General features: G+C 45.1%; 1 protein-coding gene and 1 non-coding gene across 2 annotated transcripts; both read left to right on the forward strand.

Annotated features, from left to right (window-relative positions):
- The first annotated feature begins 35006 nt into the window (after positions 1–35006).
- Positions 35007–51495, forward strand: TMEM214 (transmembrane protein 214). Its single transcript, XM_075201058.1, has 17 exons — positions 35007–35172; positions 35668–35876; positions 37418–37568; positions 38714–38848; positions 39933–40015; positions 40124–40229; positions 40310–40391; positions 40789–40890; positions 41837–41978; positions 42092–42183; positions 43674–43722; positions 43958–44068; positions 44551–44668; positions 46162–46258; positions 47585–47753; positions 48556–48707; positions 50610–51495. Exons 1-17 carry the CDS (start codon positions 35049–35051, stop codon positions 50734–50736), a joined length of 2049 nt encoding a protein of 682 aa, XP_075057159.1. The 5' UTR covers positions 35007–35048; the 3' UTR covers positions 50737–51495.
- A 3541-nt stretch (positions 51496–55036) lies between these two features.
- On the forward strand, positions 55037–55108 carry TRNAG-UCC (transfer RNA glycine (anticodon UCC)). Its single transcript has one exon. It is a non-coding gene; the product is annotated as a tRNA-Gly (tRNA).
- Positions 55109–67457: the final 12349 nt, after the last annotated feature.

Below are 67457 nucleotides of genomic sequence, written 5' to 3' on the forward strand. Positions count from 1 at the left end.
TTCATTCAGAACATCCCTACTGCACCATTAAAAAGTTGTGAACTCTCCATGGAAACCCATTGATCCACAAGTTCAAGAGTTCTTTTTTCACATGAAGGATGTGTTACATATAAAATAGGGTTGTCCCTTTCGAAATTTGGAAGATGGATGTTGAAATATAGGGTCAGACCAGTTCTGTCCTAATTTTTGGATCCAGAAATGTTGGGAGGTATATAAATCCTGTGGATTTGACCACATCCCATTTCCATAACCAAAGCACAGTTTCTCCTGGATTTTGGTGCTGAGATCAACAGAGCAGGCGTTAAACAAGTGGTACTGTTGCTGCCATTCAAAAAAAGTTTCAACTTCCCATACCGGGAGTCGAACCCAGGCCACCTGGGTAAAAAAACAGGAATCCTAGCTTCTAGACCAGGGGTCAGGGAACTTTTTTACCTTTTACCCCCAAATATATTTAGATACGCCGACGTTACCCCCTTGATTTGAAAGGAAGGAAATCATATATTATTAATTATTGGAATTCAAAATTTTATTGAATCTATTCAAAATTTCTTTGAAAGCTTCGACTTCAAAACTTCCGGTTTTGGAGAAATGATGTTGCTTCATTTTTGATACGAGAGCATCAATATTGTGGCATTTTGCTGTCAGAGCAATTTGGATACAGTCTTCAGCGTCCAATCGATTTCTCTGCTTTGTTTTTATGATTCGTTAGAGTGGAAAATTCTTGTTCACAAACTTGGGTTGTTGCAAAAGGCAGCAACTTTTTGACTGCCTCCCCATGTGCAATTTTGATGCCTTTGCAGCTGTTGACATCCAAAAATATGACAGATCTGATTTGTTTTTAAATACAATACGTGCTTCATTATTGCATCGAAGCTCAAGAAGTGCCTCTGCCAACCCTTGAGGCTCTTCTGGTACAACAGCAATTTCACATTTAAAGGGGTCTACAATCCAACTGACAGTATGTGAATCGGCAGCATTACCCCCAGGAATTTAATTTATACCCCATTTGGGGTAATTTACCCCTGTTCCCTGACCACTGTTCTAGACCATACAGGACTTTTCCATTGCATGTTTCAAGATAGCAGCTGAACAAATATATCATGCCTTCCTGTAATGTATCTTAGCTCTCTGTGTATTTCATATTTAACCAAATGGTGACATGAAGTGGGTTTGGCATGGCCTATGATGACACTAATTTCATCATCATACCCCAGACCACTCAGTGATCAGTGAGGTGGGCGATGTTTGATGATGTGATTTGCATCTCAAGAGTTGTCAGCCCTATAACCTCTTTGACCAAACAGAAGACTCCCAAGGACATATAGACTTCACAGGAGTTTGACATCTAGAAAAATATCTTAACTTCAGTGCCAATCATACAGTATCCCATCCCCAGATGAACCTATAACCTTATCTAATATGGTAATGTATTACTTCTGTAATAAAGTTGCATATTTACTACAAACTTTAGGCTTGTGTTTTCACTTACTTCCTCTTTTCTTCAAAGAAGATATTACCTTTCATCCACACTTATTACTGCACACAATGATTATAATCACAACTGGGATCTGAAAGAAAATAACTTAATCTGTAGGAAGAATAAATGTGTTCCCAAAAAGTGAAAAACATTAAAAACATCAAATTGTATATTATTTTCATTGTTCCTGAGAGAGACTAGGATTTGAGAGGCGGACACCAATTGTATACCGCTCATGTAACAACAGTACAACTTCCTTTACAAAATCATAAGTTGTGTTTGTGATACACCATAGTGGAAATTAGCTGTGCAGCTTGCAAACAAAATATTATCCTTACTAATAGCACAGAATAATAGGTGCAAGTTGCACATTATCTATATAGAGAAGCATTACTCTCTCATAAACTGTTAAATCATATCACATGTAATGAGAGGTCAGTAGATGATATGAGTGGCGGGTACAAATTTGGCAGACTGTCATATAAATTCAACGAAGATTTGTAATTTCACTAATAGTGATCGTGTAATTTCAATAATACTGTTGCTATGTCAGCGCAGCACTCATCTAACCACCTATCACACCGATTAACCGTGTAACATTCATTCAGCAAACCGTCACACAGATCCAGCAGTTGCTACATAGATAATTATTCTGATAATCAAAGTATCTTTTCCTAGAAATCGCATCATTTATCAGCCTGTTCCCCACTAAGGTCATTTGATTGATGCAAAATTCCAACGGGTTTCACTCTTCCAAATAGATAATTCGCCGGCATAGTTCCCACCTGTTTATCTACAATAAGCGGCTCTTAAATCAAAACACCGCCAATGTTCATTGTCAGGGATAAGCCCCTCTAGCTGCTCCCTGATTTAATATCTTATCATATATTCCAACAGTCATACGATATATCACCTCTATTTTGTCAGGAAACTGCTCCTGAACCCAGAGCTGGATTAAGGCTTTGGGGGGGCCCGGGGCACTTAAAACAGGGGGCCCCTAAGATCTGAAATTAAGAGCATAGTGTCATCATGCATTTATTTAACATGTATCCAAACATAATAGTGAAAAAGTAAAATGTTTTATATATTACATGTATCTATACATACACACACATATATACAATAACACAAATACATATGTATACATATTATTATTATTAATAATTTTTATTTATAGGGCGCCACTAGGTGTCCGTAGCGCCTTACAGGGACAAACAAAATTACAATACGAGGTGAGACAGCACAGAACAGTAAACAATAATCACAGTAACTCAGTGAGCTCAAAGCACAGCTAGAGGGGTGGGGGAGGGCACAGAAAAGAGGGAGACCCCCAGGGGGAAGAGGAGGGAGCGAGAGGGGACCGGGGAAGGGGGTCATCGAGGAAGGCTAGGTAGCTGGTAAGCAGAGTTAAAAGTGGTGGAGACAGGAGGAGAGAAGACCCTGCTCAAAGGAGCGTACAATCTAAGGGGTGGGGTAGACTGACAGAGAGACACAGGGGAGAGAAGGAGGAACAGAGGATAAGGATAGGGAAGGGGAAGAGTCAGAAGAAAAGGTAGGAAGTTAAGTGGGAGACTGGAAAGCTTTAGGAAAAAGGTGGGTTTTTAAAGCCCGTTTGAAACTGGACAGATTAGGGGAAGTTCTGATAGAGGGAGGGAGCTTGTTCTAGTGGAGGGGGCAGCACGGGCCAAGTCTTGGATACGCGCGTGGGAGGAGGTGATCAGGGGGGAAGAGAGGCGACAGTCATTGGCCGATCGGAGAGGGCGGGATGGAGCATGAGTAGAGAGGAGGGAGGAGATGTAGGGTGCTGTGGAGTTGGCGAGGGCCTTGTATGTAAGAGTGAGGAGCTTGAACAGGATTCTGAAGGGAAAGGGGAGCCAGTGAAGGGATTGGTAGAGGGGGGAGACAGAAGAGGAGCGGCGAGAAAGGAAGATGAGCCTAGCGGCTATACAGATTGAAGGGGAGCGAGGTGAGAGTGGGGGAGGCCAGTAAGGAGAGAGTGGGGGAGGCCAGTAAGGAGGAGGTTGCAGTAATCCAAGCGGGAGATGATCAGAGAGTGAATAAGACATTTAGTGGCATCTTGGGAAAGGAAGGGCCGGATGCGAGCGATGTTACGCAGCTGGAATCGGCAGGATTTAGCAAGAGAGAGAATGTGGGGGCCAAAGGAGAGAGGAGTCGAGGATGACCCCGAGGCAGCGAAGTTGGGGGACAGGGGAGATAGAGGTGTTGTCGACGGTGATAGAAAGGTCAGAGAGGGGCGAGGTGCGAGGGGGAGGAAAGACTATGAGTTCAGTTTTGGTGAGGTTAAGTTTGAGGAAACGAGAGGACATTCAGGAGGAGATGGCAGAGAGGCAGGCGGACACCCTAGAGAGGAGGGAAGGAGACAGATCGGGAGAGGAGAGGTAAAGTTGAGTGTCGTCAGCATAGAGATGATAGTTTAGGCCGTAGGAGCTGATGAGTTCACCCAGGGAAGAGGTGTATAGAGAGAAGACTAAGGGTCCCAAAACAGAGCCCTGAGGGACCCCAACTGGAAGGGTGGACGGGGGGGGGGAGAGAGACCCAAAGGTGGTGACGGAGAAGGAACGGTCAGCAAGGTAAGGACTAAAGGGTGAGGAGGAGGAGGGGGTGGTCGACGGTGTCGAAGGCTGCAGAGAGATCAAGGAGGATGAGAAGGGAGAAGTGGCCCCTGGCTTTAGCCGAGAGGAGATCATTGGTGACTTTAGCCAGGGCAGTTTCAGTGGAGTGGAGGGGGCGGAAACCAGACTGGAAAGGATCGATGAGGGAGTTTTCAGAAAGGTAGGAGGAGAGACGGCTACAGACGAGCCTCTCAAGAATTTTGGAGGCAAAGGGGAGAAGAGATATGGGCCGATAGTTAGAGGGAGAGGTGGGGTCAAGATTAGGTTTCTTGAGAATGGGGGAAACGAGAGCATGTTTGAAGGAGGAGGGGAAGATGCCGGAGGAGAGGGAGAGATTAAAGAGGTGAGTGAGGTGGGAGCAGTTAGTGGGGGAAAGGGAGCGAAGAAGGTGGGAGGGGATGGGATCCAGGGGACAGGTAGAGGGGGGGGAGGATAAAATGAGAGAGTGGACTTCTTTGTGGTAGGGCGGAAGGAGTGGAGGGGAAGGTGGCTAGAGGGGGAGGATGGAAGAGTGGGGGGGGTGGACGAGGGAGTGGAGGAGGAGATTTCAAGTCGGATGGACTCGATTTTAGAGGAGAAAAAGGAGGCAAAGTCGAAGGCAGCCAGGGAGGAGGGGGTGGGGCCAGGAGAGTGCTGAAGGTGGCGAAGAGGCGGGGGGGTTAGAGGATTGGGAAGAGATGAGGGATTTAAAGAAAGATTGTTTAGCGAGTGAGAGGGCAGAGCTGTAGGATGAGAGGATGATTTTAAAGTGGAGGAAGTCAGCCAGGGAGCGGGATTTTCCCCAGTGGCGTTCAGCGGTACGGGAGCATTTTTGCAGGAGGCGGGTAAGTTTGGTGTGCCAGGGTTGGGGTTTGGAGCAGCGAGGGTGGACAGAGTGGGCAGGGGTGACCGCATCCAGAGCAGAGGTGAGGGTGAGATTGTAGAGGGAGACCGCCTGGTTGGGGCAGGACAAGGAGGAAAGGGGAGTATCAAGAGAGGAGGACAGAGTGGCCGGGTCAAGGGCGTCGATGTTGCATATGGATAGAGTAGGTTTGGGCAGGGGGAGGGGAGCAGGAGAGGAGGAGAGAGAGAAGGAGAGGAGATGGTGATCGGATAGAGGAAAGGGAGAGATGAAGAAGTCAGAGAGATTACATAGGTAGGAGAAGACAAGATCAAGGGAGTGACCAAGGCAGTGGGTAGAGGAGGAGGTCCATTGGGTAAGACCAAGGGAGGAAGAAAGGTTAAGCAGTTTGCAGGAAGCAGGGTCAGAGGGATTGTCCAGGGGAAAGTTAAAGTCACCGAGGATGATGGAGGGGAGGTCGGAGAGGTGGTGAGGAAGCCAAGCAGCGAAGTTATCAAGGAAGAGGGAGGTGGGGCCAGGGGGGCGGTAGACGACAGTAACACGGATATTGATGGGGAAGAAGAGGCGGATAGAGTGGGCTTCAAAGGAGGAGGAGAGGGAGGGTTCAGGGGGAATGACACAAAAAGTACAGGAGGAGGCCCACTCCCCCACCTGGGCGGGCACCAGGTCTGGTGGAGTGGGTGAAGGAGAGGCCACCATAGCAGAGGGCAGCAGCGGAGGCGGTGTCAGAGTCGGAGAGCCAGGTTTCAGTAAGGGGGAGAAGGTTAAGGGAGGTGGATAAAAAGAGGTCGTGGATAGCAGTCAGCTTGTTGCGGACTGATCTAGCGTTCCAGAGGGCACAAGAGAAAAGGGGAGAGGAGAGGGGAGAGATGGGGATAAGGTTAGCAAGATGGGCCGAGTGCGGGGGAGGGCGGGGAGGGGCAGGGGAGGTAGGGCGGGGGGAGAGTATGGGGATGGACCGAGAGCAGGGAGGCATAGTAGGGAGAGAGAGGGAGGGTGATGGAATGGAGAAGGGCAGAAAAGAGGGTGGAAGGAGGAGGAAGGGAGACCAAGAGCAAGGGGGGATGAGGTCGGTAGAGAGGCCAAGAAAGATGAAGCCAAAAATAAGGCAAGGAGGGCTAGGAGGACAAACAGAAAATAGGGCAGGGAAGGCAAGGGGTAACAGAACAGTGAGATAAAGGAGATAGAGAATAATAGGTAAGAATACTACCAGGGAGACAATAGCGAAATGGAAGACAATGGCAGAATGGAAGACAATGGCAGAATGGAAGGCGAACAAAGTAGGACGAGGAAGGTGTTATATGCGTATTGTCGCTAACCAATAACGATTGTCGAACCTCGATTTGTGTTTCCAAAGCACAAAGATTTATTCGCAAAAAGTAGTATAATATATTCAAGCGAAGTGATAATAAGTACAGCCGTTACTTATCGCAGGCGCTCTGGATCCAGTGTACAGTCATTCAATCCTGAAGTCTGGGGACAAGATGTCTGAACACTAGATGAGAAGCTGCTGCTTATATGCACACAGGAATACAGTAAAACAATGAAGTTAGTATAGCTTGCTTCTATTGGTTAGCTGGTGATATATCACCTAATCCAGGTCCCCCACACTCCTCACACACACATACATCAGAACACTACCGTTCTATAGCAAACCTCAAACACATCACCTGTCTACCCTCTCTTCCCAAGTCCTTTAAATGTGCCCTTTGGAATGCACGATCTGTTTGTAACAAACTTACCTCCGTTCATGATCTCTTCCTCTCAAAAAACCTCAACCTTCTGGCAATAACAGAAACATGGCTCATGCAATCAGACACTGCCTCACCTGCAGCACTTTCACATGGTGGCCTCCATCTCACCCACACCTCCAGACCTGAAGGCAGACAAGGAGGTGGGGTTGGACTACTTCTCTCCCCACAGTGCACATACACAGTTCTACCAAATGTCCCATCACTCACGTTCACATCTTTTGAAGTACATGCTATTCGCATTTTTAATCCATTCTCCCTACGTGTTGCGGTGATCTATCGTCCCCCTGGAGCACACCAACAATTTATTGAGGATTTCTCTGCATGGCTCCCTCACTTCTTATCTTCAGACATCCCCACCATCATCATGGGTGACTTCAACATCCCCATTCATAACCCACCTTCCAAAGCTGCTTCCAAACTACTCTCTCTAACATCCTCACTTGACCTCTCCCAGTGGATTGAATCATCTACTCATAAGGATGGCCACTGCCTTGATCTTGTTTTCTCTAGACTATGCTCAGTTTCTAATTTTATTAATACACCCTTCCCCCTCTCGGATCATCACCTTATCAGCTACACTCTCACCCCCACTGCTCTAACCTCTCTACTGTCTAACTCTACCAAGCCTCCTCATACTCGTAGAAATCTTAATTCTATTAATCTTCAACAATTTTCCACCTCTCTCCAACACCTTCTCTCCCCTATCTCTACATTCTCATCCCCTGAGATGGCAGTACCTCATTTTCACCTAACCTTAGCAACGGCCCTTGATCAAGTGGCTCCAGCGACACTTCATACTACACGTCGACTTCGATGTCAACCGTGGCACACCAAAGCAACACGAAATCTTCAAAAACTGTCCCGTAAAGCAGAACGTCACTGGCGTAAATCTCGAAGCTCTAATGACTTCTTCACATATACTTCTGTCTACCACTCCTATCGAAATGCTCTGGACACTGCAAAACAAACATACTTTCAATCTCTTATCTATGCTCAGGCTTCTAACCCCAAACGCCTTTTCAATACATTTAATCATCTTCTCAATCCTCCCACCCCGAACCCTCCATCTACTATCAGTGCTCAGGATCTTGCTACCTACTTCAAGGACAAGATTGATAAGATCAGACTAGAAATGGTATCCTCCTCCTCAACAAGCCATCAGCTCATTTCCTTCCCACTACCCTCTGACACCCTTTCTTCATTTGACCCCACAAATGAAGAGGAAATTTCTACGCTCTTCTTATCTTCCTACTCTACCTCCTGTCCTCTTGATCCTATTCCCTCGCAAATTGGTAGATCCCTGTCTTCTGTGCTCATTTCACCTCTAACTCAAATCTGTAATCTCTCACTCTCTACTGGCATCTTTCCATCACTATACAAGCATGCAGTGATTACTCCTATTCTAAAAAAACAAAACTCCGACCCAAACTCTCTCTCAAATTACCGTCCCATCTCTCAGCTCCCTTGCCCCTCCAAGCTTCTAGAGAGACTTGCCTACACTCGCCTCACACGCTTTCTTTCCGCAAACAACCTGTTGGATCCTCTTCAGTCTGGCTTTCGTTCTCAACACTCCACAGAGACTGCGCTGACCAAGGTTGTTAATGATCTGATCACTGCTAAGACTGAACGCCATTACTCTCTCCTAATTCTCCTGGATCTCTCGGCTGCATTTGACACCGTTGACCACTCTCTTCTCATACAAACGCTGCAATCCCTAGGTCTTCAAGACACAGTTCTATCCTGGTTCTCATCTTACCTCTCTAATCGCTCTTTCACTGTTAATTTCTCTGGAGCCACATCTGCTCCGCTTCCCCTATCAGTTGGAGTACCACAAGGCTCGGTGCTAGGTCCTCTGCTGTTCTCTATCTATACCGCTTCTCTTGGAGATCTAATAAGTTCCTTTGGCTTTCAGTATCATCTCTATGCGGATGATACCCAAATCTATCTATCCTCTCCTGATATCTCGACATCTGTGTTGTCCCGTGTAACTGACTGTCTTTCTGCCATTTCATCTTGGATGTCCTCTCGTCAACTCAAACTTAATCTTTCTAAAACAGAGTTAATAATATTCCCACCCGCCAACAAGAGCATACCTGACATTTCTATCTCTGTTGATAACATGACCATAAATCCCACCCCACAAGCTCGCTGCCTAGGTGTAATCCTTGATTCACGCCTATCCTTTGTTCCCCACATTGACTCTATATCTAAATCATGTTACATACATCTAAAGAACATTTCCAGAATCCGCACATATCTCACACAAGACACTGCTAAAACCTTAATTCATGCACTAATCATCTCCCGCATTGACTATTGCAATTCCCTCCTTACTGGTCTTCCCAAAAACAGACTCAAACCCCTAAAATCTATTTTGCATGCTTCGGCAAGACTGATTTTCCTTGCAAATAGCTATTCCTCTGTTGAATCACTCTGTATGTCTCTACACTGGCTGCCTGTCTTCTACCGAATCCAATATAAAATACTTTTACTAACCTACAAGGCCATCAACAAAGCTGCACCAACATACATCTCCTCTCTTGTCTCAAAATATCTCCCAACTCGGCAACTCCGTTCTGCAAAAGATCTGCGTCTCTCATCCACCCTCATTACATCCTCCCATTCCCGGTTACAGGACTTTTTTCGGGCTGCACCCACTCTATGGAACTCTCTCCCTCGCACAATAAGACTCTCCTCTGTTCTACAAACTTTCAAGCGTTCTCTGAAAACCTACCTATTCAGACAAGCTTATAATATTCCTCAACCACCATCTTAACCTCACTACCTTTAGCCTGTTACACAATTTCACACAAGACAACTACCCCCGGACCAACATTGTTGTGTGACAGGATCATTTAGCTTATGAGTCACCCTACCTTTGCAGTCTGGCTGGGCCAAGATGCAAAATGTATACTTAACCTCATGTGTCAATCTCCCATTGTCCCATAGATTGTAAGCTTGCGAGCAGGGCCTTCTCACCTCTTTGTCTGTTTTACCCAGTTTGTTTATTAGTTTATTACGTTTGTCCCCAATTGTAAAGCGCTACGGAATATGTTGGCGCTATATAAATAAATGATGATGATGATGATGATGATGATTGGTCCAGGTTTCAGGAAGGTCCAAGGGGTTGTCAATCATTGGCTAGTTCATCCTAAAGAATCCAAAGGAGGGGGTCATCTCTCCAGGGGGTATGCTCTGCTCTTCCTGCCAAGATTCCTTAGTCTTAAGTAGTTCATAATTCCCTATCATTCATAACTTGCGCATGCACTCTGCGATTCCTTCGCAGAGTGAACCGAACAGTAGCAAATGTTAAGAGGTTTATTATGATACCACACATGATATGATTCCTTCAACCTGTTCCATATATTTCACTAATATGCATATAACTTATAATATAAAACATAAATACTACTATATTTCGACATAAATGACTATGTGTTGCAACTACCATTAATCTGTACTATTTTACAAGTGAGCGTGTTTGTGCGAATGTATGTAAAAGACTAAATACTAAATACTGTTGTTGCCACGTGTTGTGGCTGCGTACGCCCTTTTAAGCCGTAGCGTACCGTACGCATCTTTTCAGACAAAGACAACCAAGTTTGCTCGATTTTAATTGAAATGACTTTATCCAATTTGCTGACTTCGACAAAGGGATGGACATAAAAATGGAGAAGGACTGTAGAGGGCTAAAGACCAGAGTGGAATGGAAAGGTAGTGTCAAAATGGAGTACAGTAAGCATAAAATAACATTGGAATAAAAATAAAATCAAATGCAGTGAATAAAATACAATAAAATTAACTAAATAAGAGAAGGTAAAGGTGACCAAATGGTAAAGTAGAAATGAGAAAGAAGGTACAATGAAAAGAGCAATACACTGTAAATGAGATGGAAAATGCAATGAGAAATAGAATGAAAAATACAATGTAACAGGAGAATGGAGGACTAAAGAGAGCAGGTACCAGGCAATGAGGAAGGAGATCGCAGGGAACGAGCGAGTCCGGGCAGAGTCCAGGCAGATCACAGGTCACAGGTAGTAGCTGGAGGGAAAATGATCTAAGGGAAACCGAGTTCAGGTTGGATGAGAGGTCCGGGAAGTCACAGAGTTACAGAGAGCAGGAGACCAGGTGATGAAGGACCAGGAGAGCCAAGAGTTCAGGAGGACCAGCGATCAGGAGGGGCAGATGAGACAGCATTGGAACATCATTGGGAGCGGCAGGACGGGAGACCCAGAAGACGGAGCAGCAGGACGGGAGACTTGGAAGGAGCAGCTGGAATCCACATGCGGCGACCCAGGAGAAGATCATAAGGACCGGAGAGAGCAGCAGCGTTGTCCCGGAGGAGAGTAGAAGAGAGGGCCACATGACCGGAGACAGCCGGAGGACCAGGACTGGAAGCAGCCGATGAAGGAGCAGCAGCAGAGGACGGAACAGCGTCGTGGAGGCAGGAAGCCAGAAGGCAGCGTGGCAGACGGACCGGCATCAGGTAAGAGCACCACTGAGTGGGCAGGTAGTAAGAGGTGTCCGGGGAGACAGCCGGGAAGTTGGCGCAGGTCAGGGCGGAGGGGGAGGCTGGAGAGTGAGGCCGCGGCCTGGGGTGAGGAGAGTTGCCGGGGAGGGTTAGAACACCCATCAGCCTAGTTCAGCAGCGGGGGAGGCAGACATCTCCGTGGAAAGTGCGGGAGCCAGAGGGGGTTCCTAGCTGGGCTCCGACGGAGGGCAGGAGAGCGTGTAGGACACGCCTGACCTGTTCAGCAGCAGGAAGTAGATATATACATACAATATATATATATATATGTTACGACTACTTACAGCTACTCTCTAATTCTTCTGGAAAGCTGGCTAGGTCCACAAAGATGTGAAGGTATGATGTAATATCATCATCATCATCATTTATTTATATAGCGCCACTAATTCGGCAGCGCTGTACAGGGAACTCATTCACATCAGTCCCTGCCCCATTGGAGCTTACAGTCTAAATTCCCTAATATAGACACACACACAAACAGACAGACAGAGAGGGAGAGACTAGTGTCAATTTTTGATAGCAGCCAATTAACCTACCAGTATGTTTTGTGCTGTGAGGCAGAAGTGCTAACCACTAGGCCACTGTGCCGCCTATATATATATATATATATATATATATATATATATATATATGTATATATGTATATACAGGGCCGGACTGGCCATCTGGCACTTCTGGCAAATGCCAGAAGGGCCGATGGCTAGATGGGCCGGCCCGACACTTCCTGGTGGCTGGCTCCTCTCCAATCCCTTTATCCTGTGCTCCATTAACGCTCCTGCTGACAATTGGCAATGTTTCAGTAACAAGTCCGGGGGGTGGGGGTCGCAGAGGGTGCCGCTATTTTCGGGGGGGCTGGTCGCAGGGGGTACCGCGATTTTCGGGGGCGGTCGCGGGGGGTCCCGCGATTTTCAACGGGGGGGGTGTCGCGGGGGGTGCCGCGATTTCCAGGGGGGCCTCTAGTTGAGAGCCAGGGGGGATGAGGTGCATGGAGAGGACTGAGAGAGCCAGGGGGATGAGGTGCATAGAGAGGACTGAGAGAGCCAGGGGGGATGAGGTGCACGGAGACGACTGAGAGAGCCAGGGGGGATGAGGTGCATGGAGAGGACTGAGAGAGCCAGGGGGGATGAGGTGCATGGAGAGGACTGAGAGAGCCAGGGGGATGAGGTGCATGGAGAGGACTGAGAGAGCCAGGGGGGATGAGGTGCATGGAGAGGACTGAGAGAGCCAGGGGGATGAGGTGCATGGAGAGGACTGAGAGAGCCAGGGGGGATGAGGTGCATGGAGAGACCTGAGAGAGCCAGGGGGATGAGGTGTATGGAGAGGACTGAGAGAGCCAGGGGGGGTGAGGTGCATGGAGAGGACTGAGAGAGCCAGGGGGGATGAGGTGCATGGAGAGGACTGAGAGAGCCAGGGGGGATGAGGTGCATAGAGAGGACTGAGAGAGCCAGGGGGATGAGGTGCATAGAGAGGACTGAGAGAGCCAGGGGGGATGAGGTGCATGGAGAGGACTGAGAGAGCCAGGGGGGATGAGGTGCATGGAGAGGACTGAGAGAGCCAGGGGGGATGAGGTGCATGGAGAGGACTGAGAGAGCCAGGGGGATGAGGTGCATGGAGAGGACTGAGAGAGCCAGGGGGGATGAGGTGCATGGAGAGGACTGAGAGAGCCAGGGGGATGAGGTGCATGGAGAGGACTGAGAGAGCCAGGGGGGATGAGGTGCATGGAGAGACCTGAGAGAGCCAGGGGGATGAGGTGTATGGAGAGGACTGAGAGGGCCAGGGGGGGTGAGGTGCATGGAGAGGACTGAGAGAGCCAGGGGGGATGAGGTGCATGGAGAGGACTGAGAGAGCCAGGGGGGATGAGGTGCATGGAGAGGACTGAGAGAGCCAGGGGGGGGTGAGGTGCATGGAGAGGACTGAGAGAGCCAGGGGGGATGAGGTGCATGGAGAGGACTGAGAGAGCCAGGGGGGATGAGGTGCATGGAGAGGACTAAGAGAGCCAGGGGGGATGAGGTGCATGGAGAGGACTGAGAGAGCCAGGGGGATGAGGTGCATGGAGAGGACTGAGAGAGCCAGGGGGGATGAGGTGCATGGAGAGGACTGAGAGAGCCAGGGGGGATGAGGTGCATGGAGAGGACTGAGAGAGCCAGGGGGGATGAGGTGCATGGAGAGGACTGAGAGAGCCAGGGGGGGAATGAGGTGCATGAAGAGGACTGAGAGAGCCAGGGGGGGATGAGGTGCATGGAGAGGACTGAGAGAGCCAGGGGGGATGAGGTGCATGGAGAGGACTGAGAGAGCCAGGGGGGATGAGGTGCATGGAGAGGACTGAGAGAGCCAGGGGGATGAGGTGCATGGAGAGGACTGAGAGAGCCAGGGGGGATTAGGTGCATGGAGAGGACTGAGAGAGCCAGGGGGATGAGCTGCATGGAGAGGACTGAGAGAGCCAGGGGGGGATGAGGTGCATGGTGCATGGAGAGGACTGAGAGAGCCAGGGGGGGTGAAGTGCATGGAGAGGACTGAGAGAGCCAGGGGGGGTGAAGTGCATGGAGAGGACTGAGAGAGCCAGGGGGATGAGGTGCATGGAGAGGACTGAGAGAGCCAGGGGGGATGAGGTGCATGGAGAGGACTGAGAGAGCCAGGGGGATGAGGTGCATGGAGAGGACTGAGAGAGCCAGGGGGATGAGGTGCATGGAGAGGACTGAGAGAGCCAGGGGGGATGAGGTGCATGGTGAGGACTGAGAGAGCCAGGGGGGGTGAAGTGCATGGAGAGGACTGAGAGAGCCAGGGGGATGAGGTGCATGGAGAGGACTGAGAGAGCCAGGGGGTGAGGTGCATGGAGAGGACTGAGAGAGCCTGGGGGATGAGGTGCATGGAGAGGACTGAGAGAGCCAGGGGGATGAGGTGCATGGAGAGGACTGAGAGAGCCAGGGGGGGTGAGGTGCATGGAGAGGACTGAGAGAGCCAGGGGGGATGAGGTGCATGGAGAGGACTGAGAGAGCCAGGGGGATGAGGTGCATGGAGAGGACTGAGAGAGCCAGGGGGATGAGGTGCATGGAGAGGACTGAGAGAGCCAGGGGGGGTGAGGTGCATGGAGAGGACTGAGAGAGCCTGGGGGATGAGGTGCATGGAGAGGACTGAGAGAGCCAGGGGGAAGAGGTGCATGGAGAGGACTGAGAGAGCCAGGGAGGGGAAGAGATGCATGGAGAGGACTGAGAGAGCCGGGGGGAAGAGGGTGCAGGGAGAGGGGTGAGAGCCAGGGAAAAAGGGGGTGCAGGAAGAGGGGTGAGAGGAACAAATGAGAAGATGGTGCAGGGGCATAGGTCAAAGAAAGTGTAAAGGGAGAGACATCTTAAGAATGGGAATGTCAGGGATGCAGCCATCATAAAACACAAGTAGTAATGAAAAATGGGAATCCACAGAGGGGACAAGTGTTAAAAAAAAAAAAAAAAAATCAAGCCTTCATACTCCATTCACTTATATTTTCCATACCCCCACTTCTAAATTTCCACTTCGACCACTGCCCTCGGCCGCTGCTCCCAACTGGCTGTGTGAGCTGACAGCTGCTGATCCCTCCTCGCCCAGCGCGCCCAGTAGGATAACAGAACACAGGATGCCATAATCAGGTAAGTTCATATATTTTCTCGTGTGCAATGTGTTTTTAACCATCCTTTGTTGCACTGGGGGCACTACTGTGTATCCAATGACGTTTAAAACAGTATTTATTGCTTATTATTGCGCTGTAATGTTTCTTGCATATTTATCTGTACAGAGATTTTTAATTAAGAGGAAAAAACATTGCTTGTCATAAATTTTATCTGTCATTGTGTCAATATATCTATTTTTATTTGCATTGCAAATGCTGTATTAAGCTGCTCCTGTGACTCACACTCTCAGTCTGATATGCTGTACCAATTTTTATTTGTGAATGAGTTTTTGTCTGGGCACTAATGTTATTTTGGGGCACTACTATGGCATAATATGATTTGTGGGCACTACTGTATGATATGTGATTTGGGGACACTACTGTATGGTATGTGATTTGGGGGCACTACTGTGCCATAATATGATTTGTGGGCAGTACTGCATGGCCAAATATGAATTGAGGGTAACACTATGTGGCATAATATGAACTGGGGGCACTACGATGTGGCATAATATTAACTGGGGGCACTACGATGTGGCATAATATTAGCTGGGGGCACTATGGTGTGGCATAATATGAACTGGGGGCACTACGTTGTTGCATAATATGAACTTCTGCCAAAGGCAAGTCTCTCATTGTTAAATATGACGGGGATCCAAATAAGTTACTGTACCGGGGCCCAAAATTCGTCTTGTCGGCCCTGAATGTGAGTCAAGGGGGTAGACGTCTCCAGGTAAATAATCTAAATGTTTCCTATCTAATCAAACTGATAGTTCACATCCATTTATCTCTCAGCTACCTCCTCTATCCCCCTTAATTAATATACTGTGTTATTTAAAATGAATACAAAAGACGCATATCCAGTTAGTGTGGTAAAAAATATATTTTTCTCTGACAATTTGCTGTAGTTGGAAATACTTTTAATGCGGCCGCATGAGTTCAAACGATCATTCAATAGTTATGTTTTTTCTGATATATTTGTTAGAGTTTTATTTCATGTGGAATGATTCATGAAAATTCTGCCATTACTATTTAATTAAGGGAAAAGGGTACCTGTTACCTATATGTAAGTATTCTGTTGTTGCTATTTTGTGGGAGATTTGAAAAAAGCAAAACATTGGTTTCCTACAATGGCGCCTGTATAATTGGTGGTATTGCTGTAGTATGGGGTGGCTTGGGGTGGCAATTTTGTAGTGTGTTTGGGGCTTAGTATTGTTACTAAGTAGGAGAGAGTATTGCTGTAATGTGGGGGTGATGCTGGTTGCTGTAATGTGGGGGGTGATGCTAGTTGCTGTAATGTGGGGGTGATGCCGGTTGCTGTAATGTGGGAGGTGATGCTGGTTGCTGTAATGTGGGGGTGATGCTGGATGATGTAATGTGGGGGTGATGCTGGATGATGTAATGTGGGGGTGATGCTGGATGCTGTAATGTGGGGGTGATGCTGGATGCTGTAATGTGGGGGTGATGCTGGATGCTGTAATGTGGGGGTGATGCTGGATGCTGTAATGTGGGGGTGATGCTGGATGATGTACTGTGGGGGTGATGCTGGTTGCTGTAATGTGGGAGGTGATGCTGGACGCTGTAATGTGGGGGTGATGCTGGATGCTGTAATGTGGGGGTGATGCTGGATGATGTAATGTGGGGGTGATGCTGGATGATGTAATGTGGGGGTGATGCTGGATGCTGTAATGTGGGGGTGATGCTGGATGCTGTAATGTGGGGGTGATGCTGGATGCTGTAATGTGGGGGTGATGCTGGATGCTGTAATGTGGGGGTGATGCTGGATGATGTAATGTGGGGGTGATGCTGGTTGCTGTAATGTGGGAGGTGATGCTGGACGCTGTAATGTGGGGGTGATGCTGGTTGCTGTAATGTGGGGGTGATGCTGGTTGCTGTAATGTGGGGGTGATGCTGGTTGCTGTAATGTGGGGAGGTGATGCTGGATGCTGTAATGTGGGGGTGATGCTGGATGATGTAATGTGGGGGTGATGCTGGATGCTGTAATGTGGGGGTGATGCTGGATGATGTAATGTGGGGGTGATGCTGGACGCTGTAATGTGGGGGGTGATGCTGGTTGCTGTAATGTGGGGGTGATGCTGGTTGCTGTAATGTGGGAGGTGATGCTGGATGCTGTAATGTGGGAGGTGATGCTGGTTGATGTAATGTGGGGGTGATGCTGGACACTGTAATGTGGGGGGGTGATGCTGGACACTGTAATGTGGGGGGGTAATGCTGGATGCTGTAATGTGGGGGTGATGCTGGATGCTGTAATGTGGGGGGTGATGCTGGACGCTGTAATGTGGGGGTGATGCTGGATGATGTAATGTGGGGGTGATGCTGGTTGCTGTAATGTGGGAGGTGATGCTGGACGCTGTAATGTGGGGGTGATGCTGGTTGCTGTAATGTGGGGGTGATGCTGGTTGCTGTAATGTGGGGGTGATGCTGGTTGCTGTAATGTGGGGAGGTGATGCTGGATGCTGTAATGTGGGGGTGATGCTGGATGCTGTAATGTGGGGGTGATGCTGGATGATGTAATGTGGGGGTGATGCTGGTTGCTGTAATGTGGGAGGTGATGCTGGACGCTGTAATGTGGGGGTGATGCTGGATGCTGTAATGTGGGGGTGATGCTGGATGCTGTAATGTGGGGGTGATGCTGGATGATGTAATGTGGGGGTGATGCTGGTTGCTGTAATGTGGGAGGTGATGCTGGACGCTGTAATGTGGGGGTGATGCTGGATGCTGTAATGTGGGGGTGATGCTGGATGATGTAATGTGGGGGTGATGCTGGATGATGTAATGTGGGGGTGATGCTGGATGATGTAATGTGGGGGTGATGCTGGATGCTGTAATGTGGGGGTGATGCTGGATGCTGTAATGTGGGGGTGATGCTGGATGCTGTAATGTGGGGGTGATGCTGGATGCTGTAATGTGGGGGTGATGCTGGATGATGTAATGTGGGGGTGATGCTGGTTGCTGTAATGTGGGAGGTGATGCTGGACGCTGTAATGTGGGGGTGATGCTGGTTGCTGTAATGTGGGGGTGATGCTGGTTGCTGTAATGTGGGGGTGATGCTGGTTGCTGTAATGTGGGGAGGTGATGCTGGATGCTGTAATGTGGGGGTGATGCTGGATGATGTAATGTGGGGGTGATGCTGGATGCTGTAATGTGGGGGTGATGCTGGATGATGTAATGTGGGGGTGATGCTGGACGCTGTAATGTGGGGGGTGATGCTGGTTGCTGTAATGTGGGGGTGATGCTGGTTGCTGTAATGTGGGAGGTGATGCTGGATGCTGTAATGTGGGAGGTGATGCTGGTTGATGTAATGTGGGGGTGATGCTGGACACTGTAATGTGGGGGGGTGATGCTGGACACTGTAATGTGGGGGGGTAATGCTGGATGCTGTAATGTGGGGGTGATGCTGGATGCTGTAATGTGGGGGGTGATGCTGGACGCTGTAATGTGGGGGTGATGCTGGATGATGTAATGTGGGGGTGATGCTGGTTGCTGTAATGTGGGAGGTGATGCTGGACGCTGTAATGTGGGGGTGATGCTGGTTGCTGTAATGTGGGGGTGATGCTGGTTGCTGTAATGTGGGGGTGATGCTGGTTGCTGTAATGTGGGGAGGTGATGCTGGATGCTGTAATGTGGGGGTGATGCTGGATGCTGTAATGTGGGGGTGATGCTGGATGCTGTAATGTGGGGGTGATGCTGGATGATGTAATGTGGGGGTGATGCTGGTTGCTGTAATGTGGGAGGTGATGCTGGACGCTGTAATGTGGGGGTGATGCTGGTTGCTGTAATGTGGGGGTGATGCTGGTTGCTGTAATGTGGGGGTGATGCTGGTTGCTGTAATGTGGGGAGGTGATGCTGGATGCTGTAATGTGGGGGTGATGCTGGATGCTGTAATGTGGGGGTAATGCTGGTTGCTGTAATGTGGGGAAGTGGGGGTAATGCTGGTTGCTGTAATGTGGGGAAGGGAGAAGGGGGGGGTAATTCTGGTTGCTGTAATGTGGGGGTAATGCTGGTTGATGTAATGTGGGGGTGATTGATGTAGTATGAGTGTGTGTGGGGGGTTATTTATTGCTGTAATTTGGGCACTAATAATGTATTGTCTTGGTATTTATTGATGTAATATGGGTGCTAACAATGTAATGTTGAGGGTCATTAGGAGAAATAAATACCCCCCCCCACACACTCATACAACATCATGTTGTACTGCACCAGCAACGCGCAGTACCCCTGCATCAGTGTGCAACAATATAGTGCATGGAGCCCACAACACGTGGGCCTGTGTGCTTTAAATGGCAGGGCTGATTTTTAGTCCCAGTCCGGCCCTGTGTATGTGTATATATATATATATATATATATATATATATATATATATATATATATATATATATATATATATATACACACACACACAGGTACTTGTAAATTGTACAAGCACCTCTGTATAAAACGCATGTAATATAACGCCATTGGGTATAAGGCTGTTAGCATTGACACATTCTGCATTACGACACCTACAGCCCACAATATGACATAGCTCATCCAGAGGGCTCGTCTAGGTTGTCTGCACAAGAAAATTCATTGTTTCCACAAGCTAAAATACTGTACATTAAAACAATCATAAAAACCCCACATTAAAATGGGTATTGACACCACACATTACAACTAGAATTGAAACCGCACATTAAAACTAGCAATGATACTGCACATTAAAACTAACATAAAAAATAAACATTGATAACATAACCCCAATTTTGACTATAAATGTCTGTGTATATATGTGTGTAGCTACGTATGTATGTATATATATATATATATATATATATATATATATATATATATATATATATTACACACCAACTATGTTATAGGATCCTCTATTTTATTAATCATCAGTAAAGTAATTATCGAAGCCTGTCACTTATATTACCACTTTAATTAGATTACATATCCATATTATATATATAAAATCTCATTCAAGCTTTAATATGTGACTGACTTCAGAAATTACTTTAATAATGATTAATAAAATTGAATATGCCACTCTGGCATTGGCTCTACCAGTCTTAATATTTTTTTATTTTTTTTTAAGAATTTTATTTTTGCAAGGTCAAGTAACAAAGTCACCAACAAGCAGTGTAACCAAGCATGTACACATCTGTAAGAGCATAAAATACAATCAACGAACCATCATGAAACAATAATGCGGATGGATCAAATTACATGTTTATATAAAGATTGACCAGGAATTTTTTTTTCGTTTTTTTTTAAAAAAGAGGTGAAAATGAGAGCGAAATGCCACGAGAGAAAAGAGCATAACGCAGAGAGAAGGAAAGAGAGACTAGAGGATAGCAGAAAAGAAGAAAAAGAAAGGGAGAGGGAATGAAGGGAGGAGGACGGACATATGGAGTTATATTGTCAGGTGAAAGGAGAATAAGCCTGAAAAAACGAGAGTCACGGACTCCATACCTTAGTGAACGATCTTGAAGTCCTTTTGTCGATGCTGGTCAGGTATTCCAGACGCTGTACCTGCTATACTCTGTTAATAACAGCCTGGAGTGATGGTGGAGACTGCTGTCTCCGGTCTGCTGCGATTTGGCAGGTAGCTGCCGACAAGATACGTCTAGCCATCTTATTCTGGTGTCGAGTTGCCGTGGGCACTCCCAAGGGCAAGAGGAAAAATTTAGGTTCTAATGGTATCGTTATCTGGAGTACTGATTGGATCAGTTGTTTAATCTCGGCCCAGAAACTTGTCAGCTTGGGACAGGTTCACCATATGTGGATGTAGTTACCGTCATGGGAGCACCCCCGCCAACAGCGTTCAGAGGAGTCTGGGAGAATTTTATGAATCCGGGAGGGAACGTAGTACCACCGGTACAATACCTTGTAGACATTCTCTTTTATTTTATCACAGATTGAACTGGAGGCAGCGTTCTCATATATCTCTGACCACTCTTTTCTCAAAAGGACTTTACCAAAGTCACGGTCACAGGCCAGTTCACGCAAAACTCTAAGGTCTGAAGAAGGTGGGGTGAGTTCATAGTATAGTGTTGAAATAAGGCCTTTCGTAGAAGTCTGGCGGAGACAGAGATTTTCTAACGTGGTAAGGGGACGGGAAGAGAGGCGAGTTTTAGCTGTGTGGTGAAAATGACGAAGCTGAAGAAATTCGTAGAAAAATTTAGAGGGTATATCCATTCGCGATTGGATGTCAGTAAATGAGGGGAACACTACTGTGGAGGTAAGATCATTTTTAGAAACGTTCTCCTTGTGAAGGAGAATCCACGAGAATACTTTAGGGGAAAGGCCCGGTGTGAAGTCGGAGGAGTTAAATAAAGGTATTAGGGGAGAGGGATGGGGGGAAAGGCCAAATTTCTGTCCCAGACCGCCAGAGAGTGTGTAATGACCGGGTGAAGTGAGACACGTTTTGGACCACGAGTCCGTTTCAGCCTCAATCTCGACCCAGACCCTGGAGGATTTTGAACTACACCACAGAATGCATTGAGCAAGCTGAGCGGAGAGGTGGTAGCGTCAAAAATCAGGAATTCCCAGTCCCCCTCCCCGCGGGGCTCTTTGCAAGAGCTTAAATCGGACTCGGGGGCACTTACCAGACCAGATAAATTTAGATACATGAAAGTGGAGAAACTTAAAAACATAGGGGTGGACCCAGATGGGAAGGGTTTGAAAAAGGTAGAGGAGCCTAGGGAGTATATTTATCTTAACCGCTTTAATACGGCCTATCCAGGAAGTATATAGCTGCGACCATGAAGTAAGATCCGACTTAATTTGAGCTAGAATGCAAGGAAAGTTGGCCTGAAACAGCTGATGAAGATGCTTAGTCAGATATACCCCAAGGTACTTGATTTTTTGAAGGCGCCAGTTAAATGGGAAGGAACCTTCTAGTGACACTTTATCTTCTGGGGAAACGTAAAAGTCCAGGACTTCTGTCTTATCAGTGTTCACTTTATATCCCGAAAAGTGGCCATAGAGATCTAGTTCGTCCACGAGAGGAACGGAAAAAGTCGGGTTTGCAATAGTCAATAGCTCAGGGCTCCAACACATATATGAAGTCCACCTGTGAAGGCAAAACAAATACAAAGCAAAGAACCAATGACAATAACAGCCACATCACGGTGAGTAGCATCTTGGGCTTTGCAACAGAAAGAACGGGTCCAGTCTGGTTGTGGAGGTGCTGGTCGTTGGGCCTTCGGAGAGCCGGTCTGTGAAGCAGACGACATGGGAAGGATGTCCAATTTAGCTAATAGATCCTGTCCTTGGTCCACCGTCTTAATGTAATGAGACGAGTTGGCTGCAAACACTTGAAGTTAAAACGGAAAGCACCAACGATACCGGATATTGTGCTGTCGCAGAATCCTAGTGACAGGATGCAGATCTCTCCGTTTCTGTATTGTGGAGGGAGCAAGATCCTGAAACAGCTGGATGTCCATATTCCGGAAAGAGAGAACAGATTGATCTCTAGTCGCAAACAGTATTTGGTCCCTTGTGCGGAAATAGTGCAGGCGCACAATAATATCTCGAGGAGGCAGGCCACTGGCAGGACGAGCCCGAAGGGCCCTATGAGCACGGTCCATCAGACAGTCAGTGTCAGAGAGCTCTGGGAGGATATGTTGAAAAAGGTCTTATAAAAAAATGAGGGGCGCTTGTCATAACACTTTACATTGGTTTTATTAAAATACACAAATATGTAACCTTTATAGTACTGACCACCAACACCGCGGAGGGTGTACTATAATAGACAAGGAATATGCTGTGACAATTAAGTCTGTATTCCTATGGTACATAATGCTTTAAAACAATTATCTACAAAAGTTGATCACATTCCATTTTAGATAAAGCAAAGTAGGTAACCAGACGTGTAAATAGAAAGCAGTTTGCAAGGATGTGGATTATATTAACGGAGCTCCGTATATTTCTGTTCTCATAGATTTTTTCCTAGCGGAGCAGAAGATCAAAAATGAGACACATTTATTCGTATATATCCAGCCCGTGGATGTACGGAAACACTAAAATAAGTGTTCTCTTGTTGGAGTGTGTTCAAAAAGGTCTCAATATTCATGCAGCAAAATTAGCTTCACATAAGATCACTCCGATCAGATAATATTACTTCAGATTTCCGTTATGGATATATGCAATCAGCAAGTCCGATAGTAAAAACCGTGCTTCCGATCAACAGTATCCAGCAAACTGCATATGATCAAACAATCCCACTGACAGGCTGCAGCCTGTGTGGAACTCACCATACGTTGGGTATAATCCGTCAGTTCGTTCATGCGGCTTAGTAAACTCTATGATATGGAGCCGATACTTCCACAATGAAGTATGCAGTGAGAACACATACCGGACCTGGTGTACACTATTGAAAACCCCGGGGTCACTTTGTTATTGGTAGTAAAGCCTAGCAGATAGATTATTAAGGAGATGTACTCTTTCTTCTCAAACAGAGTTAAAACCAAAAGAAAAAAATATCAGATAGAGGTATAGAGATGAATCATCTATTTTCTAAATTGGAATCACTCTGCCTATCTGAAACTAGACATTGGTGGGACTCAACCACTTTACAAAAGTATATAGATATTGGTATTATACCAAGAGGACTACGTGTGTTTAAATTTTCTTCATTTCAAGATGACAGCAGCTTCACTGGGGAATGGAATAGTGTTCTTGACAACTGCTCCTTTAACCTCATGAAGCTCCTGGTCAAATATAGAAATATCAAGGTTGAATCCACCCAATCAGAGATTGAAATATACAGGAATCACTCCAAATGTTTGAGTCCTGTGAAGGCTATCAAGAACGAGATAATAAAATTAATAAAAGAATTATTGACTTTGAAAATCCTTTAATAATACGGAAAGATATGAAATTAAAGCGAGACAAGGAAGATTATGATAAAGATAGAGTCAGGGCTTATAATATAAATCCAAGAAACCCCTCCACGGGTAGGAGGAAAGATTCAACGAATGGTAGGAAGTGGTTTCCCAGATATCAAGATAAATTGATGTCTCCTAGGAGAAGCAGGTTATCTTCAGCTACCTATAGGGGTCGACCCCAGGAAGATGCATCTAGAAATAAAACAAACATTCAGACCACCTAACTCTCCAGAACAACTATCAAATAGGGGGTTCAGAAACTATAATAAAAACAGAGATAGGGATAGCCCCAAAAATACTAACTATTCTTATTCAATAGAAATTAAAAAAAAAAGAATATTCACAAGTGGGCTTTGAGAGAAAAGAGAAAAAAGATTATCAATCCAGAGCTTCAAGATATAGAATATTAGACTCATATGAAGAATCGGATACACGATCACATAATAAAACCTCTCTCCCTGAGACTCCTAATGCCTCTTTTTTAGGGAGAGGCCCCTCCCCAAATCATTACTATCAAGGAAGTCAGGGACAAAATCTTTCCAAAAGGTCAAGAGGAAGCGAAATAGAGGATCCAGGGGAGGGACCCTCAAATCAAACCAAAAATATAAGACTAAATTAACAGGTAAAGGAATTTTTAATTTATCTTCTAAGGTTCTGACCCAATCTGAACTAAGACTCCTTCAAAAAGGTTTGAAGTTCGCACCGACGAGCAAACCAAACTTATTTAGTCTTTTTGTTGACTTAAATAGATTTGTACGATCACTTAGCAGAAAACGCTATTTCACGAGTAAGGCAAATAAGAGAATACCTGATTACGTTTTACCTATTATATTGGATAAGGAAGACCAATTAGCCCTTTCCTGCTTAGAGTCACTTGAAGAAGAGAATGGTGATATACTCCATAGGTCACCAGTAAATATATTTGATATCAATACTTCATATAAGGTGGGGAAATTTAAGAGACAATCAAACTTCTACCCCCTTCAGTTTAAGGGACCACTAATAGACAGTTTTTATAGGAAAACCATGGAGGATTTTAGAACACTTTGTGAAAAATCCATTAATGAATGTAACAGAGACAATCTGTCCTCTGTAGAGAGAAAAGCTCTTAAGGACCTAGCTGATGATCAGGGGATCATAATCAAACCAGCTGACAAGGGGGGGGGGGGGTCTGGTTATACAAGATAAGTTAGACAATCATAGAGAAGCTTTAAGACAACTGGAAGATCCGAATTCTTATACAAAGTTAAAAAGTGACCCTACTGGAGTGTATCAACAGGCCTTAAAAAACTTGTTAGAAGATGCACTTGAGGAGGGTGCAATTTCAAAAGATACTATGGGCTACATCTATAATCTGTATCCGGTGGTTCCCACCTACTACCATTTGCCCAAGATCCATAAGATCAATCCGCCCGGAAGACCGATAATATCGGGCATTGGGTCTTTGACAAGTAATCTCTTCTCTTTTGTAGACCATTACCTCCAACCTATTGTATTAAATTTAAGGTCCCATATTAAAGATACCACAAGCTTCTTAAGAATGATCCAGGATATAGTATGGAAACCAACCTATTATTTCCTTACCTGTGACGTAGTATCTCTGTACTCAAACATTCCCCATACTTTAGGATTGAATGCTATATAGGTCTTTTTGGACAAGCAAGAACATCTAGATATTTGTATGAAAAACGTTCTACATTCAGCTATTAAATTTATTTTATATCATAACTACTTTCTGTTTGATTCAAACTATTACCTCCAGACCCTTGGGATGGCCATGGGGACCAGGTTCGCCCCGAGTTATGTGAATCTCTACATGGGCCTCTTCGAGGAGTCCCATGTGTGGGATTCGGCATTTGGGGCGAACCTGGTCCTCTATGGGCGATATATAGATGACATGTTTTTCATCTGGGATGGTGACCAGCAGTCCATCTCTCATTTTGTCTCTCATTTAAACTCTAATCCGTTTGGTCTGAACTTTACCAGTAATCACCATCAATCGAAGATTATTTATTTAGATATAACTTTAAGTATCCATCAGAATATAATTGTGACTGAAAATTACATGAAGGAAGTGGATACGTGTAATTATTTACACTTTTCCAGTGGCCATAACAGGCCCTGGAAAACGAATATCCCTAAGGGCCAGTTTTTAAGAATACGGAGGAATTGCTCTAGGCAGGAAGAATATGAGATACATTCTGCAAAATTATATGAATCGTTTGTAGAATTGGGCTACCCAGGACATATCTTGGATAAGGCCTATGACGAAGCTATGAAACTTGATAGATGTAAACTTCTGGAAGACTCTGGCAAACGTGCTCAGAAGGATAGGTCTTTGGTATTTGTTACCCAATACAACTGTTACGCTAAACAAATTATCAATAAGAACGAATCTCTTCTGGAACTTGATGATTATATTGGACATATGATTAAGAACAACAAAATGACAGTCTTCAGAAGATCAAGGAATTTAAAGGAGAGATTGGCCCCAAGTTTTTATAAAGGGGAAAATAAGACTGTTGTACCGGCCAAAATTTCACATGCAGAAAGATGGCTTAGTAGAGGAAAGGGTTTTTATAAATGTGGGAAACCAAAATGCATGTCTTGTGTATATGCAGATCATAAAGCCGTGGATCTTATCTCCTTTGTATCAGGGGAAAAATTTCCTATTGAGAAAATCCTCGACTGTCAATCAACCTTTATTATCTATGTTATAAGCTGCAAGTGCGGAAAACAATATATTGGCCGCACAATCAGAACCCTAGGAGTGCGCTTTCGGGATCATTATCGAAATATATTGAGAAACATAAGATCACATTCTCTATCGGCCCACATTAATACGTGCCAGGGCACTAAGCTGTCAGGTCTATTGGTAAAAGCCATAGAACAGATGAACGTCACTGACAGAGGGGGCGACAGGTTTAACCTCCTCTGTGGACGTGAGGCTTACTGGATTTTTAAATTAAAAACTCTGTCGCCGAATGGCCTTAATGATTGCATAGAATTAAATAATTTGTGATCTGGTACGTATAGATTGTTTTTAGTGTCATTCTATTTGATAAATATTGCTTAAATCACTTCATGACAGCCATAATGTCCTGTGGCAATGAAAAAAAACACAAGTGTAACTTTTTAGCTAAGCAAGGTTTAATGAGGCCGAAATATGTATGGGAGACCTCTCGTGATGTTTGCACGAGTTGAATATTTTTCTCATCTGTTATTTTCAATAGAAATCTCTAGTACTATCTAGATTGTAGAATATAGAATTTTTTATAATATTACACTGTTAGGAATTTAGGAGTGAAATAAGAGGATAGCCTCTGCAGCCGGACAAAATTGGACGGGTTCGGAGTCTGGATATAAATTCCTCCAGTAGTATTAAAGTGAGATGAATAGTTGAGAGGCTTTTTATTCCTATGCTTCTATAATAGCAATTATGTATTTGTTTTATATGTTCTTTTATGTATATTTTGTAATACTCCATTAGAGGAGATAAATTACATATTGACTCCAATGTGAGGAATATGGGTCGGCATCACTAAGTTTGTATGTATGTATATTTATGTCTTTTTATCCAAAGTCTGCTGCCGAAATAGGTACACTTTCATGCAGCATATGTTTTTCTGATGAATGTTTTTTTTTAATGAATAGACAGAGACCTTATTTTAAGTTACAGTATTCATATGTCTGTCAGTTCCGGAGTTATAAATTAACAAAGCTGCGAGTCTATCCAGGACGGAAAACAATTAATTGACTAATTGGAGACCCGCTGTTGTATTTAAATGCCTTGGACATTTCATTCAGACAAATTCAGCTTCTGATGAAACGGCTCTAGCCGAGAAACGCGTCAAGCTTTTTCCTATAGGCTTTACTACCAATAACGAAGTGACCCCGGGGTTTTCAATAGTGTACACAAGGTCCGGTACGTGTTCTCACTGCATACGTCTGTTAGGTTTCAAGATTACCTTAGTCAGTATTTACGCCGGCCTTCCTAGGGCGCGGAGTCTAACGGCCCTCCCCGTCTTCTCCAAGTACCGCCGCAAGGCAGGGTGGGTTTTGCTGCCGGAGAACCGCAGGTCACGGCCCCCAGGTTTAGCCTACTGACGTAAGGAAAGAGTTCTATGAGATGGACATGCAGAGGCACGGCCAGATCCACAGGCCAGATCCGCCGGGACCTACCCGGAAGTGTGACAGTACGGAGCGGCGAATCAGCGTTGACACAGGTAAGCGCCATGACAACGTCGTTGTGGAAGTATCGGCTCCATATTATAGTTTACTAAGCCGCATGAACGAACTGACGGATTCTACCCAACGTATGGTGAGTTCCACACAGGCTGCAGCTTGTCAGTGGGATTGTTTGATCATATGCAGTTTGCTGGATACTGTTGATCGGAAGCACGGTTTTTACTATCGGACTTGCTGATTGCATATATCCATAACGGAAATCTGAAGTAATATTATCTGATCGGAGTGATCTTATGTGAAGCTAATTTTGCTGCATGAATATTGAGACCTTTTTGAACACACTCCAACAAGAGAACACTTATTTTAGTGTTTCCGTAAATCTACGGGCTGGATATATACGAATAAATGTGTCTCATTTTTGATCTTCTGCTCCACTAGGAAAAAAATCTATGAGAACAGAAATATACGGAGCTCCAATAATATAATCCACATCCTTGCAAACTGCTTTCTATTTACACGTCTGGTTACCTACTTTGCTTTATCTGAAATGGAATGTGATCAACTTTTGTAGATGATTGTTTTAAAGCATTATGTACCATAGGAATACAGACTTTATTGTCACAGCATATTCCTTGTCTATTATAGTACACCCTCCGCGGTGTTGGTGGTCAGTACTATAAAGGTTGCATATTTTATGTATTTTAATAAAACCAATGTAAAGTGTTATGACAAGCGCCCCTCATTTTTTTTTATAAGTGTTCTGTATAGTTTTCTAGACTTGTATCCTAGAGAATCAGGGGCAGCTGTTTTACACATTGCAGGTCATGTCCTAGCGCCCTATTTTCTGTATTTCCAAGTCTTTAAGAAAAGCCTGAAGGTCCGCCGGGCAGATTTCTTCAGCAACATTACGGATACGAATATTGTTGCGACAAGACAGATTTTCAGAATCCTCCTGCTTTTCTTTGAGGGTCTCAACTTCGTTACGAAGAAGGGTAAGTTCTTTGTCCATCGTAGTTTGTGAGCCGCAGAGATCATCTGTCTTTGTCTCCAGTGCGTCAGATCTGTTGCCCAGTGAAGTTAGTTCGGTTTTAAAGTCATTAACAACCTTAGAAAGTTCTTGGTGGAATGTTTGTTTGACCCCTTCCAGCAGACTGGTCATCACAGCCTGGATCTGTGAGTCCAGCTCGACATCAGAGAGCGGCTGAGAGATGGGCGTTTCTGTACGAGCCGGAGGCGGGGAAGACTGCTTATTCTTTGAACCAAAAAAGTTAGCAGAGGTCCCGGCGGTCACTTTGTTTGGTTTCTTGGACATGACGGTAAAACTAATGTCCCGCAGCCAGTTGAGACGGATGAGGGAGGCAGAGAAAGGCTGAGGTGAAGAAAGAAGGTGATAGGGAGGCACACTTTTACTTCGGCTAGTATGATAGGGGTCTTTCCCGGTCCTGCATGAGTGGGAGAGGTCACATATTCAGCGTCCAGTTGAAGGCTCACAGATGGAAACTAGCGCCAATGAGGAAAAACCCCCAAAGCCCGATAGACGTTATGGAGGATAACTGTTGGTGTAGTCCTGACAGCTGAGCACCAGTTTCCTGCCTTTCGGATGCTATCGGCGTACCACTGAAAGCAATATAGCAGGGTCTTTTGTACAGGAGATATTGAGATGATATATATAGGCAGTAATTTGACCAACGGCATCGGGAAATGGCCAGTGAAATGTCACTGGACCCTCAGATAGACATTAGCTAGATAGAAATAATTGCAGCAGCAATGAATAGTAAATGTAGTGTATTTCAGCCGCCACCAGAGGGCAGTATTGTGCCACAAAGGAATGAAGCAAAGCAAACCAGCTGGATTAAATGCAGTGCAGCTTGATAGAACAGAAGGTAAGTGGAGTGGACTCCAGTGGTAACAGGCTAGGCTGAGGCACCAGCAGGGACACAGGTAACACACAATGTACAGAGGCAACAGGCCAAGTGGCAGGATCAGCCCCACACAACTGGTCAGGAAAAGTGCAGTGAGTGTTAATACTCACTGCGCTGGCATACAGTAGAGGTCCTCAGCACTGTCCACACAGACAGTAGTAGGATGAGGAGCTGCAGAAGAGGCACCACAATTTCCACTCCTGCCCAGCTTCCACAGCCAAATCGCCCCTCCAGAGTGATGGAAAGGCACAACCCTTTGCCACTTGGTTTTTCGGTGGCAAGCTATCCGCGTCAGTACCGTCCGGTGTATTCCGTTGGCCCCGCCCACCAGAAGTGGGAGTTGCGCAGCACAGGTGCTACTCAAGGTCCGGCGCTTGGACCGGAAGGCCTGTCCCCAGCAGCGTTCAGCGAGAGAGGGCTCACAGGTAATGGAGAGGGGAGAGAGGTCAGCTGGGCAGCCGCACAGCCACTTACATATTAGCCCGTGAGGGCGGTATCAGCTCGGGCGGTGTCCGGGTGGGGCAGCACAAATTTAGCGTTCCGTGCTACCATCAGGTGCACGATGGCTTCCACGTTGCCCAGTGAGCCAACAGAAAAGTTTCAGGAGGTGGGTGACCCCAAATTACTTGGTTTAGTTGATCAACTTGACGGAGCTCCCAGGGAGTGTGACTCTCAAGAACGACGTCCAGACCACGCCCCTCTACCAGTCTAATATTAATGCTCAGTGAATATTTATTGAAACATAACTGATGAAACAATCAATCATATGTATATACATATTTAAGAAGACCCCCTCATAGCATGTTTATTGCTCGATTATATATATATAAATAATCAAGCAATAAACATGCCATGAGGGGTCTTCTTGTTATATTTATTTATATATGATTTATTTTGTATTTAATAGTGTAAATGTGTGCCCAGTGAATAGAGTCACCTGCTCACTTGATGTCTTGGAGGAGCTGCTGCTGCCGAGCATGCACAACAGCTCCATTTTGGCCATTTTAGACAGTACAGCAGCTCCTCCAGCAGGTGCTGCTGTACTACTGGCACGGATTTAGAGATTGTAGCGATCTCTATGTGCACACGGAGCGAGGGTCAGTTGTTGTCAGATGACAGCAACTGACAGGTGAGGTGATTTGGGCGGCGGGGGGCACTTGGAGAGAGGGGGGCCCGGGGCACGTGCCCCATGTGCCCCCCCTTTAATCCGGCCATGCCTGAACCCCTTCATCTGTCACACACCGCTCTCTGCGCACTCGTGACTTGGAAGCTTACTGTAAGGGAACACACAGGATTCCAGCTTAAACCTCACACTCACCTCTCTCTCAGGCTACAGATTTCGTTGGTCCCTTTCCCAACAGACGCAGGCTCCACAGTAACTGCCATCAGCTACGTATAAGACCCGCAGCAAACCTATGACTTTATTATCCAATTGTACACACTCTGTGCTCTGGTAGCTAAACAGTTAACCCTTCACACACTGGTTTCTAAAGAGTTAATCCAGCCAAGCAATCTGTCTCTTCTAAACAGGTAATGGATTTGTTTACAGCAATAAGGATAGAACTATTAAATTATTAGATTTAATATACAAAATGTACAATGCTTACAGAGAATAAAAAAACAATTAGAAAAAGATTTGACATACAAATAAAAAATTGCAAAGTTGTAAAAACAAATGGGATGAAAGTACAGAGCATCACTTACATATAATAATCTGTATGCCTGGGGCAGGCAGAAAAGATGGACAGTCCTTCAATTAGATTGATCCCCAAGAAACTGACATTTTGCCCCTTCCCAAGACATGTTTTTTAAGCAAAATGAAATGGGATGGTCTTCACAGGGTCAGTTAATGCTAATAGGGGGTCAGGGATGTCCCCTGGGTGTCACTCACAAATATTCCAAAAGTTTTGACCTTTTGGTAATACCTCACAGCTATATCCCAGAGACATAACTTTCCCTTCAATAAACCGGTCATAATCTCCCGCACATTTAAATACCAAACATGATGGAATTATGACAATGTGACATACCTTTCCTACAGACATGTGATTATAGCTGTTCCCAGATACCGCCAGTACCTGTCATTCACAACCCTGGTGTGATTTCTACTCCCCGGTATGGAGTCGCACACAGATTTCCCATAATATGAACTATGGTTTTTGAATTTCATATTTCTATATACCTGTATAGGCCTTCAAATGCGGCCTTTGTCTGCAAGGATGTCAAGTTGTGAACGGCCCCACAAAGTCTATTTAGGTGTCCAAAAAACTAACTTGTGTCAGGATATAGCTCACAGCAAGGGCCCTTTGAAGCTCCTACAGGTGACACTGCTATCTTCTAACACCGATTGTGCAGAGCCACCGAATACTTACACAACAGACTCTCGGGGCCTGAGTCATTAAAGGCAAAAAAAAGGAGTAAATGTTCTCTGGGACAAACCATGTTACAATGCAAGGGGTGCAAATGAGTTTATTATTTTGCACATAGGTTAAATACTGACTGTCTTTTCGTCTAGCACACAAATACTTGATAGGTTTATTTTTACACTGAAATTTAAATTTATTCTATAACATGCCCTATCCCAACTATAAATCTCTTCCCACATTTTAAATTTACCCCCCCCCCCCCTCCAATGCAACATGGTTTTGTCCAGGTGCAACATTACTCCTTTTTTATGCTTTGCTTTCCTTAATGACTCAGGCCCTCTGGCTTCACATTTTACACTTTAGTAGCTCAACTTATCAATGCATTTATTTGATATACCACTGCAGTTATGATTTAGTCTTTATTTCCCACAATTATGTGATGGGTTAAGTTCTCTATGTTCATGACATTCATCTATTGGATATTGTCAGTTAGCGTCTCAGACGCCTATTAGTATCACGGTCACAGCACATACATATCAACCCGAACCACCGATCCCCTCTGGATGTGGGATTGAATTGATACAATCGGCAATACAGGTTATCAGGTAAGGGCTGCAGTGGAGGTGGTATGTGACACCCAGGTTCAAAGACTGCAAAAACAAGCTTCTGTCACTGACAATAAAGTCTTCTATCACCTGCCAGCAGCATCCCACACATCCATTCACACCCCATTACTAGAAATCCCCCCCAAACAAGTGGGAGAACGGCATGATGAGGTTTTATGGGGTGCCGAGCACTTAGGGTACATCATATAACGTTACAGAAACATATACATGACTGAGAGCAGAGAGCAAAAAATCCGCCTCTAAACAACTCCCTCAATGCAAATATTGAACATCTATAATTATGTTTATCAAAGAAACATGGATTATACTGTACTTTTAGATATGTTACAACATAGTGAATTGTGTTGACATAAGTGTTTTTTTTCAGCCAGCGGTGTATTTACATCTGTTTTATATTTGGTGTCATTATAACGTAACATATCATTTTCTCATTATGGATTACATAAATATGAAATGTTTTAATTGAAACAGATATAGTTTTGGTTGTATTTCATATTTTATGCAGATAATATTGTGCACAAAGGCAAATAAAATAATTATCAGTCAAGGATCTGTATAAATATATATGACGAGCACAGTCCTTCTCCACTCCCGGCTCAGACCCACCTGCAGTGTGTATGGAAGACAGTCGTGTCCTTACACACTGCAGAATTGAAATTACATTGTTCCATCGCTGAAAGAGATTTTTAGTTCAGTTTAAAAATCTCGTTCAACGATACAATGTACTTTGGAACGATAATCGGCCCTTGTTGCCGGGTACACACTACTGTGATAATCAGGCCAACCGGTCATTTATCGTCAGACTGACTGATAATCTTCTGAAAACACTGTAGTGTGAACCTAGCCTTAGTCTCTAAGGCTAGGTACACTGACGCATTTCTCGGCTGTCCATTTACTTTCACCATTTTGAAACCGCTCAGACCAGGAGCAATCAAAAACCATTTCCTTCATAATAATGCTGATGGTTTATATGACAGAAGACTCACACACTATATACACAGTACATGCATACAGCACATTACTATCTAGCAGTATACTGGCTGTACATAAAGCTAACACTCTGTGACCTAAGGGCGACATTAACCGTCAGGTAACTGGTAGAAATCCTCACACTGAGCCTCAGACACATCTTATAATAACACAGTCCCCTTCCCCCCCACCCCTCATGGAGCCTCACACCCCACAGGACCCCTCAGACACATCTTATAATAACACAGCCCCTCCCCCTCATGGAGCCTCACACCCCACAGGACCCCTCACACATCTTATAATAACACAGCCCCTCCCCCTCATGGAGCCTCACACCCCACAGGACCCCTCAGACACATCTTATAATAACACAGCCCCTCCCCCTCATGGAGCCTCACACCCCACAGGACCCCTCACACATCTTATAATAACACAGCCCCTCCCCCTCATGGAGCCTCACACCCCACAGGACCCCTCAGACACATCTTATAATAACACAGCCCCTCCCCCTCATGGAGCCTCACACCCCACAGGACCCCTCACACATCTTATAATAACACAGCCCCTCCCCCTCATGGAGCCTCACACCCCACAGGACCCCTCAGACACATCTTATAATAACACAGCCCCTCCACCCCTCATGGAGCCTCACACCCCACAGGACCCCTCACACATCTTATAATAACACAGCCCCTCCACCCCTCATGGAGCCTCACACCCCACAGGACCCCTCAGACACATCTTATAATAACACAGCCCCTCCCCCTCATGGAGCCTCACACCCCACAGGACCCCTCAGACACATCTTATAATAACACAGCCCCTCCCCCTCATAGAGCCTCACACCCCACAGGACCCCTCACACCCCACAGGACCCCTCACACCCCACAGGACCCCTCACACCCCACAGAGCCCCTCACACACAGGGGGCAGCAGTAGCTCCCGCTGAGGTATCAGTGTAATAAGGAGGCTCCCGGGGGCCACTGGGAGAGCCGCTGTCAGAGCCGCTGTCAGAGCACATCATGTGACCCGCCAGACGCCGGTGACGTCAGCAGAGGAGTACAGACGTGGCGGACAGACCGCACCGCACTGCGCATGCTCCGAGCCCGCGCTCCTCCAATCACAGAGCGCAACGTCTGAGGGTTCCCCGGAAGAGGCGGGACCTGTCCCCGGAAGTGACGCCGGACTGTGAGCGCTGCGATCAGACATGGCCTCTGGAGCTGCGGATGGGAAATGGAGAGTGGTCGGGAAGAGCAAGAAGGCCGGGGACCGGCGGAGAGCGCTGGGGGAGAGCAACCTGGTGCCCGCCGCAGCGGCCATCACCGCCGGAGGTATGATGTCTGTGTGACCCAGCAGGGGAACTACAGGTCCCAGCAGGTTCCTCTCTGCCTGGGCAACTACAAGTCCCAGTATGTTCCTTCGTCTCTGCCTGGGGAACTACAGGTCCCAGCAGGCTCCTCTCTGCCTGGGCAACTACAAGTCCCAGTATGTTCCTCCGTCTCTGTCTGGGGAACTACAAGCCCCAGCATGCCCCCTCCTCCTCTGTCTGGGGAACTACAAGCCCCAGCATGCCCCCTCCTCCTCTGTCTGGGGAACTACAAGCCCCAGCATGCCCCCTCCTCCTCTGTCTGGGGAACTACAAGCCCCAGCATGCCCCCCCCCCTCTCTGTCTGGGGAACTACAAGCCCCAGCATGCCCCCCCCCCCCCCCTCTCTGTCTGGGGAACTACAAGCCCCAGCATGCCCCCTCCTCTGTCTGGGGAACTACAAGCCCCAGCATGCTTCCTACCATGACCCAAATGATGAACTTGGGATTTGTATTTGCAGTGCCCATAAAGTTATCGGTCTATGAGCTGGGCTTTGAGAAGATCATGAAGAAGCAGAACAAGGAGCAGGTTCCCCCCAGCAGCTCCTCCGAGCCCCAGCAGAACAAGAAGCAGCAAAGCTCAGGGAAGAGTTCAAAGAAACCATCTGCCGGGGGGAGCTCGGCGTCCGTTCCGGGGAAGTTCCTCACACTGGAGGAGGCTCTTCGTGCTGTGAGTATGGCAGGGAACGCTGTGCGAGATCCACCCTCCAGACTCCTTCACTTCCAGTAGATAGAGTAGAGTCACGATGACGACTTTACCGTTGCCGTCTCCCACAATGAGCCGGGTACATGAGCTGGTTTTTCTTTGCTGTCTTCTAATCCAGTCTAAAATGCTAAGTGTTTTTCTGGTGATTTTGAGGTTTGAAATGCAGATGGGGAAATGGCTAAATGTCATTGTCAGATGCTATAGATTTTATAGAGAGATTAATTTACCACTAGTATTTTATCTGCTGACACCAGTTGCTGGTGTCAGCTACTGTTGCAGTCAGCGGATCACTAGAGGGAAATCCCCGATGTAACATCTGATGGTCTGTATATTACACAGTGTTGTACAGACAATATTATATCATTACAATCAGACACATCTGTGCTTCTAATGGGAGATCTAGAAAACATGCACAGTGTTTGCCAGCCGGGTGACATGAAGAAGCAGCCGGGTGGGGGCAGTTGTAATACTTTGCAATAATGAAACATTTTGGGAGATTATCACCTGCACCTGCCAGGACTGGTCAGACTGGTGGTCAGTACACTGCTGGCTGCAGTGCTCACATAGTGCCCAGGATAATAGGAGAAACAATGGTTTATTTCATTATAATAGGGCTCCAAGAGCCGGGTGGCAAGTAAAAACAGCCGGATGGAGCACCTTTTTTATAATTATACACAGCAATGAGTAACAGAGATACCTGAAAATATTTTAAAATATTGTTTCACCATCCACATAGTTTAAAAAAGTTATATATTACATAAAAATTCCAAAACTATATAATAATGGAATTGCCACTCAAACAGTGATTATATAAGTGTCAAGTTGATGGTGCACACATCAGCTCCCACATTAACCTCTGTTATAACTTGATGTTTAATGTAATGGGAAAATAATTAAACAATAAAAAGGATAGCTGCTTGTATACAGCAAGTTCAATCTATAGATCAGTCACAAGTTTTTTGTGCCTCTGTTCTTCAAACCAAATCAGCTTGTATTAGTGTTCAGTCTTTTCTTCTATAACACAATTAGTTTTGCTGCTAATTATGTATCTGTCCTCCGTAATTTGACAGCCTGTGTCTTCCAGGAGAGTTCTTGGCTGAATCACAGCAGCCGTTTGAAATCTGACACTGCAGCAATCCTCTGTTTACTTATAGCAGAATAGAGATGTTTACTTAGGAGACACTTATTAAAAGTTAATGATGGCTGAAAGTACATAGAAAGTGTTTGTTGTTACAATAAATTGACTTACAGTTCGTGGAGATCAGTGGGTTTGACAGGTTGACACTAATATTGACAGTTCAGCTCTTCAAACACTTTTTCGTGTTTTTTTTGTTCAGCTCACAGACTCATTAACCCTCCGTGATGACAGCTGTCATATTGCATCCAGCACTGCACAAAGTTGTAATTATCATACCCTTATAGACATATAAAGGAGCGTAAAGAGGGCAGATATCAAATATATCACTTATCCGAATAATTTGAATAATTGTCTTGGTCTGTTCTAGCTGGACGTAGCGGAGCTTCAAAGGGAGATGGAGAAGAGTCAGAATATGTTTCCTGAGAACCCCCAAATCTGGGTGAAGGATCTGGCCGGTTACCTGAACTACAAACTGCAGACACCCAAGAGTGATCCTGTGCCAAGCCAGCAGTCTCATGGTCAGTGACTGGACTGTCCTGGTCATGCACTTAGTACAGTTATATCGCTGATGACATCTATAACATTACACCGTCACAGTCACTGACCCGGGTACAGAATAATTAGGTGTGAGATGAGGTCGGCTGATCTACAAGCTGGTCAGGCCAGAGTGGACATTTTGCAGATAATCTCAGCTACAACCTTTTTATTTGTTGTATTTTTATTTACTTGGTATGGTTTTTAGCAGTTAATTAGAACAAATCCTTTTTTATGACCATTTATATAGAGTTTCATGGAGTTTCCCCACATGTTACAGTACACTCCTCTCACATTCATGATGATTGACCAGTGATGCATCTCACTGGGGTCTCATACAGCTGTCTTAGCGTTTCCATTAACTTATCAAGGCTAGATCAGAAATGTTACTTCGCTATTTCGAGAGAGTGGAATATATTTTAAATTAAAAGTAATAGAAGGAATTTAACACTGATGCCTTTTTAATGGCTAAATTTATGGGAAATCTTTAGAAGCTTTCAAGAATAATGCCCCTTAAACTGGCAGATACCAAGCGATGCCTCCTATCTCATGGGCAACTTAAACATGTCTTTGCATTCGTCTTATTTAATATTATATCTGATAGTGGATTCTGTTACCCCCATTCTTGTTAGTGATTCGGTTGAACAATATACTCTGTAAGGGCTCCTGATGGCTACACAAAGTGGAGGCAGCTATTTGTGTTGTATGACGACATCCGTGAGGATTTACCTGGAACGTGTATCTAAGCTGTATTTTCATGTATATTGGTCTTCTACAAAATGGCCGCTTCGTCGTTTAGTAGGCAACAGGTGTACATTAGCTGAATTCAGAGCAGTGTCGTGTAAGTCACCATGATTGTGAAGTCATAGCGAGCTTTCAGTTCCGGAAGAAGATGATACATAATTTTGAGGAGCCCGTCATGGACAGTTCTTATACCGACACCTATTAAACAAATTGTCTTATTCTCGTCAGACACCGGACCTGTATTTTATTATAGATGGCAGATGAGAACCAAGTGTTTGTTGTGTTGTGTGTGTACCCTCTAGTGGTTGTAGAAGATAATAAACTATGAGTTTGTGTCCTGCAGTCAATCATAAGCTGCACATAACACTGAGGTGTCTTCACACAGATTACCCCTACTGTCTGCTGAACAAGGAATTAAAGACAATCATCCGCTCTCTGCTTCACAAGGCGCCCAGTGTGCTGGAGATGTTTGTGGATCATTGCATATTATTGATGCAGCAAGAGTTGGACAAATCTGCAGGTAACACTGAGCAGGGAGTGCCTGCAATGCTTTGTGTGTGCTATGTGCTCGCTGACTGTCTGTTTCATATCAGGGCTCTCTAATATCATGTGTTGGAAATAAGCAAGTTGAAGCTCGCTTAGTTTCTGTTTGTGAGTTTAGTGTGTGCAGGAGATGTGCTCTGTGTGAGTAGGAGGTGCGTTGCATGGGTAGGAGGGGATGCTCGCTAATACCTGTGTGATAGTAGGAGGCACTCGCTCGCTTGTGTGCTCTATGGTTGCAGGATGTGTTCACTAACTCCTGTGTGTGTGTCCGGTAGCGGGAGGTGCTCGCTAACTCCTGTGTGTGTGTGTGTGTGTGTGTCCGGTAGCGGGAGCTGCTCGCTAACTCCTCTGTGTGTGTGTCTGGTAGCGGGAGCTGCTCGCTAACTCCTCTGTGTGTGTGTCCGGTAGCGGCAGCTGCTCGCTAACTCCTGTGTGTGTGTGTCTGGTAGCGGCAGCTGCTCGCTAACTCCTGTGTGTGTCTGGTAGCGGGAGGTGCTCGCTAACTCGTGTGTGTGTCCGGTAGCGGGAGGTACTTGCTAACTCCTGCGTGTGTCCGGTAGCGGGAGGTGCTTGCCAACTCGTGTGTGTGTGTGTGTGTGTGTGTGTGTGTCCGATAGCAGGAGGTGCTCGCTAACACGCGTGTGTGTCCGGTAGTGGGAGGTGCTCGCTAACTCGTGTGTGTGTGTGTGTGTGTCCGATAGCAGGAGGTGCTCGCTAACACGCGTGTGTGTCCGGTAGCGGGAGGTGCTCGCTAACGTGTGTGTGTCCGGTAGCGGGAGCTGCTCGCTAACTCGTGTGTGTGTGTCCGGTAGCGAGAGCTGCTCGCTAACTCGTGTGTGTGTGTCCGGTAGCGAGAGGTGCTCGCTAACTCCTGTGTGTCCGGTAGCGGGAGGTGCTCGCTAACTCGTGTGTGTGTGTGTGTGTGTGTGTACGGTAGCGGGAGGTGCTCGCTAACTCCTGTGTGTGTGTGTTCGGTAGCGGGAGGTGCTCGCTAACTCCTGTGCATATGTGCTCTTTGTGCCCATGCTCATTAATTTTACCACTGGTTTTTATTTACTCAGCGGAATCTGTACATGGCTACCGGATCTGTATTCAGGCTGTTCTTCTGGATAAACCCAAAACTGTGACGGTTAATTTAAAGAAGGTAAAACATGTGGCTGTCACCTGGACTAACTGAGGGCCTTGCGCTGTATTCTGTCACTTTAGGGACTAATCCTGGTATATGTGTAGCTAATTATTCTCTCTTCCCCAGTACCTGGATATGTTGAGGGATCAGCAGAACAGACCAGCTAAATGTCTTGCCATCATGTGGGCTGTGGGACAAGCGGGATATGCGGATCTAGCGGAGGGACTGAAAGGTGGGTGCGATGTTATAATTGGGGGTAAACCACTGTTTGGCCAGGCATTTTACTGTGAATATATGTGTGGTGTCTTGCAGTTTGGCTTGGTCTCATGCTTCCAGTGCTGGGGATAAAGACACTTTCGCCCTACGCCATATCGTATCTGGAGCGGCTGTTACTGTGAGTCATCTACTGCCACCTGCTGTCCATTTCATGTGTCTGCAGGATCTTGTATAAGTCACTTATTATAGGTTGAGGGATTTAATGGGCAACTGAGCCTTAAATACAAGGCATGCTATATGCATTGGTGGCATCTGCCTACATTCACACATAAGACAGAAGTCCTCTCTTTTGCCAGTAGATAAGACCCATATAATATCCTTCAGTTGATAATAAGTCACTGTCATCTAGATCTATACTATAGATATAAGCAGATAATGTAGTGTATGGACCACACAGGAGCACATTGTTGGGTGCTCCTCTTTTATTTCAGCATCAATTAGTTCATTGCTCACTCTGACTTTATTCTGAGCTAAAGCAGCGAGATTTACGACTTGATATGTATTTTGTCTTGCAGGATGCACTCTAATCTGACCAAAGGGTTTGGCATGATCGGCCCCAAAGACTTTTTCCCTCTCTTGGACTTTGCATTTATGCCAAATAACTCTCTGTCTGCCAGGTATGGAAACTGCAAAATCCTGTGCGTCTGCTGGAAGCTACATTACCCATAAACCCTTAGAGGGGCAAATTCTCTGACATAATCCAAACAAATTCCCCGGAGAGTGTTGGGTGCTCTGACATATACCAAGCTAGTTATCCCAGAGAGTGGCAGGTTCTCTGACATATACCAAGCTAGTTATCCCAGAGAGTGGCAGGTTCTCTGACATATACCAAGCTAGTTATCCCAGAGAGTGGCAGGTTCTCTGACATATACCAAGCTAGTTATCCCAGAGAGTGGCAGGTTCTCTGACATATGCCAAGCTAGTTATCCCAGAGAGTGGCAGGTTCTCTGACATATGCCAAGCTAGTTATCCCAGAGAGTGGCAGGTTCTCTGACATATATCAAGCTAGTTATCCCAGAGAGTGGCAGGTTCTCTGACATATATCAAGCTAGTTATCCCAGAGAGTGGCAGGTTCTCTGACATATACCAAGCTAGTTATCCCAGAGAGTGGCAGGTTCTCTGACATATACCAAGCTAGTTATCCCAGAGAGTGGCAGGTTCTCTGACATATGCCAAGCTAGTTATCCCAGAGAGTGGCAGGTTCTCTGACATATGCCAAGCTAGTTATCCCAGAGAGTGGCAGGTTCTCTGACATATACCAAGCTAGTTATCCCAGAGAGTGGCAGGTTCTCTGACATATACCAAGCTAGTTATCCCAGATAGTGGCAGGTTCTCTGACATATGCCAGTCATTTGATGGCTCTAAGTCTCCAGGGTGTTGCCGGCATGTGACACTGTTCCGCGTTCAGCCAGGCAGCACCTTGTCCAGATCCATCTTTTTGTTGCTCGGCAGAGGAGATCCTTTGCTTCTGTTTACATTACACGCCGCTAAATGGTGTAGAAAGTGAGAAAATTAGTTTTTGTTGGTAGTTATCTCTTCATTTCAAGTTAATTCTGTTTATAGTCAACAGGAGCAGCTGCGAGACTTGTATCCCAGGCTAAAAGTACTAGCGTTTGGAGCAACCCCTGAGAGCACTTTGCACACTTACTTCCCATCCTTCCTGTCCAGAGCCACTCCCAACTGTCCTGCCATCATGAAGAAAGAGGTAAGGACTCTGCTTTCTTAATGGTTGAAGGATGACAGTTGCCCAGGAGTTGACTGTAAACTCTGACAGTGATGGCTTTGTTCTGTTGTTCATTTATTTATTTCTTTTTATAGCTTCTCCACAGTCTGTATGAGTGCTTGAACCTGGACCGGCTCAGCTTCGGTGTATGGCGCCAACTCTACACCAAACATTTATCCCAATCCAGGTAAATGTCCCAGCACTAGAGAACTCTCTACTGCACACCTATGTCCCAATCCAGGTACATGTCACCACAGGAGACCCCTCTACACCAGGCACATGTCCCACCACAGGAAACCCCTCTACACCAGGCACATGTCCCACCACAGGGGACGCCTCTACGCCAGGCACATGTCCCACCACAGGGGACGCCTCTACACCAGGCACATGTCCCACCACAGGAAACCCCTCTACACCAGGCACATGTCCCACCACAGGGGACGCCTCTACACCAGGCACATGTCCCACCACAGGGGACGCCTCTACACCAGGCACATGTCCCACCACAGGAGACCCCTCTACACCAGGCACATGTCCCACCACAGGGGACGCCTCTACACCAGGCACATGTCCCACCACAGGAAACCCCTCTACACCAGGCACATGTCCCACCACAGGGGACGCCTCTACACCAGGCACATGTCCCACCACAGGGGACGCCTCTACACCAGGCACATGTCCCACCACAGGGGACCCCTCTACACCAGGTATACGTCACATTCCAGGTACATGTCCCTCCACAGGAGACCCCTCTACACCAGGCACATGTCCCACCACAGGGGACGCCTCTACACCAGGCACATGTCCCACCACAGGGGACGCCTCTACACCAGGCACATGTCCCACCACAGGGGACGCCTCTACACCAGGCACATGTCCCACCACAGGGGACGCCTCTACACCAGGCACATGTCCCACCACAGGGGACGCCTCTACACCAGGCACATGTCCCACCACAGGGGACGCCTCTACACCAGGCACATGTCCCACCACAGGGGACGCCTCTACACCAGGCACATGTCCCACCACAGGGGACGCCTCTACACCAGGCACATGTCCCACCACAGGGGACGCCTCTACACCAGGCACATGTCCCACCACAGGGGACGCCTCTACACCAGGCACATGTCCCACCACAGGGGACGCCTCTACACCAGGCACATGTCCCACCACAGGGGACGCCTCTACACCAGGCACATGTCCCACCACAGGGGACGCCTCTACACCAGGCACATGTCCCACCACAGGGGACGCCTCTACACCAGGCACATGTCCCACCACAGGGGACGCCTCTACACCAGGCACATGTCCCACCACAGGGGACGCCTCTACACCAGGCACATGTCCCACCACAGGGGACGCCTCTACACCAGGCACATGTCCCACCACAGGGGGCCCCTCTACACCAGGCACATGTCCCACCACAGGGTACCCCTCTACACTGGAGGCTGTCATAATGTATTGTTAGCATTCAGTTCATGCGGTTTTATTTTTAGAGAAGATCTGTGTCAGATAATGGGCAGCATTGAAGTTAGACATTGTTGTTGTTAACTAGTGTTACTGTTCTGTTTATCTCCAGTGCATACATCTTGATGACATACACTAAATACACTGCACTTCTCCGTATAGTGATCTCTGATGTCTACATGAAGTAGTTGACCTGCTCTTGTTTTTCAGTCTGCTCCTACAGCATTTCGTTACATCCTGGGATACCACATCCAAATCGGTGAGTTGTCTTGTCTGTATGGTTTCTATATCTGGTACAATGGTGTGCATGGTGGAATTACCATTCATAAAACAAATTGTAGGCAGGAGCCCTGAAACCTGTCGGTACTTTGCTCTTTTGTTGAAGTAATCCTTTAAAGAATCTGTACCCTGTATTGTGATGGATCTGGAACAATGTATTTCTGGCTGATTGGATGTCAGTCGCACTCTCTTATTAAACATGATTCCTCTTTCAGATGAGGAATTCTGTGCAGGAAACTGTCCAGTCGTTCTGTGTTACAAATGAAGAATTCTCTTCCAAGGCGCCAAATTCAAGGGACATTGAACTCTGTGAGTCTGCGTGCCAGGTAATGCCCCCAGTTCAGTTTGTTATGAGTGTTTGTAGTGGGATGTTATAGTTGTTCGGTACTGAGCCCTTGTGTTGGTCTGAGGTACGTTGTGGCGACCTCCAGAGGCCTCTCTGTTACTGCAGCCACTGGTTTATGTCTTCAGGTCAGACCTCATATTTGTTTTATAAATGGAATCTGTTCTGGGCAGCTTTTTAGAGGACATTTATGAAAAATGTGCTGTTGCCCTTAGCAACCAATCAGATCTGGTCTAATTTTTTCGAAATTGCACTAGAAAACGGCAGCTATAATCTGTTTTGGTTGTTGCTGTCATAAGTGTCCCACATGTAGATTTATTTAAGATATATATTTTGACGTAAAGGTTAATAATAAATCTGCCGTTAGGTTACATATGTGTAGTGCAAGTCAGACAATGAAAGGCAGTGTTAGATTGTCAGCCTTTGGGCGTGGTCCTTTAGTAATACTCTGTGTGTGTTCCCCAGTCTCTACTGCAGAAGATGAAAGGTCGGCGAATTCCCTTCTTCCGACTCTTCCTGGTCGCTCTTGTTTTCATATCCGGCTTTGTAATCCACGACGTTCGGACAAACGGATCCTTCCAAGGTTAGTTTGGGCCTGACGTTCTTTGAAGCAAACTGTTGGAAAAGAATATATTTTGTTTGGCTCCCCTTGCTGTGTAAAGGAACGTTGTTGTGACAGCGCGATGCTTCATTATAAATTATATAATTAATATTTTGATATATTTTTTAGTTTAATTTACCTCTGCTGTTTTGGTTGTGTGGATGATGGACAATTGCGCCCAGGAAAAATGGCTTTATAAGATATGAAGTTTCGCACGCCATTATCATCTATATAGCGCCACTAATACTGCAGCGCTGTACAGAGAACTCGTTCATATCAGTCCCTGCCCCATTGGAGCTTAGTCTAAATCCCCTAACATACACACACATAGAGAGAGACTAGGGTCAATTTTATCGCAGCCAATTCACCTACTAGTATGTTTTTGAAGTGTGGGAGGAAACTGGAGCACCCGGAGGAAACCCACACAAACACAGGGAGAACATACAAACTCCACACAGATAAGGCCATTGTCAGGAATCAAACTCATGACCCCAGTGCTGTGAGGCAGAAGTGCTAACCATTAATCTTCATAGAGATGCACAAAGGCAACTTCTATTTATGAAGGATTCTTCAATAAAGGTTACTGCTTGGTAAAGTCATGTTTATTGATCGATCAGCCCTGAGGGCGCTGTTTCATCATAGTCTGTGGCTAAGATGGACTGTTCTGTAGGCGGAGCGAACGGAATAAATTCCTGCCCACCACCGGTACACTTAGGTCCACGAGTGCTTGCTCCTTCTGACTTCTAACATCGGCTGGATATGGCTGGCATCGCCATGCCGAGAGCCGGTGCTTGGTGGCAGTCGCAGGATCCAGTGATGTAGTTTGGAGCCGCTCCTTTAGTTCCTGTCCGCACTTGGGTGTGCTGTATACAGCTTGCTCTAAAGTCCTGGGCCAACACAATCATTTATTTATATATATAGAGCCTACATATTACGCAGCGCTGTACAGATAATATTGTCATTTACATCAGTCCCTGCCCCATTGGAGCTTACAGTCTATTCTCTAACACACACACAGTAGGGTTCACTTTAGTCAGCAGTCGGTTAACCTACCATGTTTACCTGTGCAGTGTGACAACATCAGGAATCCATGACAGCTGCTGTTAGATCCTGGTTACACTGAATCTGCAATGACTAGTAATAGGAGAGACCCAGGACCTACAATTCCCATATTTAATATTCCTATACCTATTTGTGTTAAAGGAACTACAGAAAGTCTCACAGAATAGTGTTCCTATCAAATAAAATAAACCTTTTATTTAATGAGCTGAAACATGTACAATTCACTATGCACATGAAGAGTCCCACCAGCACCCCCTGCTGGTGATACAGGAGTATTGTTCTCTGGGTTATGTCTGTCTTCTCTATATGACCATAATGCTGTGTAGGGCACAGAGCACTTATTCAGCTTTGTGTTGTTCAGCTCCATGTAACAAGATTATACATACTGACTCCTACCTCACCTCTGGTTCCAGCTTCTTCATCTGCAAAAATGCTGCAGCAGACAGGTCTCCTGTACGTGTCACAAGAGGCGTGGAGCAAAGCGTCGTATTATGCTGAACATGGGCATAGGTGGGTACAACCTGCACCTCTCTGTGCACTCGCTATACATTCCTAATACTTATACAGTGCTGGTATTATCTCACCCCTGCCCTGTGTAATAAGGGATCTCACACAGTGCTGGTATTATCTCACCCCTGTCCTGTGTAATAAGGGATCTCACATAGTGCTGGTATTATCTCACCCCTGTCCTGTGTAATAAGGGATCTCACACAGTGCTGGTATTATCTCACCCCTGTCCTGTGTAATAAGGGATCTCACACAGTGCTGGTATTATCTCACCCCTGTCCTGTGTAATAAGGGATCTCACACAGTGCTGGTATTATCTCACCCCTGTCCTGTGTAACAAGGGATCTCACACAGTGCTGGTATTATCTCACCCCTGTCCTGTGTAATAAGGGATCTCACACAGTGCTGGTATTATCTCACCCCTGTCCTGTGTAATAAGGGATCTCACACAGTGCTGGTATTATCTCACCCCTGTCCTGTGTAATAAGGGATCTCACACAGTGCTGATGTCATCTCACCCCTGTCCTGTGTAATAAGGGATCTCACCCAGTGCTGATGTCATCTCACCCCTGTCCTGTGTAATAAGGGATCTCACCCAGTGCTGATATTATCTGACTCCCATCCTGTGTAATAAGGGATCTCACACAGTGCTGATATCACACCCTTACAGCCACAAGTCATCCATAACTTCCCGTGTACCGTTGTCACCCCCCTGTAGAAGTGATGTGAGCTTGTGTTCACCATTTACTCCTCTAATTTGTGTGATCCCACAAACCAAAAATAAGAAAAAGGATCTCTCTATTTACGTCCATAATTATTTCAGTATATGTTTATTAGCTGAATATGAAACAAGTCATGGTGTAATAAACACAAAGATTACATAGAATATGGCACCAATGTTCTGGGTAATGTTGCAGGAGGCTGAATCACTGGGTGATCTTCCATTGAAGCAGCTCTTTCAGCTAATGAACACATACGGGGACTACGTTGTGCATTCATGTGGTACAAATCTCATCTTTCCAGTAGGTGAAATGATTTTAATATTTCACCATTTGGTAAATAGTTGCATAGTGAGGATACGATCTTTGTTGGTTGGTAGGTACAGCTGGAGGAATGAGTAGTACATAGACTCATATCTTGTTTTATATGGGGGACGTGGGCACTTTACATTGAGAAACATGACCCGGTATATATCTTCTACTGGATCCTTCTGCAACAGATTGTTGGCGGTTCAAGGGGCATTTAAATTTGACCTTTTTGATTATATTTCTGTCCAGCCTTCTGTAAATAATACCCCAGCGCTGACATTGTCTCGCTCCTGTCCTGCAGCTGGTTGGAGAGGAATGTCCCTGTCTATTACTCACAAGCTGTTGATGTGTTGGGACCAGGCCTGGAACTGTTATGGGAGAAAACTCGGGACGGTCTCATTTTCGTGACACAGAAATGTTCCACTCAAACAGCTTACCTGAAGGACAACTTACCGTGGTTCATCGAATGGGTAAGATGTGCGGAAATGTGGAATCGTCCCCCATTATTATAACACTCCCAGACCCGGCAACAGACAAGGTGGTGGAGTGGGCAATTTACAACACTACACCTCCCACGTCATGCCCCTGGAACCCCCCTCCTCTTCCTTATGAAGTCCACACTCTCTCTCCTCCCCACCTTCGTGTTGCTGTTACTTATGCTTCCCCCAAGGTCCAGTTCCTTGACAACTTTTGCTGCCTGGCTCCTCTCCCTTTCATTTGACCTGCCTACTCTCATACTAGGTGATTTTGACATTGATAACACCACTGTCTCTCTACCACACAATATCCTGCCTTCCCTGGGTGAGACTTTTAAACTCTCCTCAATTCCCACGCTCTGTATTCCTGGGAGAGAAGGGGGGGATTTCTCTGAATCCCGCTCCCCAACGTCCATTGACCCGTTGATAATGTCGTACTGTGGCCAGCATCTGGTCTTGTGCTCCCAGCATAACATGTCTGTGATGCGTTTCTTTTGTGTGCAATGAAAATAGACATTTATGATCCACATAAGGGTTTCAGAGAAGTTTTCTGGAAAGATTTGGACTTAAACGATACTCTGTCCTTCTCTTTCTATTACAAGGGTTAAGGCAGCATTCTGGTAGGAACGGTGAAAACAAAGGTTTCCCACTTCTTACCTCACCCCTGTCCTGTGTAATAAGGGATCCCTTCCCTACTGCATCCAGAAGTACTTTACCTTCTTATCGGACATGTGAGGACATCACCCAGTGTTTAATGTGAGTGTATAACAGCTGGTCCATTGTCTCCCTCCATCAGCTTCAGTCCAAGATTCCTGACTCCGTCTTCCAGCTGATTGAGTACCTGCGGGAGCTGCTTCTACATCTGTATCGCAGCTACCTTCTACCGGCGGTGGACTATTCCCAGGCTGCCATCCAGAGCGCGTGGCAGCAGTATGTGGACTCCTGCAAGTAGGTACCTCTGAGCACTGGTGTGGTGTATACAGTACAGCGTTGCATAGAGAGCAGAGGACAGGTAACTAGAGAGAATAGAACTAGGAGATCAGTATGTGGACTCCTGCAAGTAGGTACCTCTGAGCACTGGTGTGGTGTATACAGTACAGCGTTGCATAGAGAGCAGAGGACAGGTAACTAGAGAGAATAGAACTAGGAGATCAGTATGTGGACTCCTGCAAGTAGGTACCTCTGAGCACTGGTGTGGTGTATACAGCATTGCATATGGAGCAGAGGCCGGGTAACTGGACATTATAGAACTAGGAGAACAGTGTGTGGACTACACAGAGTTGTTGTTCTGTAGATTATTCATAAGTGGTGATAGGAAAATCCGTCTCCACTCGTCCATCCTACAAAGAATGAGTGGAAATTGCTCATTTTGAAAACTCTTCTTATTTTTCCAATATTCTAGCTTTTCAGCTAATGTCTGTTTTTGGTTTATGACATCCTAGAAACAACATTATCTGTGAAGAATAACGTTTCCATGAGAGTGATCCTGGCTTATAAACCAAATACACAGATGTTGCTTTTACTGTGCTTTTGGTAACATAGTGTTGTCTGGTTATGATATGAAAGGCTGATTATCCGCAGCCCTTGTGGTTTCCTTATGAAGAAATACATGTAAACTTTGGCTTCTTGTCTGGTGTGAGCGTAATGGTGAATTTATACAACTAGTATGTTCCCTTTGTTAGTTTTTGTTCAGTTAGAAATGTACCAATCCCCTACATACACTGGAGACTGTGGGGGTGAGGGTGTTCCAATATTCAGCCTCTATTGTCTAGGATAGGGGTAGGCAATCTACGGCTCTCCATGTGTTGTGAAACTACAAGTCCCAGCATGCTTTGCAGGTAGGTAACCAGCAGATAGGTGGCAAGGTATACTCTCAGGGGTGGGCAAACCTGTCCTCAAGGGCCATATCCAGTTCATGTTTTTAGGATTTCTGTCTGTAGAAACAGGTGGGATAATTACTGACCCAGCCAAATAGATTAACTCAGCTGTACATGATTAAAGAAATCCTAAAAACATGAACTGGATATGGCCCTTGAGGACAGGTTTGCCCACCCCTGCTGAGTATACCTTGCCACCTATCTGCTGGTTACCTACCTGCTGGTTAATCCCAGTATACTATACTGGGATTTGTAGTTTCACAACACCTGGAGAGCTGCAGGTTGCCTACCCCTGGTCTAGGACAATAAGCGACAATTTTTTAATTTTTATTTGTGTGAAATATTCTCACTTTTGCTCGCACCTCATAGAGACGCGTTCGTTTTTACTGTATAAATTTCAAAATGCTCACCCTCAATGTTCCTTGGAAGTCCGCACCTACTTTAATCTGCTCCTATGGGTGTATGTAGGTGGCTGGTCCACTTAAAGACTTTCTAGATCTCCGCTTTGTGGTTGGGTAGAGAAACCTGTTTTGTGAGTTTCCTGTACAGAGCAAGGGTGGATTATTCACTGGTCAGCTTGGGGTACCTCTGCTCCTAGGTGGAGATCGGCCAAAACGTGTCTGCTGGTGAAACCTGAGGAAAGATTAGGGAGCCTGCACTGGGTCCTTTGTGTTCTCACATTGTGCAAATATCTGTGTGCTTCTTAGAAGGTCAGGTCTCCATTATCATCATGTTATCCAGGGGTGAATAAAGGACATTCTCATGTGGTAGAATTGCTGAGGTGCTATTTCTAGGCCTGGTCTGTTCACAACGTCTTACAGACCTATTCATGTTCACCAGAGATGGTTTTTCAACATTTGCATCCAAGAAAAGAGAATGTGGTTTATCCATAAATTGTAACACACTGTGCCCTAAATGACTTGTCATAACTACATTGTGATATTAAACATTGTCTTTGATTCTCTCCGTTTAGTGGCGAGGTGACGTGGGACTGCACGAAGGACCACTTGACCAGCGTCACCCGATCTTCCTGGGCCTTTCTGCAGAACACTACGTTGGCTATTAAAGACTGGGCTGTTGCCATGATCTCCAGTCGCTAGAGACTTTAGCTGGACCAGAGACTGATACCTATAATGACTTAATTTGGCTTTTATCCCAACCGCAACATGTTTCTGGGTGTAAATGCACCGGCACTGGGACCAGTTCCATTACCACAGTGTGAATGTCCTGGGGTCAGACAGATAAACCGTTTTGTGGTTTTATTAACAAGCCAGTCCAGGATTGCGCTACTTTTGTAACTTCCCATTCTGGACTCTGTTGAAGACCATATGTACATATTCTGGGTTCTTCTGGGTCTTTGGACAATTGCTCCAGAAGTATATACACATTGTCTGATCACTAGGGTTGGTTTGTTTTTTTTAAATTATCTTTTTGTGGTGAATGATGTTCTTACATTGGAAATCGTGTCTGCCATTTCCCTGTGGACTTAAGTAATGGTTTATGGTTTTTATGTGAAATGTCTCCTGGTTTACCCCAATTTATCAGGTTGTCCTCCGTGTCTCATGATCAAACATCGGGTGTACATGTTGCTGGTCTTACCACATCTATAATGTTACTCTCATCCAATATCTGCTTGTACAGACAAGTTTGAGCCCTGTTTTAAACCAAATAAAGACTTTTCAGTGGGAAAGCTGAAAAAAAAAAAATATAAAAACTGTGGTGTCCCCCGTGTTCCCATCTACTAAGGGTCCAGTAGCAGTTATGTTGGGTAGTATGGATTAAGATGGCAATTGCTTTTTCTGTATCATCAAATGAAAGTTCTTTTAATAAACTCGTCAGTATTTCAGCGCACACCAAAAGTGTGTCCCTGTGGTGTGGATGTTGGTGTCTCTTGGGTTCCTCCTCCTGAAGTCCAGACCTGGACCTTCTGCAGGTCCTCATTTCCTCTGACATGATCAGATCTGATGATGGTTGCACAAGGGGTTGGGGGTCCAGCCAGTTGGCCTGAGCAACCGTATCACATTCTAGACTGTGGCTCTGATTGGACAACACCACTCACAAGCAGCGCCCTTCAATAATGATGTGAGCATAGCACTTATTTTGTTGTGCCCAGCATTCCAGGGAGATCCTAAGTACAGACATCCCCAGACCAGCTGGAGCGAATGAACTAAGAAGTCATTGTAGACCAATGGAGTATTCTCTACAGGTTGTACAGTGCAATATGTAGAAAGAATAATAATTCAGAGAGCATAGAACAAAAGAATGTACACCATTACAGGGCAATAAACACACTGCGGCTCGGATCACAACGGAGCTATGAACAACCACACAGAGCAATAAGGTACAAGGGTATCCCAGAGCACTAACAACTGGAACAGGGAAGGAGGAGAGGTGGGGGAATGAACCAGGAGCCTGGGTCTAGCGATTGATGTGGAGACCAAGGAAGAGGTGCAGAAAGCAAGAGTAACGAGGTAAGATGGCCCTGTGAGCTTACAATCTAATGTGAATGGGCTGAGAAATAGATGATGGAAAGTGATGAGTGAATTAACGCCTAGTTCCATGCATTTCATAAGCGTACAGTCATGGCCAAGAGTTTTGAGAATGACACAAGTATTGGTTTTCACAAAGTTTGCTGCTTCAGTGGTTTTAGACCTTTTTGTCAGATGTTGCTATATTATACTGATGTAAGATTACAAGCATTTCATAAGTGTCAAAGGCTTTTATTGACAGTTACATTAAGGTTATGCAAAGAGTCTATATTTGTAGTGTTGACCCTTCTTTCTGAAGACCTCTGCAATTCGCCCTGGCATGCTGTCAATCAACTTCTGGGCCACATACTGACTGATGGCCGCCCATTCTTGCCTAATCAATGCTTGGTGTTTGTCAGAATGTGTGAGGTTTTGCTTGTCCACCCGCCTCGAGGATTGACCACAAGTTCTCAATGGGATTAAGGTCTGGGAGTTTCCTGGACATGGACCCAAAATTTCGAGGTTTGATCACTGAGCCACTTAGTTATCACTTTTGCTTTAGGGCAAGGTGCTCCATAATGCTGGAGAAGGCATTGTTCATCACCAAAACTGTTCTTGGATGGTTGGGAGAAGTTGCTCTTGGAGGATGTTTTGGTACCATTCTTTATTCATGGCTGTGGTCTTGGAAAACATTGTGAGTGAGCCCACTCCCTTGGCTGAAAAGAAAACATGAATGGTCTCAGGATACTTTACTGTTACCATGACACAGGACTGATGGTAGCGCTCACCTTTCCTTTTCCAGATGCCCCAAACAATCTGAAAGGGGATTCATCAGAGAAAATGACTTTACCCCAGTCCTGAGCAGTCCAATCCCTGTACATTTTGCAGAATATCAGTCTGTCCCTGATGTTATTCCTGGAAAGAAGTGACTTCTTGATATCGGGCCATCCTCCAAAAGTCTTTGCCTTACTGTGTGTGCAGATGCACTCACACCTACCTGCTGCCATTCCTGAGCAAGCTTTGCACTGGTGGTACCCCGATCCTGCAGCTAAATCAACTTTAGGAGACGTTCCTGGCGCTTGTTGGGTGTGCTGAAGCCGCCTTCACAACTATTGAACTTCTCCTTGAAGTTCTTGATCCGATAAATGGTTGATTTGGATGCAATCTTACTAGCAGCAATATCCTTGCCTATGAAGCCCTTCTTCTGTAAAGCAATAATGACTGCATGTTTCCTTGCAGATAACCATGGTTAACAGAGGAAGAAAAATGATTTCAAGCACCACCCACCTTTGAAAGCTTCCAGTCTGTTGTTATAACTCAATCAGCATGACAGAGTGATCTCCAGCCTTGTCCTCGTCAACACCCTCACCTGTGTTAACGAGAGAATCACTGACCTGATGACAGCTGGTCCTTTTGTGGCAGGGCTAAAATGCAGTGGAAATGTTTTTGGGATAAAGTTCATTATCATGGCAAAGAGGGACTTTAACTGCAATTCATCTGATCACTCTTCATGACATTCTGGAGTATATGTAAATCACCATTGTAAAAAATGAGGTAGCAGACTGTGAAAAATAATATTTGTGTCATTCTCAAAACTTTTGGCCATGACTGTAATCTACACCATGCCAGCAGACAGCACTCCTACCACCCAGTAAATATTATTGTAAAATATATATATTTAGAACAGGCAAAGATTATAAACACAGTAATAAATAAAAGCATCTGCGCCTTTTTCTTTATAGCATTAATCATTATTCATTAACCTGTAAAACGAGATAAAAGCATAAAAGGATGTACAGTAATACTGCGTCCTTGCAGTGATAATGATGTGTTATGTGGGTGTATAGTCTGTGGCCTCCATAATGTAGAACGCTGGGAACTTGCAGCAATAGACACAAATAAGTGTAAATAGTTCTTTAAACAACTGGAACAATTATAGGTTGTGAAAACTGAGCACTTAAAACAGTTTCCGTCCGTCCCATTCTCAGGGACCAGTAACAACAGAACAACCCATTTCTATTTTTATTTCAGCAGCTCTCTTAGTACTTTATCCTGTATGATAAACACAAAGGGGCATATTCAATTCTCGGCGGAAACGCCGTAATGACGGTAATAATGCGCGGGAAAAACCGTTATTACGGTACTTTTCTTACTGGATTTCAGCTCGTAGCTCCCTGAAATCCAGCTAATAACGGAATAGTTTTTACGCGCCGCGGGAACCGGATTATTGAATATGCCCCAAAGTGGCTCTATGTCCTGATATCCCTCAGTGCACAGGAGAGAGGCATTATGGGGAATGTAGTCTCTTAGTGCACAGGGAGAGAGGCATTATGGGGGATGTAGTCCCTCCGTGCACAGGAGAGAGGCATTATGGGGAATGTAGTCCCTCAGTGCACAGGGAAGTGAAGCATTATGGGGGTTGTAGTCCTTCAGTGTACAGGGACAGAGGCATTATGGGGAATGTAGTCCCTCAGTGCACAGGGAAGTGAAGCATTATGGGGGATGTAGTCCTTCAGTGTACAGGGAGAGAGGCATTATGGGGAATGTAGTCTCAGTGCACAGGGAAGTGAAGCATTATGGGGGTTGTAGTCCTTCAGTGTACAGGGACAGAGGCATTATGGGGAATGTAGTCTCAGTGCACAGGGAAGTGAAGCATTATGGGGATGTAGTCCTTCAGTGTACAGGGAGAGAGGCATTATGGGGGATGTAGTCCCTCAGTGCACAGGGAAGTAAAGCATTATGGGGGTTGTAGTCCCTCAGTGCACAGGAGAGAGGCATTATGGGGCATGTAGTCCTTCAGTGCACAGGGAAGTGAAGCATTATGGAGCATGTAGTCTCAGTGCACAGTGAAGTGAAGCATTATGGGGGATGTAGCCCCTCAGCACACACACAGGGTAGTAGTGAGTCTCTGGCTGGCTGCAGGCAGTGTACAGCGTTGGTGGTATAGTGGTGAGCATAGCTGCCTTCCAAGCAGTTGACCCGGGTTCGATTCCCGGCCAACGCAGCATAAGTTTTACTTTATCTTTATTTGATGCAGACTGACCTGTATCTTCTCTATATAATTATATTTACTCTGGGGGCCCCCAGCTCATTTATTGACCCGATAATATATTTCTGTGACTGTGTTTCATCATCATCAGCTATTTATATAGCGCCACTGATACCGCAGCGCTGTACAGAGAACTCACATCAGTCCCTACCCTATTGGAGTTTACAGTCTAATTTCCCTAACACACACACACACAAAGAGAGAGAGAGATGTATATAGTGCTGACTGCACATTTGGGTGATTATATATTGGGGTGACTGTCCATAGGTGAATACTGATGTGTATACTGGTCACTGTACATTGGGGTGATTGTACATCGGGGGGGCTGGACATTAGGGTGACTGTACAGTGAGGAGATTGTTAAGGGGGTGACTGGATTGGGTGATTACTGGAATAATTATATATTGAGGTGACTGTATAGGTGACTGTACATTGGGGTGAATGTGTATAGTGATTACATGGGGTCAATGTACATGGCCGTGATGATATATTGGGGGGAATGTGTAGACTTGTGACTGTAGACAGGTGTAACTATACTTTGGGATGATTATAGTTTGGGGTGCCCATGCCACTGTCCCGCAGTAATAATACAACAGATGCAGAGCTCTCCTTACCTTCAGCATTAGCACATTACACCTGACTACTTGTTGCTCTCAACCTTCGATAGCTCAGCTGGTAGAGCGGAAGACTGTAGTGGGAGCAACTCAGAAATCCTAAGTTCGCTGGTTCAATTCCGCCTCGATGGATGTTTTTATCTCGTACATTTATAGTGTGACATTTGTGTTTTGTTATCACTGTAAATCTCCGTTCCTAATAGACATGTAACTGCTGTGTACTGTGTTGGTGAGTTATGTGTAATCGCAGATAGTGTGATGTTATCCGGATACTTCCGAAGAGAAAGACAGAAGTAGAAGATGTGTATACAAGGGGCCGCCATGACTTACACATTTTATACATATAAAAAATGCATTTCTGCTTTTTCGATATACTTTAAAAATAAAGATAAAAAATATCCAATAGATTACTGTTTATATTATCTGCAATCTTATTGGCTAGCGAAATATTAAAAAGTAAATATAGAAAATAATGTCCAGATGTCTGCAAAAACTGTTAAAATAGCAGCTTGTGGCTGCCAAACCACGTCACTACTACCCAATGTAATATATAATTAACTTGTGAATCTCATTAACTATTTATATTCCACGCATTTTATTGAGTGTCTAGCCTGAATTATTATCCTTAATTATTAATTAAAGGTAGTTCAAACCAGATGTGGGTCATATCTGAAGTTAAATTCACAATGCGTTTTTCTGAATAATATACTTAATTCTGCCCAATTAAATTATCCATGCAGCAAATTTGACCCAATATTGCGATATTTTACAGGCGAACAATCCGTTGCTATACATAATTTAGAATCACCTTTTAAGAGCAGACTGGCTATAAGGATTCACAGGACGAAAGTTAATCCTATCCTTTTTATACGGCTAGGAATCACTTTCGTCCTGTCAGATCTGTTTGTTGAAGGACAACATCATACTGCTGTGTGTTTAAATGCTCGATTTGGAAAAAGATTATTGACAACAACGTTGCAAGTTTATTGATCATCCAATTTTGGTTAGGACAAGATTTTTAAACTAATTGTTACGAGCCGCGGTGGTTCGCTCTATGCACTGCCTGGCATCCCGGCCGTCTACTTGATGACTGGGACGTCCCTTCCGGTTCCGGCCCGACCATTTCTAGGGCAACGGCCGGACGCCAAGACTCCCAGCGCCGCATCCCGGCAATACAGGGCAGCCGGGCGCGTGTGCGTTAAATTTAAACAGCCTGTGGGCTAATTAACTCTTGTATTCATTAATTAGGCAGTGCCTGGGGCAGGTTCCAGGGCAAGGCCCTGATTGGCTATCTTCAGTGTTTAAGGCAGGGAGGGCTTAGCCTCCCTGCCGGTTATAGCGTTCCAGTCCTGTGCTGTGCTGACCTGCTCTTGGATATCTATTTGTCTGATTTGCTGTTGTTACCTTTGCCTGTACCTTGGACCTTGCCTGTTTGCCTGTGACCCTGACCTTTTGGCTTGTATTCAGGATTTCAGTTTGCTATGGACCTCTGACCTTGGCCTGCCTCTGACCACTCCAGTCTGGGCTAGCGCCCCCGGTTCCATCTGCGCTGTGGCCATCTTGGATGAGCTTTTACTACTCTGAGCCTAAGTCCTGGGGGCACCTGAGTACCTGTGAGCACATAAAGCTCTACAGGAAAGGCGGCTGCTAAAGGTGAAGATCTCTACCCTACTGTTCTAAAAGCTCATCCTGGTGGTCGTAGGACCTAACACTAATCCTTTAGATTGGTGCATGATCAGGATCTATTAGAGTCTCACTAGCTGTGTATACATGATTATCCAGAGACTTAGAATTGCACGTTTTAGTAGTTTTATTCATGTGTTAGTTTAAATAAATCGTTCTTGTATGTTCAAACATATTTCCATGAACTCAATTATACATGGTTAGTTGTATCTTAATTCCCAGCGGTGTGTTTTATGTCATTTTTCATTTTGGAGTTTTTGGAGTTTGAGAACACAGGTTCTCTCACAGCGGCAGGGGTTGATTTGCCAGTTTTCCGTTTGATTACTTCTTAAATCAAGTTATTTCAGGCCAGGTGTATATCTTGTATATTTTTTCAGCTGAGAACAGGTGCACCGGGCAAAGAGGTATAAGTGAATTCTAGAACACTTAGAAACTGGAACCAGGAGTGTTGGGGATGGTAAGGCAGGGGAGAAGAGGAGACCGAGGGGAGGGGCCTAGTGTCAAGGTGCAAAAATGGGGCTGGAGTGCTAAAAGCAAAGGTGACAGGAGTAGGAGGACACGAGGGCTATAATCTACATTGTTGCTCGCTTACAATCTAAATGGAAGGGGAAGCTAACAGGAAACACAAAGAGGGGAGTCAGGGTGAGGGGACTAGAAATCTAAAGGGAGGTATGAAGAGCAGAGGACAAATTAGGGTATGGTATACTACAATTAGTGAAGAAGGATCATGAAGAGGCAGGAGGGGAGAGGTTAGACAGAAGAAAAATGGGCTTCCTGAACAGATGGGTTTTAAGGGATTGTTTAAAGATTTGCAGGATAGAGCATATCCTGATAGAATGAGGGATATTGTTCCAGAGAAATGGGCAGCACGAGAGACATCTTGAATGCGGGAGTGAGACGTGGTAACCAGTTGGAAAGGGAGGAGGCAGTCGTTAGCTGACAGTAGAGGGAGAGAGGGAGCATGAATGGAATTGTAAGGAGCCGTGGAGTTAGAGGGGGCTTTGTAGGTGCGGGAGAGGAGTTTGAAGAGCATTCTATAGCGGGGAGGGGGGGAATGCAGCCAGTGGAGTGCTGTACAGAGAGGGGAGGCAGAGACCAAATCACAATGATGACTGATCAATACAAAGAGATACTCTCCCTGCTGTGTATAGGACATGTGTGTAGTATGTAAATACTGGTTACGGTGGTAGTCATATTCCCAGCGGTGGAAATGCCAACACTTATCTTGTCGATGTTAGGCTAACGGCTCTTGTCATGAACTTGCAGAACTAGCAGTAGAGGTCTTCGCCTATAGCAGCCGCCTTTCCCGTAGAGCTTGACGTGCTCACAGGTAATTGGATGCCCCCTGGTCTTAACTCTAACGAAGTGTAAGTTAATGAACAAAGACAGTAGCAGAAAGGTCGGAGGAGGGAATCCGGATGGTAGCGGTAGTCAGGAGGCAGGCTGAGGTCTGGGGTCCGTAGCGGGCATCGAAGTAAGAGACAGGCCACCAGGTCAGGGCTGGTAGCGAGCAGGGGTAATACAGTAAACAGGCTGAGGTCAGAGGGCAATCAGCGTACAAGCAGGATCATAAACAAAGCCAAGGTCCACAACAGGTAATTGACGCAGTTGTTCATTATAGCCAGATGTTTGATTTGTGCACAAAGAACAATTAATTATTTTGTCAGATGTCATTTAATGTCTAGCAAGTCATTGACGCAGTTGTTCATTACAGCCAGATGTTTGATTGAATTCTGCACAAATAGTTGAATTGTTCAGCAGAATTTTCACTAAAACGATACCCAAGTTTAATGGTTTCTATTTAAAAGAATTTGTCAACCTGTACATGTTCTTTTTTACTCTTTCTGAACATGCTATTTTCCTCCTAGTTAAACTTTCCTGATGATAGATGTTGAAGATTCAAAGTTTCAACCTAAAAGGAAGTGCATTGTCTTCAAATTAACTAAATGTAAAGTGCTTTTTATGTCAATAATTTCATCATACAATTCTGAAGCACTTCAGATTTTGATCTTAGTATCATCAGGGAAACGTTTTTTTCGATGAAGTTCATGTGCCAAAAATGTTTTCAGCATGGCTTTTAGATTGGCAATTTCACCGGTGGTTTCTGTAGTGTGGTGGTTATCACATTCACCTCACACACGAAAGGTCCCCCAGTTCAAAACTGGGCGGAAACAAGCTTTAACTTTTTAGAACTGCTATTACCATACAACAATGGTTCTTTTGCTGATTATTTACCCTTGAAAGGTCCATTGGAAAAATCAAGCAAAAATACAAGTACAGTGGGAGCTTTGTCAAACACCGGATGTGGTTTTATTAATGTTTTTACATTTTCAAACAAAAATAACAATTCATTATTCTCTCTGATGTCCTGAAAGGTGCAGTAAGTAATTGACACAATTGTTCATTGCACGCAACTGTTTGATTGATTACATCAAAAACTTGAATTTCAAACAGAATATTCACTGAGAAGCTCCTCTAGAATCTTGTGATTTCTCTTCACCTTTCCTTTTCCTGAACATAATGTTTTGCTCCTAGTCATCATTTCCTGAAGATAGAAGTTGATATATCAAAGTCTCAACATAAATGTGACTGCACTTTCTTCAAAGTAATTAAATATAAATGATTTGTATGCATAGATTTTATTTTTAGAAATGCTATGGACTCTAGAGTCCTTCTCTAAGTATCACAAGTGAAATGTTTTTTTTTCGAAGAAGCTCAGCTGCCAAATTTTTTTCAACTTTGGCACTGAAACCAGCTTTACGCAAGAAGTTTCTGTAGTGAAGCGGTTATCACATTCGTCTAACGTGCGAAAGGTCCTCAGTTCTAAACTGGACAGAAACCTTATTTTAGCATTTAATTTTTTTCTTTCTAATACAATTATATGTGTTTTGTTTACTGACTGTGTCCTCTTGAAAAATCCTGTGGAAATATCAAAGAAAGATACATTTGCAGTGAATAAGTGAGTCAAACAGCTGTTGTGGTTATTTTATTTTTGTCATTTCCAAAAACTAAGAACAATTAATAAATCCGTCAGATGTCATTTACTGTCTCGCAAGTCATTGACGCAGTTGTTCATTACAGCCGGATGTTTGTTTTATGCACAAAGAACAATTAATTATTCTGTCGGATTTCATTTAATGTCTAGCAAGTCATTGACGCAGTTGAAAAACAAAAAAAAAACAAAAACATTTCACTGTTGTTACTTTGGAAATAAACTTTGTAGTGCCTCACACCCCTTTCTCTTTTTCCCCTCTCTCCCAGTATGCCTCTCTTTCTGTGCTATGCTCACTATACCTCCATCTCTCCTTTCCCTTTGCCTACCTTCCTAATAGAGACTAAATGTTAGCAGTTTCTGAATTTCCTTATGTGATATGGACATATGTGTTGTGACAGAAGCACTTGGAAATTTGTACGTCACAGATATATATGTCCCAGACTTTCTGTCTTATGTGCTCTAAAGCCCCAAGAACATTGTTTGTGGTTCGGAAAAACTTCCCTTTGAGTGTGTACAGCATTTGGAATATCTGGGAAGGGACCCTGGAATATAAATGAAGAGAGAAGGGTGGGCTCAGTTTATAAGGCCTATTTAATTTTTTCCAACCAGCTAGCAATTTGCTGGTATTCAGGAACTGCACATGCAAGATGCCGATAAAAAGCTGCTCGACAGTTTCCTCAATCTTTCAGACCTGGGGAGGAGGTTGGATGCTTCCTGAGAGACAGTGTAAATGGTGACCAACAAGATCTGTATTTTGTATGTGTGTGTGAGGTCCATAGCAGAGACGGTGTTCCTATTTTTTATACTTTATTTGTAAAATTTTGTCACACATGTTATAAAGATTTGAAACAATTCATTCAAGATTTATTTGAATAACATCTTAAAATGTAATTAGGAATAAAAATAACAATCCTAAATGGGGTGATAATATAATATATACATATGGACAAGATATAATAATTGAAAGTTATTAATAAGTTATGTCAAGATATGAGTAAGTGTGACTATAACTACGGTAATAAATAGGGGAGGTAAGGGGAATAAGGTGTGAGGGGAATTGAGACCTAATCTGGAACTCCCGGTGGACTGATATTTTGGAATATGATTCTGTGATTATCCGTATTCAGTATTATTTATAAGAAACAGGACGATATAGTTTGAGTTTGGTTATGCAATGGTTTGGGACAAGAGGGGTTAGTATAAATGAACCAATTACTCCATATTTGGGAGAGTTTATGATTTTTTTATTTAAATATGCTGAAAATGTTTCTATATATGCCAAATACCAAATTTTATTTAGGAGATGTTGTGTAGAAGGGGGTCTGGGTTTTTCCAATATTTTGGGACAAGGCATCTGGCTGCATTAATAATCTGAATAGATAATTTCTCTGAGCATTTATTTAGGATAGGAGATCCAAATAGAAAGGACCATGGGCATTTAGATATATGGACATTAGTAATGTCACTAATCAAGGCCACAACATCAACCCAGCAAGAAACTATTTTTGGGCAAGACCACCAAATATGAAGAAAGGATCTTTGTTCTCCACAGTTACTCCAACACAAATCAGAATTAGATCCATATATTTTTTCAGCCTGCTAGGAGCTAAATACCATTGGAAATTTATTTTATATGTGTTTTCTTTGACCAGGGATGAGATAGAAGTCTTGGAGTTCCTTTTATTCATTGGTGCCCATGTATCTCTATCTGCCCAAGTCAATTTCCCACTTGAGTTCATGGATAGGGGTGGTAGGTTCTTTAGAGGAGATGAGAATATTATATACTAACACAGAGGTGTTCCCTCTCTAGAGTAAGGGGCCTAGTGTTCCTCACTTAAACCAAACAATGGAACTCACAGATCAAAGTTACAGTTTCTCTCAGCAGCCACCTGACCTCCTCCCCAGACAATGAGAGTGATTGAGGCAGAGCTGCAGTCTTTTACAGACAAAACTCAGGTGCAGCTCCTAATTAGTCTGCAGTGATTCTGCAGACCAGAAGAACCGGACTGGGCCTTATTTATGAAACCCACCCTGTTCTCTTCATACAAAACAATTTCCCTGGGACATGGATACCTGTCATTCAGTCTCAACCAAGTGACTTTGTCACACTAGATACAAACAAGAATAGTAAATTATATGAGTTCTGTAGAGTTCATAAAAAAGAATGTTGCTAACAATAGGAGAATAAATAAACTCAATTTCGGATAGTTGGCATTTCTTAAGTTGATAGAGGAAGTAGCTTTTCTGGAAGGATCTGGATGCCAGATTTGTTTTGGAGCTCTTTGTGGTAGAGGGATATCACTATGTTTAGGATGATGTTCTGGTAATAATAAAGTAGGTATCGAAAAGTTACGCTTTTGAAGGCGAGATTGTGTCACTCGCCGTCCCTGTGTCGCGTCGTCCGCACAGGGAAGGACGCCTGTGTCTGCTCATAGACGGCCGGTTGCTAGGCAACCGGTCGTCACTTCCAGATCCTGGCAGCCGCGCTTAGCAACGGGACGCGATCCACAGTATCCGGCGGTGGTGTTCAGCGTCACCACCGCCGTAGGTAGTTCTGCCCCCTTCTCCTCCTATAAAGGTCTGACTCTGGCACCTAATGAGTGCCAGAATATTAGGTCCCATCCTAGCTCCAGCATTCCTGTGTTTTTCTTCCTGTGACTCCAGTGTATTACCCGGCTTGTTCCTGACTACCCCTATTCTGTGCTCCCTGTGAATTGACCGCGGCTTGTTATTGACTATTCTCTTCTGCGCTCCTGATACCTGACCTGGCTAGCCCCTGACTATGGATTTGGATTCTCCCTGTGGCATCTCCTGATCTCTCGGTTCTGACCCGGCCTGCCTGACACCGCTTCCATCCTTTCGCTTCACTGGTTGCTCCCTCTGAGGACCGCGACCTGCATGTTCCCGCAGCTAAGACCATACTTCCTTGTGGGGGTCCCTGGTGAAGACCTGGGACACGTTATACTCCGCGCCTCTTTGGTGAGTAGTGCCAAAACCAGTAAGCAATACTCTGAGTTCGTGTCACGGTTTGGTATTTTGGACTCTGGATCTGTTCATAGATGTTGTGGGAACAGATCCTCGGGGAGTGAGAATATGGTAATACACTGGTAAGTGGTAATGATAGCCTGAGGTTCAAATAGATGCCAGATGCAGGATAAAAGTACAATCAGAGGTTTAATGATGACTGGATGAATATACAGGAAAGTCTTGATATATGTATATATATATACACACTAGGAGCGTAGTACAAGGTGGGCGGAGCCACCGGCAATATCACATGCAATATGAACAATCAGCATATAGTTAGATATGGTTTTGAATGCACAGCCCAGCAATAAGGTGGAAAGAATAAGGCAGCAGGTAAATGGTATCACAGTTGAGCAGCCCACATCAGAGGAGAGATTAACTGTCCAGGTAGCAGTATATGCACAATAGATGCGGCAGTAATCAGGAACCAAATAATGCCTTAATGCTTTCAATAATACATGAACAGTTCAGCCAGAGAAAAGAACAACAAGCAGCTTGATGATACGTTCTGTGGAGTGTCATACAGCTGAGATAGTTGCAGCATGAGCTGAATAGTCTGTGGAATAGTACACAGCAGAGACAGTTGCAGTTTGATCTGTATGGTCTTTAACAGCAACACAATCAGCTTGATGATACGACCTGTGGAGTGTCATACAGCAGAGATAGTTGCAGCATGAGCTGAATAGTCTGTGGAGTAGTACACAGCAGAGACAGTTGCAGTTTGATCTGTATGGTCTTTAACAGCAACACAGCAAGGCACTGACGATCCAGGTGAGAGCTCACAGAGTAGGTAGGAACCTAATCAGACTGGTAACATGCTCAACAGGCCCAGAGGAAAGAAAGGAAGTGCCTTTTCAAGTCTGGAGCCAACGCAGGAACCAATAGGAATCTAATTAGAAGTAGACAGGTAATCAGTCTGCACCTGTGCAGATCAGAACTTGGAGGTTTGAAGTCTGTTAATGAGACACCTGTGAGTGTCTCAGTCTTTGTCTGTGGAAGCCAAATGAGCAGCGTGTGACAGTACCCCCCCTTTTAAAGGTGGGCACCGCACACCTAGGATTCGGCTTAGAAGGAAAGTTCTTGTGAAAGTTCTTAACCAAAACTGGAGCATGAACATCCGCAGCACGGATCCAGGAACGTTCCTCAGGACCAAACCCTTTCCAGTCTACTAAATACTTCAAACTTCCTTTAGAGATTTTTGAATCCAATATTTGTTTGACCTCGAATTCTTGATCCAAGTGAACTTTAGGTGCTGTAGAAGAAGTATGGGTAGACGAAAAACGGTTAATGATCAATGGTTTCCACAAGGAGACATGAAACGAATTGGAGATCCGAAGAGCAGCTGGTAAAGATAATTTCACAGAAGCTGGATTAATAATTTTTGAAATAGTATAAGGACCAATAAAGCGAGGAGCAAACTTCATACAAGGAGTCTTGAGACGGATATTCTTTGTAGAGAGCCATACTCTATCACCTATCTTGAAGGCAGGTGCGGCCCGACGTTTTCTATCCGCCGCAAACTTGTAACGTTTGGAAGATTTCTTAAGACAGCTCCTCACTTGATTCCAGATAGAAACAAATCTCCGTTGAACGAGATTAACAGCAGGAACCTGGGTGGGCGGGAGGGAAGTAAACCTGGGAAAGGATGGATGAATCCCATACACAATGGAAAATGGTGATGCAGAAGTTGACTCATGAAGGGCATTATTATGCACAAACTCTGCCCAAGGTAGAAGATCCACCCAATCGTCCTGATTGGCAGCAGAGAACATTCTAATAAAAGTCTCTAAATCTTGGTTTACACGTTCAGTCTGTCCATTAGACTGGGGATGGTAGGATGATGAGAAGTTTAATTGGATACCAAGAATTTTACACAAGGCTCGCCAAAACTTAGACACGAACTGAACTCCACGATCTGACACAATTTCTGCGGGACAGCCATGCAACCGGAATATCTCTTTAACGAAATATGTAGCAAGAACAGATGAGGATGGTAGGCCAATAAGTGGAATAAAATGAGCCATTTTTGAGAACCGATCTACCACAACCCAGATGGTATTATATTTTTTGCTAGGGGGTAGGTCGGTGATAAAGTCCATGCTCAAATGGGTCCATGGTCTGTCCGGAATAGGAAGTGGGATTAATTGTCCAGCAGGAGATTGGCGAGATGACTTGTGTTGACTGCAAATTTCACAGGAAGCAACAAAGTCCTTAACATCACGATGAAATTTTGGCCACCAATAATTACGGGAGACCAACTCAATGGTTTTACGTATACCAGTATGGCCAGCAAAACGAGTAGAGTGGAACCAAGTCAACAGTTTCTTTCGTAAATCCGGTGGTACAAAAGTCTTCCCAGGTGGTGGTGTACAGGCAGGAGACAAAGTAGAAGTAAATATACACTTGGGATCTAGTATAGGATAAGGTTTCACCTCTTCGGTCTTGGAATCACAGGAAAAGGCTCGGGAAAGAGCATCTGCACGTTTATTCTTCTCACCAGGTTTGAATGTAATTCGAATATTGAAGCGAGAGAAAAAGAGAGACCACCTAGCTTGTCTAGGATTTAAGCATTGAGCGGATTGCAGATATAATAGGTTTTTATGATCCGTAAAGATGGTAACCGGGAATTTAGCTCCCTCTAGGAGATAATGCCATTCCTCCAATGCTATTTTTATGGCCAGTAATTCTTTATCGCCGATGGCGTAATTCTTCTCTGCAGGTAAAAATCTTCTGGAGAAGAATGCACAGGGATGGAACTGGTTAAGATGAGACTTCTGAGATAACACAGCCCCTACCCCCACACTTGAAGCATCAATCTCGAGGAAGAATGGCAAAGACATGTTAGGTTGTTGAAGTATAGGTGCCGAGGAGAATGCTTCTTTTAGAAATTCGAAAGCCTTTAAGGCCTCTGGCGGCCAGGATTTGGGATTGGCACCCTTCCGGGTGAGAGACACAATGGGTGCCACTATAGTTGAGTATCCCTTGATAAAACGTCTATAATAATTAGAGAACCCCAAGAAGCGTTGCACAGGCTTCAATCCTAAGGGAAGAGGCCACTCGAGTATAGCTCGAACCTTCTCTGGGTCCATCTCTAATCTTGAGCCTGAGACAATGTAGCCAAGGAATGACATTTGGGACTTTTCAAATAAGCATTTCTCTAGCTTGCAAAAAAGTTGATTCTTACGAAGACGTGAAAGAACCTCTGCCACTTGAAGGCGGTGAGAATGAATGTCCTGGGAGAAGATCAAAATGTCATCCAAATATACAACGACACAATCATAGAGGAGGTCTCTGAAGATTTCGTTCACAAAACCTTGAAACACCGCAGGGGCATTGCACAAACCGAAAGGCATCACTAGGTATTCGTAGTGGCCGTCGCGAGTGTTGAATTTCATCCTGTTGTTCTATCCTATGGAGTAACAGCCGCAGAGTCTGTTTAGCCGGCGGTTCCCCAGGGGAGTCCATTGTGGCCTGTTGATACTGTCACGGTTTGGTATTTTGGACTCTGGATCTGTTCATAGATGTTGTGGGAACAGATCCTCGGGGAGTGAGAATATGGTAATACACTGGTAAGTGGTAATGATAGCCTGAGGTTCAAATAGATGCCAGATGCAGGATAAAAGTACAATCAGAGGTTTAATGATGACTGGATAAATATATACAGGAAAGTCTTGATATATGTATATATATATACACACTAGGAGCGTAGTACAAGGTGGGCGGAGCCACCGGCAATATCACATGCAATATGAACAATCAGCATATAGTTAGATATGGTTTTGAATGCACAGCCCAGCAATAAGGTGGAAAGAATAAGGCAGCAGGTAAATGGTATCACAGTTGAGCAGCCCACATCAGAGGAGAGATTAACTGTCCAGGTAGCAGTATATGCACAATAGATGCGGCAGTAATCAGGAACCAAATAATGCCTTAATGCTTTCAATAATACATGAACAGTTCAGCCAGAGAAAAGAACAACAAGCAG

This window comes from Mixophyes fleayi, chromosome 3 (assembly GCF_038048845.1).
Source record: "Mixophyes fleayi isolate aMixFle1 chromosome 3, aMixFle1.hap1, whole genome shotgun sequence".
NCBI lineage: Eukaryota > Metazoa > Chordata > Amphibia > Anura > Limnodynastidae > Mixophyes > Mixophyes fleayi.

Coding starts and splice junctions, on each gene's coding strand:
- TMEM214 (XM_075201058.1), top strand. CDS start 35,049: ATGGCCTCTGGAGCTGCGGATGGGAAATGGAGAGTGGTCGGGAAGAGC. Junction 35,877..37,417: donor TGGAGGAGGCTCTTCGTGCT/GTGAGTATGGCA, acceptor GGTCTGTTCTAG/CTGGACGTAGCGGAGCTTCA. Junction 44,669..46,161: donor GACAAACGGATCCTTCCAAG/GTTAGTTTGGGC, acceptor CTCTGGTTCCAG/CTTCTTCATCTGCAAAAATG.